The 72,089-nt window shown below is 38.4% G+C and overlaps 3 protein-coding genes and 2 long non-coding RNA genes across 8 annotated transcripts; 1 reads left to right on the plus strand and 4 right to left on the minus strand.

Moving 5' to 3' along the window:
- The first annotated feature begins 5,693 nt into the window (after positions 1 to 5,693).
- LOC104098361 (serine/threonine-protein phosphatase 7) lies at positions 5,694 to 12,354 on the plus strand. Its single transcript, XM_009605078.4, has 5 exons — positions 5,694 to 6,418; positions 7,196 to 7,690; positions 10,341 to 10,487; positions 11,767 to 11,874; positions 12,020 to 12,354. Exons 1-5 carry the CDS (start codon positions 5,870 to 5,872, stop codon positions 12,092 to 12,094), a joined length of 1,374 nt encoding a protein of 457 aa, XP_009603373.1. The 5' UTR covers positions 5,694 to 5,869; the 3' UTR covers positions 12,095 to 12,354.
- A 1,075-nt stretch (positions 12,355 to 13,429) lies between these two features.
- On the minus strand, positions 13,430 to 25,313 carry LOC104098359 (protein transport protein SEC24 A-like). 4 transcript variants are annotated; one of them, XM_070195326.1, is made up of 14 exons: positions 25,072 to 25,313; positions 23,026 to 24,142; positions 22,783 to 22,921; positions 21,817 to 22,007; positions 21,290 to 21,397; positions 20,997 to 21,200; positions 20,622 to 20,853; positions 19,378 to 19,527; positions 19,100 to 19,256; positions 18,718 to 18,845; positions 18,296 to 18,618; positions 18,028 to 18,216; positions 15,094 to 15,330; positions 13,430 to 14,099 (listed from the first exon to the last, which is right to left on the minus strand). In XM_070195326.1, exons 2-13 carry the CDS (start codon positions 24,121 to 24,123, stop codon positions 15,100 to 15,102), a joined length of 3,150 nt encoding a protein of 1,049 aa, XP_070051427.1. In that variant the 5' UTR covers positions 24,124 to 24,142; positions 25,072 to 25,313; the 3' UTR covers positions 13,430 to 14,099; positions 15,094 to 15,099. The 4 variants fall into 4 exon arrangements, with proteins under 4 accessions (XP_070051427.1, XP_070051426.1, XP_070051425.1 ...); XM_070195325.1 differs by having other exon boundaries at positions 13,430 to 14,102; XM_070195324.1 differs by having other exon boundaries at positions 13,430 to 14,225.
- A 20,241-nt stretch (positions 25,314 to 45,554) lies between these two features.
- On the minus strand, positions 45,555 to 46,159 carry LOC138891410 (uncharacterized). The gene is made up of 3 exons (XR_011413456.1): positions 46,041 to 46,159; positions 45,784 to 45,836; positions 45,555 to 45,700 (listed from the first exon to the last, which is right to left on the minus strand). It is a non-coding gene; the product is annotated as an uncharacterized lncRNA (long non-coding RNA).
- Positions 46,160 to 47,726: 1,567 nt separating this feature from the next.
- LOC104098362 (uncharacterized) lies at positions 47,727 to 48,568 on the minus strand. The gene is made up of 3 exons (XR_011413457.1): positions 48,438 to 48,568; positions 47,897 to 47,976; positions 47,727 to 47,815 (listed from the first exon to the last, which is right to left on the minus strand). It is a non-coding gene; the product is annotated as an uncharacterized lncRNA (long non-coding RNA).
- Positions 48,569 to 65,322: 16,754 nt separating this feature from the next.
- LOC138904806 (uncharacterized) lies at positions 65,323 to 65,769 on the minus strand. Its single transcript, XM_070193309.1, has one exon. It carries the CDS (start codon positions 65,767 to 65,769, stop codon positions 65,323 to 65,325), a length of 447 nt encoding a protein of 148 aa, XP_070049410.1.
- Positions 65,770 to 72,089: the final 6,320 nt, after the last annotated feature.

Genomic DNA, 72,089 nt, shown 5'->3' on the forward strand with positions numbered 1-72,089 from the left:
TAGCCCAATAGTTACAATATTGACCAATTTACCAAATAAATTAATTGACCACACATGGAAATCAACCAAACAGTTCTAAAGCAACACCTTATAGAGACAGGGTTATATGACATCTAGCAGGATTCATAAACAAATTGGCATTTTAGAAGCAAGAGTGACATTATTGATTAAACAAAGAACATGGAACTAGGAGAGTCAATAGACTCAATTTGCAACATGGTAAATGCAACATAGGTTAAATCATTAAGCAGGTGACAACATGCTAAGGATAGTCATAACACTAGGAGAGTTAAGGAGACATACCACTTTGGATTAATAGGGTAAACATATTAAACACATATGAGGTGAACATGCTAGGCTTTCTAGAATGAATTCAGAATAGATCATTAGCCATAAAAAGATTTTAAAAAAAACTTAGGGGTCTAAGTCATAAGGGGTCAGACAGGGTCATAGTTAGGACATGACAATTATACATGACAAACAGGCAAGCAAGCAATCGATGAGAAGCCTAATCATGCTGAGTATAACATAAAGATCTCAAAGTTCAAAGGTATAATGGCAGGAAGACATTATCTTAAGGTTAAATAGAATGGGCAAACTCAGAACTTAAGCCAGTCAACTATGATAATGGAATCTAAATGTATTAGGATTAAACTAGAAGCATAAACAATACCAAAGAATGCAGGATTAACCAAATTCCAAAGATAAAGCAACGGGTTTAGTTAAAGCATTGCGACAACAGATATGGTTCATGTAAGCAGGTAAGAACAAAGTGCATATGAAGGAATTATTAGTAGAAATTCATTAAGGTAAATTCTGGGTAGGAGATGATTCCCTAGGAATTTCAGTGCAAAAATCCAGAACAAGGCATGAGAAAAACTCACAATAAACAGCAGAACAACAAAGTAAACTTAAAGGTACACAGTCATTCAAGCTGAACATGTTGGAGTTTTAAAAATCTAGGCAGGTTGTGACACTCAAAGACTCAAAATTGCAGAATAGCTACAAAGCAGGTAAAATTTTCAATGATAAAAACATAATATTGGAGTCATAATGGTTCAAACAACATGGGTATGCAAAGCACTGAAAACAAGCAAAGAGGATAGAATTTAAAAGGGCGAGACACTTACCAGTATGCAAATTCAACAAACAAATAGAAGAGAAAACTAAGTGTCACCAATAGCTTGAATATCATCAGCAAAGAGAACAACCAAAAGACCCAAATCTTAGTGCGTCAGAGTTCACATGAGCCTCAAATGAGCCCCGAGCAGTGCTCACACTAGGGAGGTCGATAGAGAGGATTCCGGTGGCCTTGGCTTTCAGCTGGCCAAGAGCCAAGAATGCAGAAAGTATAGAAGAATCAGAGTTGAGAGAACAATAGTGGTAACAATAGTTAAGTAATGAATCGTTGAGACCTCAAAAGGGAGCGGGGAAGGGGGGAGGGGGGTATATAGTAGCAAAATTTAAATACATAAACAAGGAAAAATAATTAATTAAATATAAAAAGGGAAAGAATAACATGCGAAATCAATTCACAATCAATTTAGGAGAATTCAGGAGAACCCTAGTTCAAGACGAAGAACAAAAAATAGTAAAAGACCTCACTGAATTGGACCCATATGGCCTGGTAGTGAGTATATTAGGTCAGAAGCCTGAAGATAGTACAGAATCGGAGTTGAACGAACACTCAATGACTCAGCTTCCATAAATAATCGAGTGCCAAATACTGTAACATTGAGGAAATGGTAAGAACCATCGTGTGAGCAAAAAAGAAAAGGAGATATGGAAGATTTTCCATGTGATATTGGATTACGACTCGGGTTTGAATAAAGGCGGCTAGGGTTTCTCAGAGAAAGGGGAGAGAATGAGAGGATTTATGGGTGCTTGTCTTAGAAGAATGGGTGTTAGGGTTTGGGTGAATGTAATTAAAAATAGGGGAATGGTTGTGGGTCGTTGATCATTTGAGATCAACGGGGAGGATTAGAGGAGAAGCAGGGCGGGTCAAATGAACGGGTCGCATCCGAGTTGGGTTAATAGGGTCGTTTGGTTTGGCTAGCTTAGGGTGTGGGGCGGTGGATTGGTTCCGAAATTTGGCATGTTTTGGGCCAGATTTTAAATAAAAGAAATTAGGGAAAAATAATTTAATAAAATAGATAAATAAATATAAAAAATACTATTTATAAAACTTAATATTTTAAAATAATAGTTTAAGATTATAAAAATATAAAAAATTATTTTGACCCTGAATAAAAATGACAAATGCATTTAATTGTAAAGTATATGCTATTATTGCAAAAAAAGTGCGTAAATAGTTCAAAAATACAGATGTAATTATGTAAAATGAATTAAAATGTTATAAAGCATATATGTAGGTGTAAACAATAAATTTTGATGATTAATTCATCACAAAATAATTTGAAGGAGTAATTAATAAATATTTGAATAATTTAAATGCAAGAAAAATTAATTTTAAAGCCTTAAAAATTATGAAAAATTATAGAAAGTACTTATATGACTCTTGTAAATTGGTGATATTGCAGAAATGATATTTTGAAAGTATAAAGGATATTTATAAAAATATGAGGGCAAAATTGGGTATTAATAATGATTTGTGGAGAAGGAATGGGTGCATAGTAGTGTCTAAGTATTGATGTTGCTCACAACCACAAGAGGATACTTTTCAACATTTATTTTTAACAAGTTCTACTATAGATAGGGTATGAAAAACTTTTCTTCAAGCATCAGGCATTGTAGTGAATTTAGTGTAGGTGCATCAGGCAGTAAGAACATGGTGGAATGCACAATGTTGTCCCAAACTTAAGCCCTTTTTTTAGGCAGCTCCAACAGTGATCACATGGGAACTTTGGAAGAGGAGAAATACTATGAAGAATGAGGGTGCAATATCTTGTAATAGGATGATTCATGAAGTGAACAAGACTCTCCACTACCTAGCAAAGGTAAGGTATCCTTGGATGTCAAACATTCCTCTACTATGGCCAGAAATGATCAGGCTTTTTGAAGTGTATAAGCCTTGTGTTGTGACTAAAAGAATAGCATGGCAATTACCTTATTATGGATGGTTCAAATACAATACAGATGGTGCCTCTAGAGGCAACCCTAGACCTAGTTCCTATGGATTATGTGTGAGAGATTGTGGTAGTGATTTAATGTTTGCTAAGGTAGTGGAGATAGGAGAGGCAACAAACATTGTGGCGGAAGCAAAAGCTATAGTTGAAGGGTTGGTTTATTGTGTAGAAAATCAACTTCATCCTCTTATCCTTGAGACTGATTCTTTGGTGATGAAGAAGATCATTGAGAGTGAATGGGAGTCTACTTGGTGCATAGGGGTTGAGGTGAAGAAGATCAAGGAGATAAAGAGCAACTTCAATGTGATCTTTCAACATGTGCTAAGGGAGGGCAATGTTGTGGCAAATGTTTTAGCTAACCTTGATTTTTCTTTTGCAGGTACAATCACTTTTCACTCATTTAATGACCTACATTCAGTAGAAAAAATACTGATAAACATGGATAAAGCATAAATACCCAACCTTAGGGTTAGGGTTGCTAAGAAAAAAACTCCACACTGCTGCAAAACTCTTTAAATTTACTACCTATTTTTGCTACTGCCTTTTTTTCTCATATATGTATAGTGTGTAACTACTGTCCAGTAGTATTAGCATGGCAACATGCTCAGTCTGGAGGTAGGAACACACTGTATGGAAACTATAGGGCAAACATGCAATGCATGTTCTCAACTACAAGCGTACAAGGTGATATGGTGTTAGCTATTAGGGTTTGGTCCTATTTCTGATTCTTATATGGCTATAGTATTGCATGTTGGATTCTTATTGATACACACTTTGTGTATAAAAACATGCTACTGATGAGTAAACTGAATAGCCCTACTGAATTAGCTGAGATACAAGGGCATCTGCTGCCTAACACTTCCTTACTATCTAGTTGTATAGTGCTTGCTCATTTTCCAGTGGTATTAGTATGGTTTCATGCTCATTCTGAAGATGAGAAGGCATTATATGACTCACAGTTACTAGACAGGCAACTATTGATCTACAAAATTAAAGGTATATATGTGGATTTCTATTCCATTGGCTTCATATCTACCTATATTGTTGGCTGTTGTGCACGTACATGGAGTTCAAGTTTGCAGTACAAGCTGTATCAACAATTGCTTTTAGCAGTTCTGGATGGCTACTATACAGTGGTGTGATGTTGTGGAGTCCTTATTTGCCTTGTTCATGGGAGTCTTATCCTGTGAAATGCATAACCTAGTGCCGGATGAGAGCTTTGGAGGTGCTACTATGTGGTTATTGCTCTTGGCCTTTGGACTCACTTGCACTGCTTGCTTATGGAAGCTTACATCCTATCTTCACGTAATAACTAACTTGTTAATTTTGCTTGTATTAGTTACTACTCTAGCTAGTGCTAGTTTGTATTTTTTAGAGTCATTTGGACACCTTAAGACTTGGACCCATATTTTGGGATTTTATATATATATATATATATATATATATATATATATATATGCACCCAACCTAGTAGTATATTTGCTTTAAAAATATTTATAAAAAAAATTGGGTTATTACAATAACTTTTTATATTTAGAAATTATTTAATTCTAAACTTTTAATTATATTCACATAAACCTTAAATTAATTTTTTCTTAAATAACGTGCCCAATTAAATATCACAATATAAAATAAAAATTAACGGAGAGAGTAACCCATACTTAAGATAATCCTGGTGCAAACTAGAGATGCTTATCGGGCAGATCAGGCGGATATTTATTTACGCTTAACAGTTCAGTTTCGGTTATCGGTTTATAAATATAGTAATTCGCTAGCCAACCGATAAGACATCAGAATGATTAGTATAAGATTAGCAATTATCAGGGGTTTACCGGCTGAATCAAATAGACAATAAAAAGAAGTAAAGAACTAGAGATAAGGAAAAATTTAAGTCCAAATTTATTTATATAATATTTCCTCCAATCAGTTTGATCTAATGCCAACTAGTATATTCATGATATGCCAAATATTATGTAACTGTATGTTATTGATAACAATAGGAAGAAAATGTTAATGATCACACATGCTCCCACTTGGGAGTCTATCAGATTTCAATCTTGATAAAAATTACTCTAAGTTCTCAATTATATCTATAAAAAAAAGATTCATAGCAGATCCTAAATAAAAAGGAAGTAGTTGTGAAATATTTATAATTTGTTAATTAAAGAAAGAAAGAATGAAGAAAAAGAAATAGCAAAAGTCAGGAGTGATAGGTAGAAGCGAGAAGAAAATGATGATGGGTTATGAAGAGGTAGAAAGAGGTAAAAATGTAAATATAAAATTTTTTAACGGATTAACGGTTTATCCGATTAAGAAATTGAATAATCTGTCTCAAATGTCAAGCTGTTAATTATAAAATTTTAATCAATTTATCAATATTATCCTGATAATCCAATACAAATAAGTCAATAAGCCAATTTAGGGTTCGATTTTGAGCTACTTGCAAACTATAGGAAGTCTAACCCCACTATTATTAAAAAATAAAAGAAATTTACTTAATTAGCCACCCGTCCAAAAAATGTTTACGGAGTAAACAATTTCAAGAGTTGCATCGCAAACCAGGCGAACTGAGCTGTCAATGACGCAGCACCAACACATTAATTAATTAGTATATTATTTAGTACAAAATTTGGGCTTCTCTCGTTTCCCCATGAACATACCCTGTCAACAAAACTACTTCGCACAGTTCCTTTTCTATTCTTGTCTCACTTCTTCTATGAACTGAAAAGCTAAACAAACGTAATTAAAACGAAAAGAGAAAATTAGAAAAATATCCAGTTGAAATGCTCGAGCCAGAACCACCGGCCCCTGCCGTCGGTCTACCATCAGAAACGCCGCCGCCGCCGTCATCCGACGAGGACTTTTTCTCGTCAGCATCGGCGGCTTCAACGTCCTCCACGTCATCGCCTTTAACTCCAATTCCTTCACCACAGCCTCATCCGCAGATCCCCATTTCATGGCCCCAAGACGGGACACTAACCCTAGCCTGGGTTACAAACCTAATGCTCGCATTCGATTGGGGATCTAAGAATCTTCCTCCGGCTGAGCTCCCCTCGGTGTTACCAGTAGAAGCTTTTGATCGGCTCGTACTGACGGCGTCAAAAATGCTGCATAAAGAACCCAATTGTGTACGTATCGATAGCGGGTCGGGTTTGGGTCCGGATTCGAGGGTTGTGGTGGTAGGCGATGTGCATGGTCAGTTGCATGACGTCATGTTCTTGTTAAAAGATGCGGGCTTTCCGTCAGATGATCGGTTCTTTGTGTTTAATGGGGATTATGTTGATAGAGGAGCTTGGGGTCTTGAGACCTTCCTTCTCTTGCTCGCTTGGAAGGTAAAAAAAGATTTTTTTTAAACAAAGGTTTTAGCTGATTGTTGTAGAATTATTAGTCTTTTGATTGAGTTAGCTGTAACTTACACAGTTATTTCTAATCAGAATATTATTAAGGTAATGTAGTTTGAAATTCAGTTGTGGTAGATATTAGTAATCCGCATTAATTCTGCTGCTACCATACCCACGAAAAGTTATATTATTAGACTTATTACGTAGCTGCGAGTTGTGTTTCGGTGATAAGATAGAAATCTGTGTGTTCGTTTATGGAAATTATATCAGCAAAAGTGATAGTTGATCATGATTATCAATGTATGGGTCACTTTGCATGGAGAGTTAGATTCTTGTAGAACTTGTGGAGCTTCTGTTTAGAGAGAGATATTTTCTCACTTTGTCTATTTAACATTTCGGAGGGTGCACAACAACAAAATGCTGAAGCAAAATGAGATGGTGATCGGTAAACTTTTAAGTACCAGGATTCATATCAATTCATGGTAAAATGTAGAATAGGGATATTCAGTTTTGTGTTAGGTTTTATTACCCTTTGTCTTCCTAAAGTGCTGTCTCAAAATGATTTTTCCTTGGTTATATTGCTTCAGTCTTGTGCCTTGTTTTGCTGGGAGATAGTGATATGCGTCAAGCGGCTGTGAGCTTAAGCACCTTACTCTTGATATTTTGATGTGTTGTGTCTTTGAACTCAACTGGTCCACGTATATGAATTTCTATCAGATATCAGACAAATGCAACAGTGGATATTTAATGGAACTGTATGTTTTTCAGGTTTTTATGCCCAGTAGGGTGTTTCTCCTTCGCGGAAATCACGAGTCAAAATATTGTACCTCTGTGTATGGTTTTGAAAAGGAAGTTTTAGCCAAGTATGCGGACAGAGGGAAACATGTCTATAGGAAGTGTTTAGGATGCTTCGAAGGACTTCCTCTTGCTTCCATTATTGGTGACAATGTCTATACTGCACATGGAGGTATTTTCCGCAGCATTCCTGTCACTCCAGCTAAAAGAGCTAAAGGGAAGAAGAATCGCAAAATAGTTTCGAATCCTGAAATAAGTGCTTTATCTCTTGGTTCTTTGGAGGAGTTATTAAAAGCCAGGAGATCTGTCCTTGATCCTCCTTGGGAAGGTGCAAATTTGATACCTGGTGATGTCCTGTGGTCAGACCCATCAATGAAGCCTGGACTTTCCCCGAATAAAGACAGAGGAATTGGTCTCTTATGGGGTCCAGATTGTACGGAAGAATTTTTGAAGACGTTGAACTTAAAGGTATACTGCCTAATTCTATTTCTTTGTATATGCTCCTTTCTTGTTGTTATTGACACCGCCCTGCCGCTAAGTTAATTTCAGTCTTATCAAAGGCGCGCTTAAGCTCTGAAACGAGGCTCAAAACAAGTTGAGCGCTTCGCCTCACTTAGCGGGCGCTTCAGTGTTGGCATATAGGCTCTAAGATATACTTTTTCTTGCCAATAAGCGTAATCCTGAAGAGGCAACACTAACAAATTTATATCTCACTTTATCGTAATTTTTCTTCAATTTCTTTGTCCACATATTTTGTATTCGCGCTTACAGATATTAGTCTTAGACTACACATACATTTTTATAGTTTTTCTCCGTTTGCGCTTTTCTTCATTAAAGCTCAAGCTTTATTTGCGCTTAAAGCCCCAATAGACCTTAGAGCTTTTTTGCGCTTTTCACCTTTGATAACACTGGTTAATTTTAAGTTGTCTTTTACCAAATCTTATAGTACATTCTTATCATTCATTTCTGAATGAACATATACAATATAATATGTCTTGTTCGACGGTTTTACGGTTGAATGATGTGATTGAACGTACTATTCGTCAGAATATAATCATTGAGTGTGTAGTTCTTGGATTAGATTTCAATAGCTTCTGTTTTAACTTATGTTTAGTTGAGGTGTAAGAAGAGGGTTACGACTTACCAGGACTGGAGTAAATGTCGAGGAATAAAGGTTATTTCTCTCATATAAAAGGGAAGTAAAAGAAGAGGTGGAGTAAAATTGGAAGGTTTAGGTACCCCTACATGGTAGCTTTTTTAGTTGTTACCCTTCCATGATAGCTTATTAATCCTTCCGAAACTAAATGGAAAGGAGGAAGTATACCACTTTTGTTCACTTCTTACCTTTCCAACCTTATCAGACAACTGGGTGCAAATTAATTAATATCTCACCTAAGTAATGAAACCAGCGATTTTCTCTTCCTGTACTCTCCGCTCAATTTTCTGGAATCAAACATGGTGTTAACCTTTGTGCTAATTCCTGCAGTTTTTGATTCATCCATCCATGACAGTACATCAGGAAAGGATTCACAAACTGCAGTTGCTTTATAATTATTTTTTTTACTCCCCAAATTTTCACTGGGACATATTTTTACATTGATGTGTTTTATCTTAGTCTTAACAATTCAAATATACTTTTTTTGTAACATATTAAGCCACTTAATATTTGAATCCATCCGTTTTCTTCTCATATGACTGACCCTTCAAATGGTGGGTCCTTGCCTGATGTGTATACTCAAGGAGTTCTGTGCTCATTTCATTGCCATTTCAACCTGTATGATGAACATAGAAAATCTACTCTCAGGCAAGAGAATTGATCCGATGTACTTTCAAATGGAAATTAATTAATTATCTGAATATTTTGAGTCCACGAGAAGGATTAGCATAACCAATCAAAGCAACTCTAAGAGGTCGTCATGAAATAAGATTTCTTGCACGTGTTCTATCCTTCCTGTGCAGGGTAAAGTTCTTTCCTTTAGTTAGTTCTGAACTTTGGTTACTAATAATAGGACAAGGTCGTACTTTTTCATATAATATAGTGTGCTCTCCTAGGTTGTGGCCTGTAGGGCTCTCATCTCACCCTTACTTTCGTCTTGCGGTATCATTGACTTGTTTTTCAATCAAACTGATTTCATAACCATAGAGAAAGACTCCTTTGGGTTTGGGATCAGTCTGCAATCCTGGATGTAGTAGTCAATTATGTGGACATACAAAGAATTGATGCACCTCTTTTGAATGTTAATCAGAAAAGTCTTTTCATCTTCGTCCACGTGAAGGGGGTTGGGTGTAGCATGTTTTCCTTGAGGAGAGCACTGCTCTCTATCTAGCTGCAATGCTATAGTGTTAACCAATTACAAGCGCATAAGTTTAAGACATAGCTATACTGAGAATCTAAGAAAAGCATGCAATTTCCCGTACTCATTCAAGTAAGAAAATGATCTGGTTGTTGTTTCTTAAAAACTAGTACATAAAGATAGTTGTGCACATTAATACCTGAAGTTCTTTCCTCTTTCCAACATAGCCAATCCAATGTAGCTGGACACCAGATATTTCCTAGAGATACATACTGAACAACCTCTGGAGATGAATTTACTTGTATATGGAACGGCAAAACCAACTCAGATTTAGCTTTATCGTGCTGCAACATCGCTTAATAAGGATGAGATAACACTCTGTTGGACATTGTAGCTGTAATAAGTCGCTAGTGTTGATTTTTCCTGGAATTTTGCTTTGAAAGAAATAATATTTTCTTCCATAAATGTAGTCCCATCATTTAATTGAAAAAAGAAAAATAAAAAAGCTAAAAATGGTATGAATCTCAATCGTAAGTATTTATAAATAAAAATTGCAAGTATCTATCAACAAAGCATCTAACCACCTAAATACTGACGAAAAAGTGAAGAAGCACAAAGGATTTAAACATATTTTTGGGAGAAATAGGCATCTTGAGTAATAATTCCGATGTTCAGAATTATTCCATCTATCCTTTATATTTTCCAATTACGTTGTTCACGTAGCTTTAGGTTCTTGTATTTTATGTGAGCTCAACACCTCCCTTTGTAACTTTTAACAATGCGGAACTTGCTAACATTTTGGTCTTTAATTGTTGCTGCCTCAGTTGATTATAAGGTCACATGAAGGTCCAGATGCAAGGGAAAAGCGACCTGGACTTGGAGGAATGGATGTAGGGTACACTATAGATCATGTTGTCCCATCCGGGAAACTGATTACAGTATTTAGTGCCCCAGACTATCCACAGTTTCAGGTAATCTTCAATTTTATCATTCACTATTTTTTAATCAGAAAATTCACCTTACATGGTCACCTTTTGTCCATAGTCAGAGTTTGTATTTTGTGTTATACACGAGTATGTTGTCATCTTCCCTCTATGAAAACCTCTGTCGTGTTTACTTTCAGCCATCTTGTAGAAGGGTAGTGCCGTTCCACTATGTTATTGTTGATAGAATATGTAAATGCTTGTAAGCTTTGTTAATCTTGAATTACTTTTCGTGAAAATATGTGCCTGAGCATACTGATGGCATATTAGGAACATTTATCTTCTATTGCCATGTGCTTTCGATGATTGCATCAGTCAGATGTAGAAATGGGTAATAATGAGTTGCAAGGTGTCTCTGTACTTTGGCAACCAATATTTACCAAACATGCATAAAAAACTTCATTCTTCAGAAGTCATACCTTTCATATGCATCCTTTTGGCTAGAAAATTTATGGACTGGTCAGCGAATGATTTCCAATTGAAAGTCGGACAATTAATGCAGAGAAGGATACTCCTTGACTATGATTTTGTAAGTTTCTTAAAAGTGTTCTAGTCTAAATTTTCAGGTGGTGAAGTTCTGGTGATGCTTTTTATAGCAAAAAGACCTGAAGTATCTGAAGTATGGCTTGCATTAACCGAAAAAGATATCTAAGAAAGCTGTAAGGAAGCTTGTAAAAAAAGCTTAAAGTGAAATGAACATAATTCGATTTATTATGATGATTGGACGGTATCCATTTTTACAAAAAGTGTTCTACATGCAAGGCTAGCTGTTATATGCCTAGACCGCTTTTCTAATGTATCCTAATTTAATGCAAAAATCTTGGCATGATCTAGTTAATGCCAGACTGGCCTACTTTTTGTTCGTCTGCACCAGTTGCATGTTGAAGAGTAATTTGTGGGCTTGATTAGTCATCTTATAAACTGAATTTCCGATGACATAACCGGCTGTGTCTCTGTACTTGGCCCATTTTTTGGTGGAGGCCCAATTATATTTCATGCTTTCAGTCTGGTAAAGGGAAAAGCCCCACATTGCTTGCCCAGGTCCCTGCCCAAGTTTTGGTGTTAACACAACCAATTGTCACTTTTAGGAGTATTAAGAAATGTGCAACAATTTTTGCAAGTTGCCTAAGGTTCTATGAAAATAGACTAAATTTAGGCGTTCAGCATGCAAAAAGTTTAAAATATATCTGATGCCATTTTCATACCTGGAAGCTGCAGTACAAATGGAGAAACTTATCTCTCTTTCTGTTTGTGCTCTTTACTGCAGGCAACAGAGGATAGATACCAAAATAAAGGAGCATACATTATTTTGGAACCTCCTAATTTTGACGTCCCTGTTTTCCGTAGTTTTGAAGCAGTTACTCCAAGACCAAAGGTATAGAACAATTTGAAGCATTATCTTCTGTTGAACTGGATTCATGGGGTGTCCTTCGCTAATAAAGAGTAAATTTTCTTTAAAGTTACTTGCATGTTCCTGGCTGTTGAATTTAGTAATAACATTAAGTAAATTATTGTGACAGGTAAATCCGTACTATGATTTTGAAGATGTCATTGATTCTGATGAAGAACTAGACTTAGCATCTATGGCTACATAAAGTGGTTCCCATGATCAGTGCGGCGTTTGCAAATCTTACATATTTGTACAATATTTGTACATGTTTCTATATTGTTTTTGAGGTGACATGAGTAAAATTACTGCTAAAGTATTTATTCCTCCAAGCTTCCTTGCCCGATAGAGAAATATGTATCATGGTTTTTTACTCGGAGCATTACTGGTACGACTCTTTTTGTATCAACATTTATATTGGTTGCTTCTGGTATAACTAATGTCTTTCGTGCTGCTTGTTTGTGCAAACCATGGAGGACTTTACGTTCATGTTGTATGCTCTTGAGCAGGTTTGTCTTTCAGTGGAATGTCCACTTGATTTCTCCAACCTTCTTCAGAACTTGAAGATTTCTCATTTGGATAATATTCCAAAGTTCTGGTCTTAGGGAGAGTTGTTATATGTTTTTTCAGATTGGTCCATATTAATTAAGCTAACATGTTTGTCAATGGGAGATGGGACTAGTATTATAAGGTTCACTTTGTTATGTTTTAAGAGTTGCGGGGTTTTTTAGTAGTAGTGTTCAATGAGCATGAAGCCTCTTTATCTTCAAGTTGTTCTCTCTAGGTATCTAACTACCTCAAAGGAAACAAAGACTGGAAAACAGAAAAATTAGAAGAAGAGTCGGAATAATCTTATTATATATACAACCCACATTGCAATATGTTGGTTTTTTTTATTACGTTTCTTGTTGGATCAACTCTTTGGTGGATACTTGTTAAAAACACAAGAATACCTGAACAATTGCATGGCCTTTGTCCTAGGATGTTCTATGGCAGGTAATTAAGATAAAAAGCTGCGTGTTCTTTTTCTTTGTTTTGATAAAAGCTTTTATTTTCTAGAAACATATTATTATGTTGTACTTCATGATACTTTAACCGACACTTGAAAATTGAAAAGCTACCGCCTATCTCCAAAAGCTTCGCTTCATTGTCATGTTCGTCTTCTCCTTCATTATTGCTCTTCCAGATCCAGCTCCAGTGGCTGTGGTTGCAGAATTGCAGCTAGTGGTTGGAGTATTTTTCAATTGGAGTTGAAGGCGGAAAATGGATCGGAAAAGGAAAAAAGACTTCTTTTACATTTGTCACGGCAACACGCGTGAAAATCACTTCATTTTCAAAGAAACTATAACAAAGGTGTTACATAGGCACATTTAGTTGAGTACTAGCAGTAGTTATAATCTCACGCATAATAAAATTCTCTTTCTGGTTTGCCAAAGATAAAAACCAAAAACCGAATAAGCAAACTGAGAAATCCGAACCAAACAGAATTTACTTTGGTTCAGATTGTATATCTACAGCACCAAGAATCCAAAAACCAATAAAATAAAACAAGTAATCAGATGAAACCCTTCTTATTGAATATTGATACAGATGTATCCCAAGGTGAAAAACGTAGGAAAAAAGAGATAATAACCATCTGCATTACATTTCAGCTCAACAAAAAATTCATCATGGGCAGCAAAAACTGGATTATTGCATAGAAATGCAATGTACAAGATCTCCACAAAAAGTCCGAATAAATCCCACTGAAAAGGCACACCCTATCCCCACAACAAGATCCAAAAAATAATTTAATTAACTGCAATATTATTATATTTAATCTCATCTCACTCTAACCAGACCAACATGTGAAAGTAAATACTAGTTAATTAGCATTCCTTTCATGTTGTTCACCCCAACCAAATGAGACAGCGCTAGCACACAAGGACGAGCACAATCTTAATATCCCTCCCTCATCTTAATGCACAACTGGTCCAGCTGTATGAAATGATTCCCACATGAGAGGAGAGAAAATATTAGTTCTTCGACTAATGTTACACGGTAAGATTGCGTAAGCGCAGCAATCAATCGTGTCAATTAACACTAACAGCAGATTTCTTCCATGGAAGCTTTTGCTCATTGGATGAACCATCCATAGTTGGGGCTGACAACAAGACCAACTTCTTCTGGAATCCGCACTCGGTAGACCATAAAAGCTTGAAGAGTTGGGAATCCTGCTAAAATAGGAAGTGTGCAATCAGCAAGCAACCTTAAAACTCGTCATTTTAGGTTCAGAGTGGAGAAATCCATAGGGGCAGTCTCTTCACCAGGAAGCCTCAAGTTATTCTGCTTTCAATTCCCTTCAGAATTCAGATATGCAATTACAAAGATTCACCCTCCACTCTTGTTATGAAACAATTTCCATAACACAAGGAACGACAAAGGGACCAGAAAAGAAAAAGCTTAGAAACCACCAAAAAGATGAAGTCAATGGATTAACATGCACGACAAAAATATAAATATGAAGAGATAATAGGAACATTTAAAATAAAAAATAAAAACAAAAATGACAGTAATGGTTCCTGATTTAAGAAATCGAGTAACATCATAACCATGCATGACATAGAAAAAGGAGACTAGGAGGTTTTCTTTTTCTTTTGATCATTAATGGATACTCCCAAGAGATTAGTCAGAACTGATAATATATGCCTGCATGTGCCATAAACATTTGTTTCACTAAGAAAATTACCTTCACTTAGTTGGGAGCCACTCACATTCAACACTTGATCCATTTAAAATCGAAAAATGAAAATAAAAAATGAAGCAGCTCCTTTAAAACTGTCCTTGGCAAATGACAATATTGTTCACAATCAGGAAACTAGTACCAAAACCATTCAAATCCTGAATTGAGCCCATGAAATATAAAGGAAAACAAAAAATTTAAAACATAGACCAAGTATTACTGAAATCATGTTACTAGCTTATGATTAGTGACACAACTTTCTTTTAGATACTTGAAATTATCACTCGCAGAGTTCACACACGAATGCTCTGGCAAATTTTCATCCCCTTATTGACCTCTCTGTCTACCACTCCCTCAAGGGAGAGACAGGATGGCGTTTATAAATAGATTGGCTAATTTATGTTCACACAAAACCGACATTCACCCATCGTTAAACCATTCCATGAATGAAAAAAGACCAGCAAATCCTTGTCATTAGTCATTACCTTAAATTATGCATGCTGGACTTGCCGGTGTAATTGCAGAATCCAATCCTGATAACCATTAGAGCCACCAACTGGGTCCTCAATTAGATGTGCAAGCAAAAAGAAGCCTTCTCTAGGCTGTTCACCTTGCCTCACAAGATGGCATAGTTGATAATATGATCTGTCGCTCTCCCTTTGCTTTTTAAGCAAGCCCATCAGTTTTCTTGACATTTCATTATCTAGCTCTTGAAGTGAAACCTGGTTCTCAATAGAATAGAAGAAACTACATTAGAGACTGCAAAACAAGCAGAAAGTTTGCGGGAGTTGAATTCAAATATCAATGCAGTGAAGGCCATAGGGTTTATTTGGTACGACAATGACATGAGAGCTTAAACAGAGATGTGAGGATTCGTGTAGCCGACCCTAACTTGTTTGGGACTGGGGTGTAGTTGTTGTAGTGAAGGCCATAGGGTTGAATCAGCAAAGAGACCAGCTGAGTCAAAACATTGTTCCTCTATTCCAAATTAAATGCCCCAAGCTCTGTCTTAACTCAGGTTGTGCCAAGGTGTGTCCTCTCTCCAAACAGGTGAAGTCACTCCCTGCACTATCAAATACCTCTTTTTTTGGGGGGTGGGGTGGGGGTGGGGTGGGATGGGGGATAAGCAAGAAATGGAACCACCCTTATTATCAAAAGAGTAATGGTAGACCGAAGACCAGATCTTTCTTTGTTTTTTTGATAACAGAGAAATCCCAAAGGGCTAGTGGTGCACAGTTCAAATTCCTCAATAACTCAACCTTATCTCCAACTTTTTCACAACTTTTATTAAGAATAACACTTCAACTCATGACTTAATATTTGTGCGAAAAGAAAATGGGCACTTAGATTCGGAAGAAGGGAGGACCATGCACCCTTTTTTAAGGTTTTCATAAGCAAAGAATGCCCTATAAGTAAACTCATTATAAATTCCCAGTGAACATCATATCACCTGTAAACAAACTTATTCTAAAATGAAGATGTAATTACTCGAACAAAGATTTAAGACCTATCTCCATCAAGGGATCTCTTTCAAAGATCCAGGAAAAAGCTGCTTCTTGACTCACTAAATTTAAATTTGCAAGGCAACAAAAGAGCAGTAGTTATCTCTTCATAAATGCCAAAATCATTATGTGGGTCTAAATTTCTTATCTTCCACGTGCTTCTTTAAGTGACATACTACACTGTCAATAAAGTGTAGATGCTAAAGAACCATAAATTGGGTGCACTTGCTATTTTTTGGACAATATATCGTCATTGACTTGGCTCTCCATTCCAACTACTTGGATCTCAGCATTTCAGGGAAGTGACAGATCTGAGCACTTAAGATATTGAAGGAGTATGTGCCTTCACCAGAGAATATGATGTTATGAATGAAGCTCCTCCTCCATTGCAAACCTAGCCACATGCTAACTAGTGCTGCTGACCTACTGTATGCTCAGAAAAGCAAATATACGGGAAGTTTCTACACCTTCCGGGAAAGGAACTCATATGGGAGGTTTGAACCTTTGGGCCTTCATTATACACTTGCACAAAGGGAAAGAAATCCTGTTCTGAGACTAACCACAAACCAGGACGTGCAGACCAACTAAAGTACTTCTGAAGTACAACTCATCCATATCTACTATCTAGGAACAAAAATAAAAGAGAAATCCCAAAATATGTCAAAAGACTGTCTTAAGCATGAACAATTCTGATAATCTAGTAGACAAGGCACACAATATTAACCCCGAGTTGCAAAGTCCCCTCCAGTACTCTGCTCAATTGGTCATAGGAGTGAATAAAGTTAAGATGATAACATCTAGAGCTGAACACACCAACACACCACTAGATGATCCAAGGAAAAGCAAATATATAGTGGTCTAAACCAGAAACAATCGCGTTTTAGCAATTCTGTTTACATGCAGGCTAAAAGGAGAGCAAGAATTAGGCAAATGTTATGGATTCCACAGTTTTGGATGACGCGGTAATAAGGAAAATGTCAATAAATCAGTGAGAGTAACAACAGGGGTAGAGCTACAATAAAGAAGACAAAATTCAGAAGAAGGCAGGAGTAGAATAGGAGAAAAATGACAAAGTATAAGCAAAAAGGAATGGAGACACTCATCTATAACCTAGTGGGGACCAATAAAGGATTGTGTGATCTTTCTACATAAGGGGGGAGGGCTCCAGCAGTAGCTTCCAGCACTTACCTAAAGGTCAGTGTTGATTAAAGGAACTAACCCTAAATACAAATGCCAGAGGGATGATGCTACAGAAATTAGTTGCATAGAGTAAACAGAAGACTATAAACAATAAAGAAACAAATAACTTATGATCCATGTAAAATTAAAAAAAGAGGCTTGTTCAATTAAAAAAGATGGTATAGGTGAAGTTGAATGGAGATTTTATATCCTTTTAATCAGCAACATCTATACATGGTGACACTTTCGACATGTGCACCATGGAACCACTTTTTTTTGATAACCGTGGTGTCCGGGCCAGCTTGCGCGCACCTCGACTAATTCCACGAGATACCTGCCACCTCCCACCAGCAACAGGTACCAGGTAACTCTATCCACCAAGGCTTGGATAGATGGGAAGAAATCACCTAGTATTTGTCTCCGCTGGGATTTGAACCTGAGACCTCATGGTTCTCACCCACTTCATTGACCACTAGGCCACACCCTTGGGTGCTGCACCATGGAACCACTTTGAAAAATAAAATGAGAACATTGCTTTTGGCTTCCTACATCCTATTATCCATTGTCAAAAGTCTACTCAGATTTTACCAGTTAAACCAAACCAAAATAAGTACCGAAGTAGTTGGTAGTAAAAGTGCACATTCAAGTTTCATATGGCCCACTTTTTGGTCCACTCAGCACCAAATGGAGCCTATTTAATATGGTTGTGCTGAAGATGTGGTGGTCTAAAAAGCTTACCTTAGAGTAGTCAGCAGCAAAGTGTTCTCCGAGCAAGTGCTTGATCATATCAGGAGAAAGCATTCTACCAAACCAGATGATAAACCGGAAACCATCATCGTAGAGATAGAGACCCTGGGGATCTAAGCTCTCTTTTGTAAGTGGAATCCCTTTCAAGATGTCTTTAGACTCCTCAGGTGAAGATGGTTTCTAGAAATAGAAAATTATTAGGTTTTAGAACCTTTAAAGCATAATGAGCAACAATGTGGAAGGGTTGTCAGATGCATACTCTTAGAAGATATTCATCTATACGGATCAACTTAGGATACAGAAGCTTCAACAATTTTTTAACGGGCAAAGCCATCATGGTATATCCAGCAGCACATCGTTCATCAAGCTGAGCATCAGCATATCCACCATGGAGGGCTGTTGATTTGCATAAAGCTAATCCATATAATGGCAAGTACTTCAAAGATTCTGGATATATCATCTTTCCAGCCACACGGTGCTGCACAGCATGGAGATTTCGATATTCTCTAAGAGCTTTCCCAATCCTGAGTTGAACAGAATTTCGAGCCTCTTCCAATTTAGAGGTCAGAGTTTTCTCAATTGCTGAAAGATAAGAACTTGAGCGTGAGAGACCTAAAAATACTAAAGGCGAAGGTATCAAAGTCAAAGGACCAAGTACAGGAAAAGTATTGCAAAATTTACCAAGCCTGGTAAAAAGAGAAATGATGGCACCAGTATCAGCCAGGCGATACATTTCTCCTAAATCTGAAACGACAGGTGCTGCTGCTGTGTGTACCCTAATGCGCCTTTCTCCAGAAGATGATGTGTATCTTTTAATTGTTAAGAAAGTGTTCCAGGAAACCAAGTCAAGTAGAATTCCTCATTCGTCACGGGAAAATTCCCTCATTACCTAAAAGATATATAAAAGGTAGGAAACTAATGCTTCTCTAAAATATTAAGGGGGGAGTTTTGATCCTAGAATAGACGTCGCCTTAGCCTTCTTTTTAAAGACTGGTGCAGGAGTACTCAAGAAAAATACATGAAGTGAATCGAGACCAAAACAGCATTTCATGCTAAAGGATACAGTAAAGCAATTTGGAAAAATACTGTCTGGGAAGTGAGTAGTGTTTCTTCAAGGGATAACTGCATTGCATATGCTTTATCACAGTCGACAGCAGGAAGTGCTATTAGATCAGTGGATCTCAGCATGAAGTTCCCATGATAAGTTGTAAAACGGACACCTGAAAGCACCATAAAAAAACACCTTAATGACCATTACCAACATACACTCCACAAGCTCGCCCTTTATTTCACGTGGAAGAGGAATCCAGCTTCTAGGTTAGAGTAGTATAGCAAGATTACCTTTTCCACATCTTATACGCATGACAGACTCCCAAGCAGTCTCCCTTGTAAGATCTCGGGTTAACTCGTGATGAAATCTATCTTTGTGAACGGAAGCTTGAAAACTTGGATAGTAGTATACCTGACCACCTGTATACTTCGCAAGCGTCCCTACAACATGATTAAAGAAAATTATACACCAATATTTCATGAGGCCTACGTACCAAGACATTACCAACTGTGGTAACCAAAATAACGAACTCCCTTTGTGTGTAGCTTATAATAAAAAAAATTGAACAACCTTGACTATAGCGACACGGAGGATACAGAAGGTTTCACGATTCTGGTTTTGCTTATACTTCTAGTGAACTTCAAACTGAAAGAACATCAAAGTTCCTCGCAGTAGTCACTAAGTCGGCCTTCCCTGATTGCCTTATGCTCAAGGCCCCTTTATGGAAACAAGATTACGTTTGATAAAGTAAAAGAGCTCATAAGGATCCAGTGTTAGAATTTTGGGCATACAGAAAAAGAAAATGCTGGCGTAAACCTAAGTATTCATCAATGGACAACTTCAGGGGGGGGTTGGGGGGTGGGGGGGAGTATTTGTGAGTTGGTGTTGCAAGTGAAAGGAATCAGAAAGGACACTAATCATCTGTCGTTGCTCGCAGTTTGACTACACAATTGGGGACCCAAAGCTTTATAATAAATCAAAACACGAGCTACGTATTATAAAGGATCAACAGTAGGGAGATAGATAGCCTGGAACATCACCACTATCTCACTTTTGGTGCTTATGGAATTAAAGGAAGAAAGAGTGCTTCAATGATGTAAAAGGCATCAAAAGATGCTTCATATTTCACTTCTTAATTTGTTGTAAAGAGAGAATACCGTGTTCTTTTTTTTTTTTTTTTTTTTTTTGAGAAGGTAACATTTGTTGTATATATATTAACTGCACCAAAGGTAGTGCAATCATCCATAGTTACAAAAGGTGGAACAAAAGTGTATTAAGCCTTAAACTACTATTGACAAAAGGTGGAACCAAATCCGTGTTCTATTGACAATTGGCAACTTGATTAGATGCCAGTAGACAACTTCGCTTGAGACAAACAAACAATCTGTACTAACTTTTGACAGCGACTTGGTGCTAGTAATGAAAATTTTGACTCATCAAAAGGAAAAGTTAAAAATGAAACAGTATTTCAGCTTAAAATGAAACACAGTTTAATTTGTAGAGCAGATGTCCTCTATTGTGAAAGTTCAATTACCTAATGTAGCTATGTCAGTATATTTGTCACTGAAAGCATATATATTGACTGCTATCTGATACTTGGTGAAATCAGCAGCCATCTGTTTATAGAAAGGATCTTCAGGTACTCTCAATGTATGCTCTTTATCAGTTCCATAAACACGAATATCATCTCCTCGCAGTCTTAAGCGGCCAACACCAAGTGATGGAAGACTGCTTTGAAAGATCAGCAATTTACCGCCAAGTTGGCTCTGGAAGCAGAGAGACGATATTAGTTAGTGTGAATCAACAGAAGGAAAAAAGGAGATTTTACATAATGGAAAGGAAAAACTTCTGTGATACCAAGAACTTGAAAGTCATAAAATCATGTGAACAGCATAGAAAGTTCGCGCACCATAACCATGAAGGCTGCTTTAAGAGCTGGACCAAAAGCTGACTCCACATTTACATTATCCTGAAACATTGAAGGAAGGCTGTCTAGAAATGCATCTACCACAGTTCTTGATTCTGACAAGTTGACAAGGAGATCATCTGGCAATGGCACAAATACATCTTCGAGATCTGACATGACCATCATTTGAGGTTGAGTGAAGGACGACTGGTCCAAGATGAAAAGAATCTAGTTATTTAACAGTAAATGGATATTGATATTATGTGATAAGATTAATTATTACTCAGCTGACTTGCCTTCATGTTGTAAAAGTGTACTGTACTGTCATAAGTTATAAACCCGATCTGTGTTCTGGGATATCCAGGCAAGCTGTCCAAACAGTTCTTGATTGTTTGTGCTAAAACCTGTCATAGATGTATAAACCAATTATAAAGGGCCTACCAGATATACTTGCAATTTAACAGATTATTCTACAAAAAATTGCTCCAGTAGGCAACACAAATAGAAGTCTAACAAGGCAGGCAAGTGATTCTAAAAGGAATATCGAATTAACACCAAATGAACGGAGACCCTCATGCTCATATATATACACATTCAGGCTTATCTATGCGACTGCTTTCCCAAAAGCATTCTAACATAAGGTGGTAACAGCAAGAGTTGCATCAACAAACCACATGATAATGGACAAATACAGAATCATCTCCTAGTTAGGCAACTTGTATGTATACTGGCCATAATTGAACAAATTTTGAAATGCTTTGTCCTATGCTGCAGTTAGATTCAGACTGGAAAGCTCAATAACTAAAAGAACAGAAGTTCTTACCTCAAGCATTCCACTTCTCACAGCAGTCACAGATACATCGATGAGAAAAAAGTACAGGGGTGGCATCGGAGGCCTGACCATGTACTCAGCCGGAGCAATAAAGTCCACGCTACCTTTGGTAAGTTCGGGCCTTTGATCCAAATCGACTCTTCTGCCACTGGCATCCAAATGGGCGAAATATTCACCAGGAACTAGACATAAAGAGGATAAATGAGCCCATGCACTTCAAAAGAGGACACAACATTCTACATCCTCAATATGCAATGGTAGCAATGAGAATCCGCAAGATTATTTAAGAATGACAAAAAGCAGAAAAACATAGCTGGGAGGCCCTGAGGCCCCTAACATTGGATGCTAACTTGTGCATATACGGCAATGAAAACAATACCATATTAGGCACATTAAAACCAGGATAGCTCTTCAGCAGTCACAACAAAAGAGGGCATGGAGGAGTATCAAAATTCTCTTAGCAGCAATTTGAATGAAAGGTGAGTGACGAGTAGAAGATAGACTGATAAAGATGCAATGAGCAGAAAGAAAGGTCTACATAGAAGTTTTTATTCATTAGTAAGATAGTACAGTTTAGGTTTAAAGTAAAGTGGGGTCAATTTATTAAAGCATTTCTCATTAATCATCTAACCTTCTACCAATTAGTTAATCAAGGTTAAGGTTGTTTATAAGATCGGGACGCATGTGCTCTTGTAAGTTGTAAGTACGTTACTTGTTAGGAAGCAATTACAATAGGAAGCAATGACAGCTTCGTGAACATTAACCCACCTCCCTCCCATCCTACCCACATATTAGGAAGTAACAAAACTTCTAATCAGAAATGCAACAGAATATTCAAGGAGGAATTCAACTATTCCAGCTACATATTACTGAAACTTTTAAGTACACTAAAATCAAAAAGGAGAGCTCCGACAATAAACTGGTTAAAAACTCAAGAAATGAAGCAACATTACTTACCTTCATTAAGCAAAGCACATATGTTACATCTCCACTTTCTTCCACTGTCAGTAAAAGTCACATAAGGATTTACATAAGTGCGACACCTTCTACAGCGGATGATACCAGTTGGGGCAAAATTAACTACAGGAACTTCCTCCTGCATGACGTATATTTTGCACGTAGAGCAAGTGAGATTCATATGAAGCCCTAAAAACTGTAACAACCAAGAATATAAAAGACTACTATGTTATAAATACAAACCCCATCAGGCGCCTCGGCGAGAGGACAAACAACTGCTCCAAGAGATAAGTGCCACCTTGAAGCCAAAGACTGAGAATTCGGAATGCCACTAGTTGTCAGCCTCAAAAATCTAGAACTACAGTTCATGGGATACATATCAGACAAAACGTTCTGCTCAGGGTCATCTTCAATTGGTCTCGGTAAAACTTTAGAATCAAGGCCGGAATCAAATGATCCTGGAACAGACCCAATAGAAAAGGAACTGAAGTCTTCCACCAAACCCTGCATAGCTGACATAGGAGGCGTAGATCCTGGATGTTGAGATGTTAGAGGTGGTGGTGCTGCATACCCTCCTTGTTGAGCAAGATATGGGGTAGAAGCTGCTGGCACTGGTGGGACATAGCCGCCTGGCTGAGAAGGATATGATACTGATTGTCTAGGTGGAGCCTGTGTAAACCCTGAAGGCTGCTGACTTATATACCCAGGAAAAGAAGATTGAAAGCCAGGTCTAGCAGCAGGATAAACTGAACTAGCTGGAGGAGAAGACGGCTGCATGGTTGCTCTGGCAGCAGAAAACTGGGATGGTATGGATGCCTGATGAACATTTGGTCTAGGCTGCAGTGTACTTGCACCTAGAGGGGGAGATCCCATCGGAACTGGAGGAGGTTGGATTTGTGGATGATGGGCAATAGGAGGTATTGAGAAAGGACCAGAAACAGGTCTAACTGGGGGTGCTAAAACAGGCTGCCCCGGCACTGAAGTGCGTGGAGGTGGTACCTGAGCTGTAGAAGGGAACTGCGGTGCTGGGAAACGCTGGAAAGGGCCAGTGCCTGTCGGCGCATATGGAGGTGCTGATGTTGGAGGTGGCCTCCCTGCATCATTAGGCATACCGGGCGGCATCGGTCTAAAAGTAGAGGTCCCTGGTCCAACCATGGGGCCAGATGAAGGCGGAGATGACATAGCTGGAGAAGAAGTAGGGGGAGCAGGCCGAAAAGCAGAAGCATCAGATCCAACTACTGGAACAGATGATTGAAAAGGATTTGCACTCTGCGGAACACCAAAAGGTCTAGTAGCAGGCCTTGAGGGAAAGGTTGGTCGATTGGGATATTCGGGGCCCATGGTCACAAAGGACCGCTTCCTGATGTTTTACAACCAAAACAAACAAAAAGGCATGTCATTATTATATTAGCAGAAAAAAGGCAATGCAAGACTTATACATCAGCCGAAAATAGTAGGAAAGCAAAATATTTGCAGAGTTAAAGTACAATGCAAGAATGCAAAAGGGGAAAAAAGGCAAAAAAGAAAGATAAGGACAAAGGAGAAGAAAAACAGCTCTGTCTAAGTAGATATACTTAACCGGAAGCTTTTATCATTTTGTCAATGAGCAGCCCAACGAGTTTGACAGCAGATAAGGAATAGTTTGGAGAAAGAAGGACGGGGCAAAGGGAAATATCAGTTGCATTTCCTTTAGTTGCCTACTGCGCAGAGAATCTGTTTCTAGTAGCTAAATTCTTTTTTGTTTTTCTTTTCTATAAGAAGTCTCTAGTAGCTAAATCTCGTGGAGGAACACTTAATGTAAGCCAAATTAGAACAGGTTTTGCAGGTTTTGCCTCTATCCTGATATCTTCCTTTAACCCCAGCATTAATACTGTGCCAGTAATCTACATTCCACCATAATAGATGACAAAACAGTTAAATAAGAACAGTAACTGTAAACAATAGTTTATTAGTTAAACATTCTTTCTTTATCAAAAACAATAATACAATCTAGAGCAACATTCAACTCTGAGGCTGATGCTCATATCCTTTATTCGAATCAGCGTAACATTAACACCATTAATTCTAACAAGTAGCAAAAATCCATACGTAATTTAACTCAACACATAAATAAAACTATATCACTCAACAATAGAATTTAGCATCTGATCTCAGAAGATCAAAATTCAAGCAAAATCAAATTCCTTGATTCAAAAAAGGCCCAGTATTTGTAACGAAACAACAGTTCCTAATCGCACAATCAATGAGAAATCGGAATAGAAGTCATCGATTTGAATTAAGATAAATGACCTGATGATAGATCTCGCCGGTGACTCCGACGGAATAAAAGTGGAATTGGAGTAGAGAGAATCGGCGATCAGCGGCAAGCGAGGTCGAAGCAGTGGAATGTTTTAATAAAGCATGTTTTTTTTTTATTTCTCCTTTTATTTGAAGAACTGACAAGATCCAATTCCAAAGAGAAATACAAAACCCAGAAATTTTACTAGCAAATTGGCAAGGGTAAATATAATAGGATTAAATTTATCTTCTTCTTTTTTTTTTTAACAGTAGGATTAGTTTCCTTTTTGTTTTTGGATACAATAGGATTAAATCATTAGAGAAAAAGTTTCACTTTTGCCCCAAGGGATTGCATTCTTCTTTTACAGCCTCCTTCCCAGTTTAGCCCAAATTGCATTTTGGCCCCGCTCTAAATTTTTCCACAGCTGATATGATATTTTTTTTCTTTATCAAAATATAATTAACAATATCAGCTGATGTTCAGTGTGTTCTAATCTTTAGTGATTTTTAATCCCGAAAACAAATCCAAATAGTGACTAAAAAGAAATCAACAAAATACTTTGCCCACTTTTTTTCTTCTCCATTTCCCCCCCTTTTGGCTATTGAGTTGAGTAAAACTCCATTACCGTTGCATTTTTTGTAACTTAAAATTTTTATTTCTTTATTTTATATATATATATATATACTGGATATTATAGCATATTTGATATGTAATAATATGATTTATTATTAGTATCAATAAGACTGAATAATTCATGTGATTTTTTGATGAAATAGTTGCAAAACATACTCGTCAAAATCAACAAAAATGATATAATTAAACAAACATGATGAAGTTATTAAAATGTCATTTTATAAAAAATTCTAGACTACTACAAAAGTAAAAGGCAACTTTGATGAACTAATCGAAGGTTATGATTAATACTCGTTAAAAAAGGTTTTAAATCATATAATAAATTTTAGTATATATCTATTATTTGAGTTATTCGTAATTTTTTCTTTAATTTGTCTTGCAATTGGAATGACAGGTTGCTAGTTACGAGTAGCAAGTCTAACAAATATAATATGCAAGTTATCTTAAAAAATTCTTGATTCGAGGGTCGATCGGAAACAGCCTCTTTACCTTCACAAGGTAGGGTAAAATCTGTGTATATACTATTCTCTCCGAACTCTACTTATTGAACCGTCTCCGAACTCTACTTATTGAACCGCACTGGATATGTTGTTGTTGTTGTTAAGTTATCTTCAAAAGAAGTTATATCCTTCCGATATTCCTTTCCGAATGATAGAGCTTAATTAATAGGATCGAATTATCTAAAGTTTAAGGAGGATTATTTTCAATATATGAAAAAACAAAACATAAAAGAGATTTGGAGTTTAAAAGCAAATATCTTCCAACCCGATAAGCATGATGCATGAGCTATAGGTGTCATTGGTCTCACATCTATTTGTAAGTCGTATGCTTCGATTACGTGGCATATAAAGCCTTGATGCATTAGAGCAAACTAGGGGTGGCCAAAAGGGCGGGCCCGAACGGATATGGGCGGATAAAAAATGAATAATATAAAAACGGATAAATTATCTGACCTTACCCATATTTAATATGGATAGAAAATGGGTTAACCGACGAATAATATGGATATCCATATTATTCATGGCTTCTTGAATATGATCACTTTAGGAAGAATTCTAGTCTCCCAAATTTGAAAAATCTCTAATTTGAGTCTTTACAAATATAGAAGATATACTCATTAGTTATCCTTAAAAAATTCGTTATCCAATCTATTTTTAACAACTGTCTTTTTTATTCATTATGCTGCCGCTAGAGTAAATCATCCGATGAATTATTAAGTTTAGTTTGATATAACGTCTTGTGCTTTAATTTACTTCTTTCGAACGAGCGTATATTCTCTCAAGAAGTAAGGTAAATTATCATTGACTATAACTAATTAATCAAGGTTGTCTCTGTATACGGTCAAAATCGAGTTTTGCACTTTATATGATTAATCGAGATTGGAACATGGTGGTCCAAGGTTCATCATTGTAATATCGAGCCATGGTGCGAAGAATATATTGTCGAGCTCGAGACCCAGAGACTGATCAAGATCGAGATCGGCCAAGATCAAGATCGAGCCAAGAAACAAAAAAGCCGTTACAGCTGCAATTACGGAGAGAATCTCGGCGGAAATCACGGCACGTATCAAGAAGAGGCCGATTAATTAGCCTATAATGAGAGTCCTTAGTGTATTTAGAATTGTATCAACAGTAGGACTCCCCTACTATATAAAGGGGGTCTGATCATTTGTAAATGGGGTCTCAAGCAGTAAAAAGCAATATATTACTCTTTTCTCTAGGTTCTCAATGCTCTGTTAATCTGCTCATATTTCCTTTGTTATTTCATTTGGTTCGAGCCGCAGCACGTGATCCACATGATTGTTGGAGGGGTCGATATTCCTCAGGGGCCCGTATTCAAACGCAACAAGGTGTCGATCATGAGGTAAAAGCGGACTCGAGACTACGTACCGGAGGGGACCTTATCTTTCAATGACGAGGATGCAGAGGGGATCTTACAACCCCACAACGACGCACTGGTAATATCTATACTTATGAATAAAGGTCAAGTTAAACGTGTTTTGATTGATCCAGGTAGCTCGGCCAACATTATTCGATTGAGGGTCATAGAACAGCTCGGCCTACAAGATCAAATCGTGTCCGCAGCCCGAGTACTTAAGGCTTCAACATGGCAAGCGAAATCACCAAAGGTGAAATTACTTTGCCAATGAACGTGGCCGGGACCATCCAAGAAACAAAGTTCCATGTGATCGATAGTGACATGAAGTATAACTCTCTGCTCGGAAGGCCTTCGATCCATAACATGAGGGCAGTACCCTCGACCCTTCACCAAGTTCTGAAGTTCCCGACGTCGGAGGGAGTCAAAACAGTGTACGGGGAGCAACCCTCCGCCAAGGAAATATTTTCAGTCGATGAAGTGATATTAGTATCGGCACTCTCATCAACGAAGGGATCAAAGGGAAAACAAGAGGCCAAATAGCAACCACAGATATCGGCCTCGACCCAATTGCAGGAGCAAGGGATCGATGAAGATGACGACTATTGGATCCCTCGATCCTTTATAGTTCCCGATGACTCCGACGCCACCAAGTCGACGGTCGAAGAGCTGGAACAAATCACACTGGCCAAGCATCAACCCGAACGAAAGGTATACCTGGGCACGGGGCTAACCCCCGAGCTCAGGAAAAAACTTATTCATTTCCTTAAAGCTAACATGGATTGCTTTTCCTGGTTCTGTCTCGATATGACAGGGATTCTACCAGAAATTACCACTCACAAACTAAGCCTGGACCCTAAATTTCGCCCGATAAAGCAAAAAAGAAGGCCCAGTCCGAGGTCAAACATGCCTTCATCAAGGACGAAGTAACCAAACTTCTCAAAATAGGATCTATTCGGGAAGTCACGAATGGTTAGCAAACATAGTAGTAGTCCCTAAGAAGGGAAACAAACTTAGAATGTGTATAGATTATAAAGACCTGAATAAAGCATGCCCCAAGGATTCTTTTCCTTTGCCAAATATCGATCGTATGATCGATGCCACGACCGGCCACGAGACTCTCAGTTTTCTCGATGCCTACTCCGGGTACAACCAGATACAAATGAACCCGGAGGATCAAGAAAAGACCTCGTTTATCACTAAGTACGGTACCTATTGTTATAATGTAATGTCATTCGGTCTAAAAAATATTGGTGCAACTTATCAACGCCTAGTAAACCAAATGTTCGAAGAACAAATAGGAAAATCAATGGAAGTTTATATTGATGACATGTCAATTAAGTCCCTGCGAGCAGAGGACAATTTAAAGCATTTGCAGAAAACTTTCGATATATTAAGGAAGTACAATATGAAGCTCAACCACGAAAAGTGTGCATTCAGAGTTGGCTCGGGCAAGTTTCTTGGTTTCATGGTATCCAAATGGGGAATCGAGATCAATCCCGATAAAATCAAAGCTATCGATGATATCACGATAGTGGATAATATAAAGGTCGTGTAAAGGCTGACGGGGCGGATAGCCGCCCTAGGATGATTCATTTCGATATCCTCAGATAGGAGCCACCGATTCTTCTCGATGCTTAAGCAGAAGAGCAATTTTGCATGGACTCCGGAATGCCAGCAGGCCTTAGAGGAACTAAAGCGGTATTTATCGAGCATGTCGCTTAACCCACCACCAATGCAAACCCCTCAATAACACCACCATCACTTGACCTAATATCCGCAAACCACCACTTATCACACTTCTCAAAACGCACCACAACCTACCCCCGATCCCCCTTTAACCGCAATCAATGATTGCCCATATACCCAAGTTCCAGGAACTTATTAAGGCAACCTAATATACGTGGAAACCTTACCCCATACCCCGCAACAAACCCTATACATACCTAAGCCGACCGAGAAGGATTTACTCATTTGAAACATGGCAGAAGAACTCAAGAAACTGACAGGGAGAGTCCAGGGTGTTGAAGGGGGAAGGGTGTTGAAGGTTTAAACTATGAATATTTATGTATCCAGCCAGATGTAGAACTGCTGGAAGGTTACAAACCTCCCAAGTTTGAGTTGTTTGATCGTAGTGGTGATCCAAAGGTGCATTTGAGAACCTACTACGACAAGCTTGTAGGAGTGGGTAAGAACGAGCAAATCCGCATGAAACTATTCATGAGAAGTCTTACAGGAGACGCCTTATCTTGGTATATCAGTTAAAATCCGATGAAGTGGGCGAATTGGATGAGCATGGCATCAGATTTCATGGACAGATTCAGGTTCAATACAAAGAATGCGCCAGATATTTTCTATATTCAAAACCTCAAGAAGAAGCTAGAAACCTTGCGCGAGTATCCTACTCATTGGAGATCAGAGGACCGAGAAAATGGGGTGCGACAATCATCTATTGGTATTTTTCCCTTCCATAATCTCCATAAAAAGAATGAAATTTTAAAAGGTAGACCTTTAGTCTACATCTTCTTGTATTCCAGATTTGTAGGTGCCCTATGTCTCAGTATTTTCCATGCATTGCTAACTGAAAATTTACCTGAAGAAGTAAGCATCCATCTTGGAGTATCCCAGAAATCATCATTGTTGTCAAAATGTACCTTATGTCTAATATGCTCAGCAATATCAGCTGGAAAAGATTTCTCCAGTTGTTGTTCATTCCAGTCATCTTCATCTATCAAATCAGCTACTTCTTGAAGTTCTTCATTGATTGGAAAATCTGGAGGTATAGCATGATACAATGCTCCTATCCAGTCCAGTTTTCATGCCATACATTAGTAGATCCCCTATTCATTTCCCATAGAATCTCATGTTCCACTTCTTCTCTTGCCTATAGCATCTTCCTCCATATATGTGATCATTCTCTGAATTGAACCACTGTAGGCAGCTCATTCTTGTAGTATTTGTTCCACATAAAGTTAGACCATAGAGATTTTAATATCCTAAACTTTCACCACAACTTAGCAAACAAGGCTTTAGAGACATCAAACAGAGATCTAAACCCTACTCCACCTTCCACTTTAGGTAGACATAGGTTTTGCCATTTAGTCCAATGCCTACTTTTTCCTTCTTCCTTGTTACTCCAGAAAAATCTAGCAAATGTCTTGTGTAGATGTTCAAGGATGTTGTCAGGTGGATTCACCTTCTTTATAAGATCATTGTAGTAGCCTTTTATCCTCCTCGTATAAAATACTAGGCAACCAAGGTAAGTGAATGGAAATTCACCCTTTGAGAATCCAGTGATTTCCCCCACAAAATTGAACAAAGCTCCAGCAACATTAGAGTGCATATAGAATGAACTCTTTGCCTTGTTAATTATATGGCCAGATGTGTGCTCATACTTGGACAAACCTTAACAATCTTCTTTAAAGAATATGGATTAGCAGATGCAAAGATTATAGTATCATCATCATAGGCTAAGTGATTCAATGGATTAGTCCACTTAGGCATGCCAAATCCCTTAAACTTCTTATCTTCAAATAGTTTATTCAAAGATCTAGACAGCACCTCAGCTGATAGAATGAACAATGCTTGTGACAAAGGATCTCCTTGCTTAACTCCTCTAGTTGAGTGAGAGAAACCTGAAGCTTGGCCATTAATGAACACTGAATACCAGTTATTAGCAATGAGATTCCAGACCATGTTGACGAAGCTCTCAGCAAACCTCATTCTTCTCAACACATACATCAAATACTTCCAAGACACTATGTCATAGGCCTTTGCCATATCAAGCTTGATCACCAGATTGGCAGGCTTACTTCTCAATCTTATATCACTGACTATCTCCTGTGTTAGCAAAATGTTCTCAAAGATACTTCTCCCTTTGACAAAACCTGATTGATTGGAAGTTATCAATGATGGCGGTATCTTCTCTAACCTATCATGCACCACCCTAGAGAACACCTTGTTTACAAAATTACTCAAACTTATTGGTCTTAAATCAGAGAATGTCTGGACCATTGGTTTTTTATGCAGAAGTACAAGGTTTGTGTGTGTTATAGGTTTTGGCAAAGAACCTCCTTCATAGAACACCTGAAACATGTTATATATGTCATTACCTACTATGTCCCAGCATTCCTAAAAGAAAATGCCAGAGAAGCCATTAGGCCCACTAGCACTCTCACCACTTAATGCAAACACTGCCCCCTTGACCTCTTCTCTAGTAGGAAATCTACAAAGCTTCAGGTTTTGCTCAGTAGATACCATTGCAGGAACATTGTTGAGAAGTTCAAAGTTTGTAGGATCATATTCTTGTGTGAACTTCTTCTGGAAGAAATCTACTGTAGCCTTAGCCATAAGATCTTGAGACTCAACCCATACCCCATCTCCATTCTGAATTCTCTTTAATTGCAGCTTTTGCCTTTTACCATTGATATGGTTGTGGAAAAATCTAGTATCTGTTACCTTCTGCAAACCATTCCATGTCTGCTTTTTGCTTCCAATATTGTTCTTCAATACTCAGATACTTCTTAAGCTCAGCTTGAGCTTTTTGAAGTACTATTCTATTCTCAATAGTTTGTTCCTCCTCAAACAACATTTCCTTCACTCTCACTATATCTTCCCTAATAGCCAATTATTGGAAGATATCCCCATTGCCTACCTTAATCCATTGAGATAGTGCAATCTTCACTCTTTTCAATTTCTGCTTGAACATAAGGAAAGGATTACCAACAAAATCAGCTACCTAATTCTGCCTTACAACCTCCTAAATGTTTCATGTTTGGTCCAGAAGTTGAGGAACTTGAATGGCTTCACAAACTATGTTGCTTCCTCTCCACAACTCAATAATAATGGAGCATGATCAGAGCCAGTCCTCACAAGATGCTCAACCTCCATGGTAGAAAACAGATTCTGAAAAGGCAAGTTTACAAAGATCCTGTGTAGCCTCTTGAATATGTATTCAGCATTTGGTCTACCATTCCATCAAGTAAAAAGACTTCCTTTGTATCCAAGATCAAACAATCCACTAAAGTTAACACAAAATGCAAAGTCCTCATACTCAGGTGGATATACAGGCAAACCACCTACCTTCTCATCTTCATTAAGTACAACATTAAAATCACCACCAACTAGCCAAGGAAGTTCCATATCTCTAGCTAAGTAGTACAAGTTGTCCCACAATTCCAGTCTTTCAAATGCAGAACATTTGGCATACACAAAGGTCATCATAATATGCTTACCAATATTTTGATGATACACCTTGATAGTCATCTATTGCTCAGTATCCATTAACAGTTCCTATTACACCATAATATCAAAGAACAACCATATTTTACCATTGATGTTTAAGATTGCAGCTTCCATTCCTAGCCTTCTCCTGTACCTCTGAATGTGTCTAGAGTTTTGAAAAGGTTCCATTAGTGCTACAATAAAATAACCATTTTCCCTTTGCATGTTGATCACCCTTGGAAAGGCCTACTGAGTATTAACAAACCTTATATTCCACATTAGTGTCTTGATCATCATTTGGTCATTGAGGCTGCCCTCTTGGGAAAAATTCTTGTAGGTTGCAGATGTTCTTTATTTTGTGCTTGCTTCTTCCCCTTTTTCCCACTATTTGCAGAAGTTCTAGGTGACAAATCACCTTCCCTAGCCACAACTTTAAAATTTCCAGCAGTAAACTCATCATCAGCCTCATCTTCAAATTGTTGTTGCTCTACTAGTGCATTGTGAATATCCATAGGTAGACCATTGTGTGTAATAATATCATGTAACACCTTATTGGGAGATTTCAATGGAACATTGATCTGAATTTGCATAGGGAGTCCAGTACCTGAAGCACATGCCATTGGTACTAACTCAATTGCATCTGAGCTCCTATGGATAATAGCTTGCTCAACTTGCTCTTGCACCGTGCTTATATATACTTCAAGGCCTCTGAATTCTGCACTTGATCAGCCAGTGACTCCTGTATTACTCTAAATTGAAGCTTATACACCGAACCCAGACTAGGTTTTACTGTAGCAACCTGCCCAGAAATTACTGTTCCATTAATTTCAGAAGTCTTGCCAGTAGCTGTTTGTTGGTTTGTCTTTACTGTATTCTTTAAGACCTCCACATCAACATTCTCAACCTATTCATTCCCCAAAATCTCCACCTGATCACCTCTAGAATTGTCACAAAACTGGACAGTTCCTCTAGGGTTTACTGTTCCATTGAAGTTCTTCTTCCCAGATGACTCCACAACTAATCCACCAGTGATTCTAGATTGTTCTAGTGTTCCTTTAGGACCTCTAATTGGTTGTTCAAGCTGCCGCACATTAACTGCTTCTATACTCTCAACCCTAGTTTTTTGCAAACTAGGGTTTACTGTAGCCCCGGTGTTAACTTTGTCTGCTTGTTCCTCCTGTGTGTTGCCCTTATGATCCTCGATTGCTGGACTATTGTTTGCCTCAGAATTATCTTTTATATCTTGTACTTTAGCACTCTATAGTGATCTATCATCTCTAGTTGCTCCAGTTGACTTAGGTGATTCTACAAAAGTCTGTGAAGGCACCTCCTGACATGAATGATTTAGAGTAACATTAAGCACCTCCTTAGGAGTACCAAACCTTCTTTGTGCCCAGTCAACAGTTCTCTCCATTATAGTTGCATCATCAATCCCAGTACCACTAGAATTAGGGCTCCTTGCACCTATAGGATTTTTCTTTCCATGTTCCTTGCTTTTCTCCACCCTACTCCTTGTATTACTAGGATTAGTAATTCTTTCCTTAGCTGCTACTGTAATACCAGCATCCTTAGGATTGGAGCTGGGATTTTCAATATTCCTCAACTGCTCCTTCTCTTGAACCTTCTTTGCTTTAATGCTATGTTGCTTCTTTTGCTGAGCTTTGACATTACCCTCTCATTTGCCACCAGTAATCATCAACGTTGATTGCTCAATTTCTTCAACTTCTAGAGCATCAAATTTGTTCTTAGGTTCTACTACATCTTCAATGATCTTTCCTTTCAATTTACCATCTTCATTCTCCTTCACAGAATTAATTATGTGACTACTCTTATCTCTTTGATATTTATTCTTTCTCCTTTGCATCTACTCTTGCCTTGGCAGATTAGAGATAGGTTTTCCCAACACCTTCCCAATGGTTAACACCTTTGTAGTGTTAGTTGCAGTACCTACCAATTCTTTTCCTTTATTACCATTATCACCTCCTTCATCAATTTTTTTGTGTAATTCTTGATGAGTTATCCAACAATCAAGCTCATTGTGTCCTTTCTTCTTGCAAGGCTTACAATATTTAGGCATGTAGTCATATTTAATCTTGATCTATTTAAACTCCCCAGACCCAGACTCATTCCTCCTCTGCTATTTTAATTCGTTGAGGAAACTTAGCTAATAAATTAACCTCAACCTTCACCTTAGTATAGTTAGGTCTAGTACCATTCTGAGTTGCAAGATTAACATGTAAAGGATTACCAATTGCACTTGCCAATGAAAAAATACATTCCTTACCAAAAAGAATTGGGTGGCAACTCGGGAAAACTGATCCAAGCTATTGCAATTGGAGTTTCTTCCTTAGGCTTCCACCATGGATTCCATTTCGTGCACCTCATCTGCCACATCTCTTCTTGAGCTTTCAAGTAGAAGGCAAGCTTAGATAGAAAATGAACATAGTCCTCCATTAGTGATAACCTTATCAACACATGATTATCCTCTATTAAGCCTATAGAACATGCTCCTTTAAGCTCATATTGAATAGGAATAACCTTGCATAATTTATTAATCAGGCTTTCCATATGAGAATTTCTCAAGAACTACTAATTGTAAACCTTGTTGAACGATTGATTTTTTCACTTCTTGCTTCTTCCAATTGATAACATGCTCACCATGAAGAAACTCGACTGGTTTGAGAGGTAGATTGGCTAAGATTTGCATGAGAGCATTTAATGCTTTTAGTTGAAGTAATTGCGCATAGTTCTGTAATGGATTAGGGTTTGTAATGGATTGGGGGCTGTAGGAAGTGTTTGACGACTGACCAACCTCAGGAGGAGGCTGACCAATGGCCGGAGTAGCCATTAAAGTCCTCGAGAAAGCTTCGTGCGCAGTCGTCGCAAATCGCCTATCGCCAGAGCTCTTTTCTCACGCGTTGGGTTTTTTACTTATTAGTTGTAACATTAGAGAGTTAATTTAGTTTATAGCTATTGGGTCAAATACTAAGCTAATGGAAAGAGATTATTATAATGTATTATAAAATAATATATTAAATAAGTGACTAGTTGTCCAATTACATATTACCAAATTTAAAATTGTCAGTAAGTGACTTTGGTTAATATTTACAAAGAGGAAAAATGATCCAGGCCCTTCATTTATTAATTGGTCACATGAGATGACCAAGGTATATAAATTACAAAGAAAAGATTTTACACACAAAAGTCTTGAACATTCTCGGCGCATCACATGTAAGTGAACAACTAAAGGTAATCATTTAACCTTGATGATAGGTTGATGTAATGACCCGACAGGTCATTTTGAGCTTTAGCGTTCCATTCATTGGTTTGAGGCTTTGAGTAGCTTCATAATATGTATTATGACTTGCGTGTATGGTTGGTTTCAGTTTTTGAGTGATTCGAGATTGATTTGGAAGAATGATTCTCGTTTTAGAAGCTTTAAGTTGGAAGAGTTTACCAAGGTTTGACTTTTAGGTAAACGGACTCGAAATTGGATTTTGATTATTCTGATATGTTAGTATGATAATTTTGGACTTGTACGTATGTTCGAATTTGATTTCGGAGGTTCAAAGAAGAATTCGACAATATTTGTCGAAAGTTGGTAATTTGAAGAACTTAAGAGTTCATAAGTTTGACCAAGAGTTGACTTTGATGTTATTGGATGGTGTTACGAGACTTTGGATAGGTCTATATAATTGAATTGAACTTGTGTACAAAGTTTGAAAGTAATATGAAGTGTTTAAGTGTGATCCGGACACTCTTTTGCCTTAGAATTTAGTTTATAGCCTCGATTCTTTGTTGTGATGTTCCATAGGTAGTTTGATGCTTTGGATAAGTTTGTATGATATATTTGTACTTGTTGGTATGATTGCATGGGGTCCTGAGGGTCTCGGGTGTATTTTAAAATATTGGTTGAGAAACTAGTTAAGTTAAGGATTTGAAGTTTGACGATGTTTAATATCGAATTAAAATGACCTATTTTCGGTATTTTGAGTGCGCGAGCAGGTTCGTATCATATTTGATGATTAAAATGTATATATGATTTGTGTCCGAGAGGTTTCAAATGAGTATTGGGTGCTAAAATAAAGATTTTCTTATTGCTGTTTTTTTTTCTTGTGTAAATAATTACGAAAATGTCATTGAAATTTTTAGATTTCTTTTAAAACTTCAAACATCATATCTCCCTCATTTTAAGGCCAAATTGGATAATTCAAGAGGCTATCTTGGGTGTAATCTCGCATGGATAATGTTGGGCTTATCAAACGTAAGTTTTAAGATCAACTAGGACCTGAATCGAGCTAGGACAACTGCTACATTTTTCTTCTTATTTCGAAATTTAGTTACTTTTTCTCACAAGGTTTTGGAGCTCGGTTTTGAGCGATTTTGGAAGGGATTTTCAACTACAAATATTGGGTAAGTGATTATAATCAATTTTTAACTATATTTCATGAATATACCTTAGATTTTAACATCCAATTTGTTTGACCAAAAATATAGATCTTGGTTCAACCCAATTAGATTTAAATAAAGACGAGTTAATCTTAGTTAAAAAATAATATCCTAAAGATAAAGCTATCGATATCGTGACAAATAACTAGTATATTTATCCGGATGGCAATGAATAGAAGCAATAATAACAGTATTCAATGATCCAAAAAGGTAAAATATGGCATTAAATAATAATAAATAGCAATAAATGATATTTAAGTAAATAAAACGTGTGAGTCACCCGAAAATGGATGAGATCAGTGGATATTATTTCTGACAATGATGAATGATTGATAAACCCTTGAACACTTAGGTTATTCTTGGATCCGGTGGAAAATGCTAGACAAGAATCTTAGTAAAAAGGTTGTTTTTGTATACTTGCAATACGACCAGATTCTCTCTATAAAGTCAATGTATTTTTTACAAATGAATATCTCATGTCCCCTATCATTGTGTCTCTTTCTATTTATAGGGAACATGTTCCTAGAAACCCTAATAGTACATGTGTAGAGAATATCTACTAGAATATTCTCTTTTATGTCTTATCTTAGAACTAGCCATTATAACTCTGTCTAAGATGCTCGACCCCGACCTTGAACTACAGTGACTTCATGACCTTGATATTTGCTGACTCTTCGACCGCACCCTTCATCACTTTGAGGCTACTTCGCCCCGAGGCCAATTTTTGTGGGGACCTTACTAATAGCACGTGGTGGTCGATGAAGGCTATAATGGTCCTGAAGTGACTTGCTTAAATCAAAAATATATTTTGGCCCATACAGTTAGTCCCTCTGCTTATCGAGGTCATCGTCGCGGACGAGGTCGATGAGTGGATAGTGTCGTTTGTGGTTGAGTTTTACCGAGCTGGCTATACAGGTCGTGGTCGTGACAATCAGGCAACATGGATTTCTAAGGGTCGCACATTTTGAATTCTTTGAATTTTCCCGGGAAGTCCGTTGGAACCATCTGGTCCAAGAGAATGAGTGACGTCATGACATCATGCGTTATGATGATGCCGTTTCCCGATAAATTGCATCGATTCACGTGTGACCCTTGATTGGTTCTGCCATTTCGATCTCCGTGCTAATCATGGCATGTCATTTCTATTCCGGTGCCCCCAAGTCTTATAAATAGGGGTGGTTTGCTGATTTTGAAATTTTTTCAACTCTTTCTTCATAAGCATAACTTCTTCTTGTTCTTGTTCTTGTTCTTCTTCTTCTTCTTCTAATCAGTGGGTACGATATTGAGTATCGACCCCGAACCGCCATCAAGTCTCAAATCTTGGCAGACTTCGTGGCTGACTTTATGCCGGCCCCCGTACCCGAGGTTGAAAAAGAACTACTGATAAAATTGAGTACATCTTCGGGAGTCTGGACCCTCTTTACGGACAGTGCTTCAAACACGAAGGGGTCCGGACTAGGCATCGTACTAAAATCACCCATAGGTAATGTAGTAAGACAGTCTATCAGAACTACAAAATTGACTAACAATAAGGCCGAGTATGAGGCCATGACTGCAGGTCTCGAACTAGCTAAAAGCTTGGGAGCAGAGGTCATAGAGGCTAAGTGTGATTCCCTCCTCGTGGTAAACCAAGTTAACGGGGACTTTTGAAGTCCGAGAAGACCGAATGCAAAGATACTTGGATAAACTACAGGTGAATCTACATCGATTTAAGGAATGAACCTTGCAACATGTACCTTAAGAACAGAACAGCGAGGCCGACGCTCTTGCAAACTTAGGTTTGTCGGTCGAGGACGATGAACTCAACTCGGGGACTGTCGTACAACTCATGAGATCGGTAATCGAAGAAGGTCACGCCGAGATAAACTCCACGAGTTTAACCTGGGATTGGAGAAACAAGTACATAGAGTACTTAAAAAATAGGAAGCTTCCATCGGATCCAAAGGAGTCGAGAACTCTACGCACAAAGGCAGCACGATTCACTTTGTCCGAAGACGGAACGCTGTTTAGAAGGACGTTCGATGGACCGTTGGCAATATATTTGGGACCGGGAGATACCAACTACATCCTACGAGAAGTTCACGAGGGCACTTGTGGAAATCATTCTGGTGCCGAATCGCTGGTCTACAAAGTAATCAGAGCAGGGTACTATTGAACTGATATGGGGAAGGATGCAAGGGAGTTCGTTCGAAAATGCGACAAATGCCAAAGGCATGCGCCCATGATTCATCAACCCGGGGAACTACTCCACTCGGTCCTCTCCCCATGGCCCTTCATGAAATGGGTAATGGACATCGTTGGCCCTCTCCCGTCGGCCCCAGGTAAAGTTTAGTTTATTTTGTTTATGACTGATTATTTCTCTAAATGGGTTGAAGCACATGCTTTTGAGAAAGTCAGAGAAAAAGAAGTCATAGACTTCATTTGAAACCACATCATATGTCGATTCGGGATGCCCACCGAGATTGTATGTGATAATGGAAAATAATTCATCGGCAGCAAAGTAACTAAATTTCTCGAGGATCACAAGATCAGAAGGATCCTATCAACACCTTATCATCCCAGTAGGAACGGACAAGCCGAATCGACTAACAAAACCATCATCCAAAATCTTAAGAAGAGATTGACTGACGCCAAAGGAAAATGGAGAGAAATACTACCCGAGGTTCTATGGGCATACCGCACAACATCGAAATCCAGTACCGGAGCAACACCGTTCTCATTAGTTTATGGCACCGAAACTTTGATCCCGGTCGAGGTCGGAGAACCTAGCATCAGGTTTCGATATGCAACAAATGAGTCAAATAACGAGGTCATGCATACAAGCCTAGAATTGTTGGACGAAAGACGCGAAGCCGCTCTCGTCCAATCGGCCTCCCAAAAACAGCGAATCGAAAGATACTACAATCGAAGAGCCAATCTTCGACATTTTAACATCGGGGACTTGGTGCTAAGAAAAGTCACCCTCAACAACCGAAATCCGAATGAAGGAAAACTGGGTCCGAACTGGGAAAGACCGTATCGGGTTCTTGAAATCATCGGAAAAGTATCCTACAAGCTCGGCACGATAAATGGCGAACAACTGCTGAGCAATTGGAACATATCGCACCTAAAATGATACTACTGCTAAGGTACGACCCTTTCCGTTTTCATTTATATTTTAAACTAACCCCTGCAAGTGTTCGACCAGAAACAGTAAGGAATTCTTTGACACGAAGCCTTTAGGTCTGAAAGCACGCGTTGCACTCCTTTTCCCTTAGACCGGTTTTTTCCCAAATGGGTTTTACGGCGAGGTTTTTAATGAGGCAACCATTAATCGTGCTAACTTAGAACAATTTAACAATATCCGAGGTTTCTTTACAATCAACCTCGAACACTGGGGGGTCATTGCCCTCGAATGTTAACTTTGATATGAGGAAGTTACTTCATGGCAGCAGGGTTGCGATAGGAAAAATTAGTAAGGGCCAAACGGTCAAACGAACTGTGCCCGTATAGTTTGCTCGAGCCCTGGCACAAAACATGTACGCATGTATAATCATTTATAAAGAGAAGTATTTTTCTTTACAATTCCATACTCTCGACCTATTATGTAAATATGCTTAAGGGCCGACTATAACCAGAGTTCGGATAATTACCCCCACGCTCGGGGATTGCCGTCCGAAAAATAAACGAGATCGAATTATTAAAACTCTAAGATCATAAAACCTTTCAGGCAACCCTCGATTTTTATAAGCCACAGCCAATCCACTCGGGGACTAACTCTTCGGGCAAGCTCGAAGTAAAACGGAAAAATAAGCCCAAGGGGAAAATCCCGAACTAAAGAGGCTACGGCCGAATTAACATGGATCAGAGACGTCCGAATTCCGTACCAAAATAGGACTTCGAATTCTTTCATAAACCGGTTAAAAAAGGCTGCCCCCGACAAAATCATAAAAGGCTTCGATAATATCAAGCCTCGAAAACTCTAATAAGTACAAAATTGTTTGAACTCTTGAACGATTCCTTATTTCGAGCCAAGGCATTACGAGTTTTTTGCAAATACAAATGATAAAACAAAATTTCAAGCCGAAAATGGGAGAAAGCCATAAACAACCTTTCTTACAAAAGCCTAAGGGCTAAATTACTTCGAGTTCGAGCAAGCACTTACTCGATCGAAAAACCTAAGGGTTGTACTAGTTCGGTTCTAATCAAATTGCCTAAACCTCGGACACAAATTTATGCTAAGGCATTTTCGACCTTCATAAAATACAGAAAAGCAAAGGAAAAACACAAGAATCAAAAAAGCAAGAAAAGCCTTATATATATATATATATTCAAAAGTTTTTTTTACAAAAGGTCAAATTGGCCCCTGAAAAGATACAAAAGAAAAATAAGAAACCTAATATCCTAAGTGGCTTGGTCTTCATCGGAGGCTGCATCCTCGGGATTTTCTCCGTCCTCAGATTCGCCCGAGCTCTCGGAGTCTTTCTCGGGGAAGGCTAGCCTTCGGGCTCTGGTTTCCTCCGCCTTGGCATTTTCAATTTCGGCCGCAACATCGAAGCCCTGAGCACTGACCTCCTCGAGAGCTTCCCTTCGAGCCTGCCATTTAGCATGTTCGACCATGCTCTTGGCCTTGACCTGGTTGACCTCAACATCAATCCTGAACTGGGCCACTTTAGCGTCAGCTCTTTTATTGGCCTCGACCACCTCGGATCTAGCCAATTCGAGTTCATCGGCCAAGCTTGCCTTATTAGAAGTGGCCAAATCCAATCGATACTAAAGCTCCTTAATCTTCTCGATCTACACCGAGGCATTTTCTTCTGCAGACCAAAGCTGGGTCTCAACCAACTCCAATTGCGCTTGGATGACCTCCTTTTTCGAAGCAAGGACGTCTATATTTTCTTTGAATTTTTATGCCTCGACCAATAGCTCATCTACCTGCGAATTGAGCCGTTCAATCTATTCGAGCCTCTGTCAAACCTAAAGAATTTGATCGTTAGTGGTTATCTCCAATTAATCTTCACTAGCGTGAAGAATTCGTACTTGCTCAGCTATTTCCTCGTGCTCATCTCGAGTCGTTGCCAAATCTGTCCGAAGCTTCTCACTAAGAAGTTTGTAGGAGTCACTTTTCTCAATGAGGTTCCGAACTTCGGCCCCATGCTCCTCCCGAATTCGGAGAAAAGCCTCGTGATGCAACACCGAAGTCTACAAACATGGAAAAAGATGTTAGAATTATCTATAACTCTAAGTGTAAAAGAAACGGCAGAGATACCATCGAAATTACCCGATTCAGAGCATGTTGAGACTCGTTGAAAAGGTAAGCGGGTCCTACCGCATTCATCACGGTTTGATCCTCTTCGGTTACCAAGGACCGAATATAACTAGCAATCCCCACAGGGGGAGAGAAAATTCGGGGATCCTCCGGGATGGAGAGCATTATTTTCCGCTTGCGATCGGGATTAACACTCGGGGCCGGAAATCAATCCACCAGTTTTGGAACCGATGTAGACCCGGTAGAGCCCGACCATGATGATTTTTTCGACACCGGTAATCCGCCGAACCCAATAATCTCCTCTGAGGCAACTGACTCGAGCCCATCCAGAAAACCGTGAATGTTAGTCGACTCCTGAATACCCTCGTAAGATCGACATTCCAACATGTTGGCCTCACGAATCATAGCATCCAAAATCTGAGGGGATCCGCTAATGTCAATTACCCCGAGCTTGTCCCTCGAGATATCTTCTACTGCCCGAGAGATCTTGCCCTTGGTCTCCCCTTCAACCATCTCAGCTCGAGATGAGATAATCTCGACGTTTCCTTGTTTAGGAATTATGGCTAGGTTTCCCTTATCAACATCTGCCGATTCGGAGGATTGTTGTATCACAACATTAGCCCGTACACAGGCTAATTCCTCTTCTCCTTCCTCGGGCTCATCCCTTAATCGGTGGATCGAATCCGGAGGCATGATAACGGAGCCCCCTTGGGCTTGCGAGATTTCTTCGCCGGTTTTTTCTTTTCCAAGACCGGGGAACTCGGTGCATCTTTTCTCTTCTTCTCTTTAACCTGCTTCGGGGCAGGGACCTCTTCATCCCCAGATAGGGCCTCATGGCAACCTTCCTAAGTCCTACAAAAGGAAGGGGGGGGGAGGGGGGAGGGTAAGCAAGCGAAGAAGAACATTTAATAGTTCCACCCAAACACGCTTGGAGTACGGTCTCTGCAGCACCAAACCTTCAACCCATTGTTTAAGACCCGGAATCGGTTCCGGCATCCGAGCCACGGCTGTAGCAAGAAAGAAAAAGTGGATCAAAAAAATGAAAGGCAGTCACAAATTAAAGCGCTCGAAAGGAAATAAGTACTGACGGTTCATATTTCATTTCTCAGGAAAAGGCATATCATCGGCGGGGATCAGGTTCTAGGTTTTAACTCGAACAAATCGGCCCATCCAGCCCCGATCATGAGTCTCGTCTATACTCGAGAACTGCGCTTTGGTGGCTTGGCGAGCAAGCTTGATTAACCCTCCTCGATAGAGTCGGGGACTATAAAGGCGCATAAGGTGATCGAGGTTAAAAGTCACCCCTCGATTTTACTTGAGAAGAATCGAAGAAGAATCACTATTCTCCAAAAAGAAGGATGGATTTGGCCAAGGGTCACGTCGTATCTCTTGCAAAAGGCGACGATGATAGGGTCTAATGAACCCAACGTGAAAGGATAAGTATAAACACTTAAGAACCCTTCCACGTGGGTAGTAATTGATTCTTCAGCCGATGGGACTACCACGTGCTTGTCGCCCCAGTTGCATTCCTATTTTACTTTATCGAGAATTTTCTCGGTGATTGAACACTGGTACCTCGAGATCGGCTCATATCGGCCCGGTACCGAAGAAGATTTTTCAACCTTAAAATCGATGACAGTTGAGCACCCTACCGGAATGAATTCCTCAGGGCAAGGCTCCGCCGCATCCTCGCCGCTGGCGGGTCGTGATGAAGAAGCGGCCTCTTTTTGCGGTACCGTTTTTGAGGTTTTCGCCATTGATAAACAAATGGAACGAGAATTAGGGTTGTATGCGATGTAAAATATATGAAGCAAAGGGATTTTTTGAAGAAGATGCAAGAGTAGAGAAAAAGCTTTTGAGTAAAATGTTTGGATGAGGATGAAAGTGTGAATATTTATAGCCTGGTGATGACGATTCAGAATCGGTAGTGGCCGACCAACGACTGACAGGCATTTAATGCCTTGGTAACTGGACCGACATGACGTTTGTTACATACGTCATAATCGGGTTCGTCGCTGACATCATCATCCACCAAGTCGGAGTCCGAAAATTCATATCGTTTCTCATCATCTTCTTTCCGAGAAACGAGGGGACTATCTGTATACGGTCAAAATCGAGTTTTACCCTTCGTATGATTAATCGAGATTGGAACATGTTGGTCCAAGGTTCATCACTGTAATATCGAGCCATGGTGCGAAGAATATGTTGTCGAGCTCGAGACCCAGAGATCGATCAAGATCGAGGTCGGCCAAGATCGAGTTCGAAGACCCAGAGACCGATCAAGATCGAGATCGGCCAGGATCGCCATTAATTCTCTTTTTCTATTCTGTTTGGAACCATATTTTGTTGTGTTTACACTTAATGTGGAAAGAAAAGATTATGAGCAGTGGGATAATTAACCAATATACGTAGTCCTTGCTTGTGTACAAGTCAAAATAGTTTGAGTAGGAACTTTTCGTTTTTAGCTTTTTCTGTAAATACTGTAAAACTTGAGTACTTTTCTACTACAAACTTAAATCATTCTAATGAAATGTTGAATTATATGCCTTATCTAATCGTGTATGATCTATTCTATCCCCTTATTTTCTCTTTTTACTATTTCTTTCTGCAGAACACTTTGTAGTGAAATCAAGACAAAAACCACATGTAGTAACTGATCCAGAGAGTAGGAGCAACTGCAGCCAATGCATAATTCCATAGCATGATCACTGAGCATTCACTTTCTCCAACTTCAAACAGCTGTGTAATTGTACCTGTCCATCGATCAACCAGTTAAAATTAGAAAAAGAATTGCATTAAAAGCAATTAATCTAACATATACATTTAATTGCCTCGTATTTGTTGAAGTGTGCCACCATCTAATCTAATAGCTTAATATTTTAGATAAGATATGTACACACTTCAACATGGTATGTATCAATGTGTGACGGTCGCACACGATTCAACAATATTCTCCAAAAACATAAAATAAAAATAAAAAAAAAGGATGGAAAAGAAATTGGCGTAGAAGAGGTAAAAGAAACCTATGGTCATTGCGGAAGGAAGTGCATATTGCAATAGAAGAACAAAATGGTAGTACAAGGGATCTGATCCCACCAATCCAAAATGGCTTGCAACTTTGACAACAATAATGCTACATAATGGCAAGGCCACATACCTCATTACCTGAACTCCTATTACAACCTACATTCCTACTGCTGATTTTTTAAGACCTGCCATTGAAATTAATACAATAATATAAAAAATCCAAAAAAAAAAAGAACAAAATTCATTACATCTATTTTAAGGATATTACCTCTAAGAAGATTTGCTCCAACTATTAATGTCATGGCTGGTATTGTAGCCTCTCTGCAGCGTCGCAACATGGTGTGTTTTGAGTCAACGGCGTAATGGCCAGTATAATAGAAACATGGGTGAATTCAAGATTTAGAATCAATTAGTTAGTGTCATCTTATTATACGTATATTTTAGATAAAATCCACCTCTCACTGTGAAACAGTGACGACTAAGTTTAATTAGTAAGTTTATTTGATTGAATATGTATCTTCATACCCTAACAGAGATGCAGAGCTTTGAATCACGTGAAGTGGAGCTTCATTTCCAATCATCAGCTTTCTTAACAATGAAACTACACCAATCAAGATTCCAACAATCTGCAATATTAATGTTAAATTGTTAATTAATAGTGTCAGTTTAAAGAATTAATTATATAGCTATTGAGAATTGTTGGGCTAAAACGAACCCAAAAATACTCTTAACATAGTGTGATATTGTCCGCTTTGGGCCAAGCCCGTATGATTTTCCCTAAAAGGCTTCAAACCAATTTCTTATAAGTAACTTATTTTTCTTTTCTACGTTCCATGGGACTTTGTTCACGCACCCTCACCACGAATCATCAAGTCCGTTAGGACAAAAAAATTTAGAAATAAAGTAATTAACGTGATCATACATACCGTTGCGATAGTTGAAGGTGCAAATAGCATTCTCAAATTGATCCTTTCAGCCCAGATATTGATATGCTGTTTCATTTTGCTAACAAAAGGTTCCTATTGAACATTCAAAACAGTGTTTGGTAAATATAAACAAGAAAAAGGCTAAGGCGGAGAAAGTGAAATTAGGACATGATCTTCTGAAGATTATTAACTAAAATGAAAAGAATTACAAAAGGAAAGAGGAAAAGAGAAACCTTCTCTCTATCTTCAAACACAATGAGAGGCAGTGCCAGTTGAGCTTCGTAGTCCTGATCAGATTTTATGTTGTCCTTTGAAGGGAAAAATTCTATACAGCTTTCAGAAAAAATGTTTGTGGTACTATGTTTGATTCCACGTGGTTGAAGGATGTTGTAGATATAAGTCCATAAATATAAATAGACTGTCCCAATCTTCATTATTGACAATCCAGCCAATAAATAAATAAATAAGTGACTAATTAAGTTTACTGTTCCTTTAATTCGCGATTATTTGGGAAAATGAAATGAGAAAGAATGAAACTGGAGAAGAATTAATTAGTTGTAATAATGGGAAATGGACATACGGCCATGGAGAGTGATGCATAGGCTTCTCCATTAGTGGAGCATATGGAAGAATCTCCAAAGGGACTATTCTTCTCCTCACATACTGCAGGAATTATCAAAGACGGATTTAATTAGTACGAGTTCAATGAGTTCAACTGAATAAGATCACGCTTATTCTAAATCCACTGACTTTGAATTTTGGATTAACGGTCATTCATTATGACTGTTCCTGAAACTGAGGGTCTATCGGAAACAAGCTCTCTACCTTGATCACAAGGTAGGAGTAAGGTCTGCATGCACATTATGTACCCTCCCCAACTCCACTAATTTTAGGATTATACTCCCGAACTCCACTTATAGGATTATACTGAGTTTGTTGTTGTTGTTGGCCATTAATTATGACCTGCTGATATTAGAGTTTAAGCTGTTGGTAATGACTAATTAGGTCAAGTAAAGCTACTACGTATTACCTGCAGCACAGCAAGCAATGACGAGGCCATGGTGATGTTGAGGACAGTGGCGGACCCACGTGGTGACTAGCGGGTTCAACTGAACCCGTTTTACCAAAAAATAATATTGTATATATATGTATAAATTAGGATTAAAGCTGTGTAAATTTTGTATAAATATTTTATTTGAACCCATTTGACAACTATTATTTTACGACTAAAGTTATGTACTTCTAAGATTGAACTCGCTTGCACAAAATTCTGTGTCCGCCACTGGTTGAGGAGTTTTTGTGATTTTTACAAGTATCCAACCCAGTAGTGAACCGATAGTAAATGTGACAAGAATGTTTACAGGCATGAACCATCTACACATAAAGTTGCCATACAGCAAATTGAAAATGCGATGATTTACAAAATTGCAGGAATTAAAAAGATTAATCACTTACAATGTGATTATGTTGCCCGCTGTTATCGTTTCAGCTAAGCTGCTTGCCACCGTCGCCGGTGTAAAAACATAAAACACAAGCTGGTCCAATCAAAGTTTAAACAACACTTGTGAGTTGTGAACTTTCAATATATTCAATATATAGTAGTAGAGTTGTATTACTATTTTTGTCTTTTCTTTATAAAAAATTTAAGTATTGTTGATGGAAGTCATTTTCATTGTTGAAAGAGAATGTTTTATGTGAGAAAATCATATTTTGGTGCTTGATTATTAAAAAATATTATCAAAAGAAGGAAGATGACTTTCATTAGTTATCCACGGAAGTTAGTTTCCTTATCGTATTTTAACCTTTAAACTTCTTATTACTCGATAGTAGTTAGACATTATTATTAATCATCAAAAAACTTTACGATTGCTAATATTATTATCGATATTTTTCCATTATAATACTTACGAAAAATATTTTCTACTCGCCGGTCAAATACCAAAAGATATTTACTTGAAAAATGACTTCCCTTAGATGGAAAAAGGAAGGTTTACACTGTTCAAATGGTGCCTTGCACAAGATCCAAGGAGATTAACACGTTCCAGTGCAAGGAATAAGCCAACTACAGTTATGACCAGCGTTTTTAGAACAGGCATTAGTGCCACGACGAACAACTCGAGGAATCCCTGTTAGAACTAAAAGTGTCAAATTATCGAGAATAAAAACTAGATGCGGAAGCATACCTGAATCCATGAGCGCCACAGAGAATACTGGATCTTTCAATTTACGGTTTTCCAAACCAAGACATAAGTCGTTCTACTCTTTCCAGCGATGAGATGTTAGAAAGAAAACCATATGTCTGATTTGAGGACCATAACCCATTTAATAGGTGCACAAGTTTATGTATTTCTAATTTAGCTCATTATTAAATTAGAAATAACATTTGGGTATCTACACAGAAGACCCATACTTTATAAGGTATCCTTTTGTTCCTTTTAACTTTAAACCTTAGTAGATCACTTTAATTTAGGCCAACCTTATAGTGATAGTAACCAACACACAATTATTCTTAATACAATATATGTGCAAGTCCATAAATTCTAACAATCTCCCACTTGGACTAACACACACACACACACACTCTCTCTCTCTCTCTCTCTCTCACACACACACACACACACATACCTGTGTAATTGTATATCAGCTTATGAGCTCGAAATATTTGCTATCACACAATCTGAAATACCTCAAAACAATCTCGTCCATTAATCATGCCAATATTGGACCAAGGCGGCTTTTGTTACATTTATCGCATCTAAACCATCCTTGATCACGAATACTAACATAACCAAATGACATAGATCAAGCATGGATGTGTAGCATGAAAATTACATGCAATGTGATCTAAACATGCCTATTTCCAACTGGTCCAACTGAAAAACAAGTCAGAGTGAAATATAAATTTGATACTTTATTTCTGCAGAAATAACATCAAATATCCTTAAACTGAAATCATTACCTTAAACTGAAACCAAATTGTGTCTATAAAGAACATTTAAGAGGTTACAAACTCCCACTGAAACTGAATTTTCTTAAATGACATGACACTCATATGAGCAATATGCTCATGAAAACCTTGGGTGGTAGTCCCTTAGTAAGTGGGTCCACAACTATGGAGTTTGTACCAATATGCTATATAGATGTCTAGCCACTCTCAACTCTTTCTTTAACAACCAGGAACTTTATGTCAATGTACTTTGACTTTTACTGAACTCATGTTGTTATTGGAATATAAGACTGCTAACTTATTGTCACAAAATAACTCAAGTGTACTTTCAACTTTATCTAGTAGCAAAATTTTGCAGTCTCATTACATAATCAGATGCTACATATTATGTTATAAATTAACTGCCATGGTGAAAAGAGCTATGAGTATTCGTTTAACACTCTTATTTACATAGCTCATCAACCAAGTATGTCATATTATATCAGCATCTAGTGAAGTCGATATTCGAATACCTGATTATCTTTAACTTTTTCGACTTTCTTTATGTGAGCATAAAATATTTGTTCTCTGTAATTATCTTTTGAACCTTTAAACTACTTTCAAAAGATAAGTTTATAAATTATTTAAACATCTGCTCGACATCCCTAAATTAAATGAGATATGCATACGCATACAAAGTTGATCATACATCAGACAATAAAAAATATACTTAAACATCAGACAATAAAAAATATACTTACTCCCACTAAACTTGTGGTATACAAAATAATTAACAAGATATATCTCGAAACCAAATGAGACACTTTCTTAAGTCCATAGATGATTTTCTTTATTGAAATCTATTCTTGAGGTTGTAGAGTTTGTTCTTGTAACGACCCGCCCGGTCGTTTTGAGAGTTAGAGCCCCGAACCCCTATTAACAGCTTTTTTCATATTTATTTCTATTATTGTGACTTGCCGGGATGATTGGTTTTGAGTTTAGGAATGTTTTGGGACATTTAGCCCTAAATGAGAGCTTAAGTCTTAGAATTTGGACCGTAGTCGAAACTGTATGAAGACGAATCTGAAAGAGAATTTCGTCGACTCTGTTAGCTCCATTGAGTGATTTTGAGCTTAGGAGCGCGTCTGCAATGTGTTTTGGAGGTTTATAGTAGATTTAGGCTTGAATTGGCCAAAGTTAGATTTTTCGGCGATTTCGGCCGATAGTGAAAATTTTTATATCGAGCTCGGAATCGATTTTCGAAAGTGGCTGTAGGTTCGTAGTGTCATTTTTGACATGTGTATAAAATTTGAGGTAATTCCGACTAGATTTGACATGGTTCAGCGTCGTTTGTAGAATTTGAAAAATTCTAAGTTCTTAGGCTTGAATCAGTGCTTAATTCATGATTTTTGTTATTGTTCGATGTGGTTTGAAGGCTCGACTAAGTTCGTATGGTATTATAAGATTGCTTGGTAGGTTTGGTTGAGGTCCCGGGGACCTCGGGTGTGTTTCGGATGCTTAACAGAATGAAATTGGACTTAGGAAAATCTGGTATTTTTGCTGGTTCTGCTGTAATCGCACCTGCGCAAGTCTGCCCGCAGGTGCGAGCAAATTGGCGCAGAAGCGGAAAAATGGAGGAGTTCCAGGGGTCGCAGGTGCGAGGTGTTTTTTGCATCTGCGATGCCCGCAGATGCGTTAGGGGTCTTCGCAGGTGCGCAAGGTCCGCAGAAACGGAAGGGAATTCCGCAGGCGCGCACGCGCAGATGCGGCCCTTTCATCGCAGGTGCGAAGGCAGATGGGGCAAGTGAATTGCACAGATGCGCATAATTTCTGCACAAGCGCACCCGCAGGTGCGAGCCCAGGCTCCGCAGGTGCGAAAATACCTGGGCAGTGGTTAAAACCGAAGGGCTTCGCAATTTTTGTCATTTTTGGACTTTGCAACTCGGTTTAGAGCGAATTTTGAGAGCATTTTCAAGATATTTCTTGAGGTAAGTCCCTTGTGCTTATTTGTGATCAATAATCTTGCCTTCCCATATATTTTTTCACCTAGTTAGTGTGTATTTAAGGTAGAAATTGGGAATTGGAGGCTAGGGATTTGGAAGTTTGATTGGTGGATTTGGAGGATCATTTGGTGTCGGATTTAAATAATTTTGATATGGTTAGACTCGTGAGTGAACGGGCTTTTGTATTTTATGACTTTTACCCAATTCCGAGATGTGGGTCCCACAAGCAAATTTTAAGTTAATTTCGGAATTTTCGTTAAAATATTGATTTCGTTAATTAGATGAGTCTATTATTATTGTAATTATGATATGTAATTGCTTTTGGCTAGATTTGGGTCATTTAGAGCCGGATATTCGTGGAAAGGGCATTCTTACAGATTGATTGAGCTTGACTCGAGGTAAGTGGCTTGCCTAGCTTTGTGTGGGGGAAATTCCCTTAAGATTAGGAACTGTTGTGTTGTATGAGCGCCGTGTACGTGAGGTGACGAGTACGTACACAAGCTAGTTGTGGTAAAACCCGATTTTCTTACCGAGCAGCAACATATTTTCCTGTTATTTTGAGTTATACCATTTAGTTGAGTAATAATCTATTTTTATTCTTAATTGAGTTATTCCAATATGTGTAGCTATCATGTTTAGTCTAATACAACATGTCTACGTGTCTTAATTGTTTATGTGAAATATGTGCAGCATGCTTAGTGATTTTCCTGCTTCTTCCCTGGCTGGTACTTAGTCTAAATTATAAGAATTTCGTGATATAGTTGTATTTCTATCATTCGCGCTGCATATTTACTTTGGGACTACGGAACGGTATTCTGGGAGATCCCCATGTACTGCATATTTGCTTTGGGACTACAGAACGGTATTCCGGGAGATCCCCCTATACTGCATATTTACTTTGGGACTACAAAACGGTATTTCGGGAGATCCCCCTGTACTGCATATTTACTTTGGGACTACAGAACGGTATTTCGGGAGATCCCCCTGTACTGCATATTTACTTTGGGACTATGGAACGGTATTCCGGGAGATCCCCCTATCTTGAATATTTACTTTGGGACTACGGAATGGTATTCTGGGAGATCCCCCTGCTCATTTACGTTTGGGACTACGAGACGGTATCTCGATTCTCGGGAGATCCCCTATTGTGTTTCTGTGTACTGAGCTGTTACCTTCTATGATTTCATTATTGTTAAATTTTAACCTTTATTTTATTGCGGTATTACACTCTATATTGTTTTATTATTTATTTACCAGTAGGGCCCTGACCCGACCTCGTCACTATTCGACTGAGGTTAGGCTTGACACTTACTAGGTACCGATTGTGGTGTACTCATACTACTCTCTGCACATATTTTTCGTGTGCAGATCCAGGTGCACCTTATCAGCCGCACTATCAATGAGCAGGGATAGTTTTGAAGACTTCAAGGTATATCTGCCACGTCCGCAGACCTCAGAGTCCCCTTCTACGCTTTCCCATGTCCATTATCTTTTGTATTTTTCTTTGTTAGACTCTGATGTATAGAGACACTAGATCTTTCCTTTTGTAGTTTGTGATTCACGATATTCCGGGTTTTAGGATTTGTTGTGTATTTTTGAATAATTGGTAAAATTTTATTTTTATTTCAATATTCCGCAAAATGTTAGGCTTACCTAGTTGTAGAGACTAAGTGTCGTCACGACGTCACACAGAGGGGGAAATTGAGTCGTGACAAGTTGGTATCAGAGCTCTAGGTTTGTAGGTGTCGTGAGTCACAAACCGGTTTATTAAAGTCTCGCGGATCAGTACGGAGATGTCTGTACTTATCTTTGGGAGGCTATGGAACTGTTAGAAAAATTTCACTACTTTGATTCCTTGTCGTGCGAAAATTATTGACTTCAAAGATTCTAAATTTCTGTATTTTATTCTCTCACAGATGATGAGGACACGTACAAGCGGATCTGATTAACAGGCACCCGCGTCCCTGCTAGAGCCGCGAGAGGCTGGGGCCGGGGTAGAGGCCGAGGATGTCCACGTGGTGCAGCCAGAGCACCCGCACGAGCTGCTACAGAGGAGCCCCCAGTAGCTCAAGCTGGAGGGCAGACACCTGAGATACCTGTTGCTGCACCAGCTCTCCAGGAGACTCTAGCCCAGTTTCTGAGCATGTTTAGCACCTTAGCTCAGGCTGGATTGATTCCACTTGCTCCTGCCACATCTCAGGCCGGGGGAGGAGCACAGACTCCCATCGCCGGTACTCCAGAGTAGCGGGTTCAGGTCAACCAGGTTCCATAGATTGTACCAATGCAGCCGGTAGCTCCAGCTCAGCCCGAGGTTAGGGCAGTATCTTCTGAGGCAGAGCAGCTCAGACTTGAGAGGTACAAAAAGTACCACCCACCTACTTTCAGCAGATTGGCTACAGATAATGCTCAGGGTTTTCTGGAGGAGTGTCATCGTATTCTCCGTACTATGGGCGTAGCGGAGACGAGCGGGGTTTCTTTTACCATATTCCAGCTTAGAGGAGCAGCCTATCAGTGGTGGCGTGCTTATGAGTTGAGTAGTCCGGCTGAGGCAGCTTCACTTACATGGACTCAGTTCTCGGATATGTTTTTGAGAGAGTATGTCCCTCAGAGCCTCAGGGACTCATGGCGCGCGGAGTTTGAGTAGCTGCGCCAGGGTGCTATGATTGTGTCAGAGTATGTAGTTCGCTTCAGTGATTTGGCCCGATATGCACCGGCCTTAGTTGCCATAGTTCGAGAGAGAGTTCGATGGTTTATTGAGGGTCTCCATCCTAGCATCCGGAGTAGTATGGCCAGGGAATTGGAGATGGGTATTTCTTATCTATAGGTTGTGGGTATTGCCAGGAGATTCGAGGGCATGTTTGCCCGGGATAGAGAGGAGAGGGAGGCCAAGAGGTCTCGAGAGGCTGGTTATTATTCTGGAGCTCGTGCCCCAGCAGCTCGCCATGGTAGGGGTTATGTGAGTCGCTCCGTTCATTCAGCTCTTCCAGCCTCCAATAGTGTTCCGGCTCCTTCTAGACCCCGGGAGCCTTATTATGCACCGCCAGTATCTAGTATGCCTCCTGTACGGGGTGTTCCTAGCGGCCAGTCCAGCAGACCTGGCCCGAGCCAGTCACAGCAGCCACGCCCTCCTAGAGCTTGTTTTGATTGTGGCGACACTCGCCACATGGTTAGGGATTGCCCCAGGATTAGGAGGGGTGCACCTCCACAGACTTTTCAGCCACAGCGTGCTCCACCGGGTCCTCAAGCTATGATTACAGCACCATCTGCCACCCCACCTGCACAACCAGCTCGAGATGGAGGCCGGGGAGGTAGAGGTCGCCCTAGAGAGGGAGGCCAGGCCAGATATTATGCACTTCTTGCTCATACAGAGGCAGTTTCTTCTGATTCTGTCATTACAGGTATTGTTCCGGTCTGTCATAGAGATGTGTCAGTATTATTTGACCCAGGCTCTACATATTCTTATGTGTCCTCTTATTTTGCTCCGTATTTGGGCGTATCTCGAGATTCTTTGAGTTTCCCTATTTATGTATCTACTCCTGTGGGAGATTCTCTTGTTGTGGACCACGTGTATCAGTCATGTTTGATTGCTCTTAGTGGTTTTGAGACCAGAGCCGATTTATTATTGCTCAGCATGGTGGACTTTGATATTATTTTGGGCATGGATTGGTTGTCACCCTATTATGCTATTCTTGATTGTCACACTAAAACTGTGACGCTGGCTATGCCAGGTTTACCGCGATTAGAGTGTAGAGGTACCTTAGAGTATACTCCCAGCAGAGTTATTTCTTTTCTTAAAGCTCAACGAATGGTTGAGAAGGGGTGTGACGCATATCTAGCTTATGTGAGAGATGTCAGTATTGATACCCCTATAGTTGAGTCAGTTCCAGTAGTGAGAGACTTCTTAGATGTGTTTCCAGCTAATCTTCTGGGCATGCCGCCCGATAAAGATATTGATTTTGGCATTGATTTGTTGTCGGGCACTCAGCCCATCTCTATTCCTCCATATCATATGGCTCCTCCTGAATTGAAGGAGTTGAAAGAGCAGTTACAAGAATTGCTTGATAAAGGCTTCATTCGGCCCAGTGTGTCAACTTGGGGTGCTCCTGTATTATTTGTGAAGAAGAAGGATGGTTCTATGCGGATGTGTATTGATTATCGCCAGTTGAACAAAGTCACAGTGAAGAACAGGTACCCATTGCCTCGTATTGATGACTTATTTGATCAGTTACAGGGTGCCAGAGTGTTTTCCAAGATTGACTTGCGTTCAGGTTATTATCAGTTGAAGATTCGGGAGCCAGATATCCCAAAGACTGCTTTCAAGACTAGATATATTCTTGTATTGCCCTATCTTAACTCATTCTTCATTGTGTTTATTGATGACATTCTGATATACTCTCGGAGTCGGGAGGATCATGAACAGCACCTGAGGACTGCACTTCAAACCTTGAGAGAAAAGAAGTTATATGTAAAATTTTCAAAGTGTGAGTTTTGGCTAGACTCAATGGCATTCTTGGGTCATATAGTATCGAGTGAGGGGATCCAGGTGGATTCAAAGAAGATTGAAGCAGTGCATAGTTGGCCCAGACCGTCCTCAGCTATAGAGATCCGAAGTTTTCTTGGTTTGGCGGGGTATTACCGTCACTTTGTAGAGGGATTCTCATCTTTTGCAGCACCTATGACCAGGCTGACCCAGAAGGGTGCTCCATTCAGGTGGACAGAGGAATATGAGGAGAGCTTTCAGAAGCTCAAGATAGCTTTGACTACAACCCAGTATTGGTATTACCTACAGGTTCGGGGTCTTATACTGTATATTATGATGCATCGCGTATTGGTCTCGGCGCGGTGTTGATGCAGGACGGTAGGGTGATTGCCTACGCGTCCAGACAGCTGAAGGTTCACGAAAAGAACTATCCTGTCCACGACCTTTAGTTAGCAACTATTGTTCATGCCTTGAAGATATGGCAATATTATTTGTACGGTGTTCCTTGTGAGATTTACACTGATCATCGGAGTTTACAGCATCTATTTAAGCAAAAAGATCTTAACTTACGTCAGCGGAGGTGGTTGGAGCTACTTAAGGATTATGATATCACTATTTTGTACCACCCTGGGAATACCAATGTGGTGGCTGATGCTTTGAGTTGCCGGGCAGAGGGTTTGCGGAGTTTAGCATATCTACCAGCAACAGAGAGGCCATTGGCATTGGATGTTCAGGCCTTAGCCAGCCAGTTTGTGAGATTGGATATTTCTGAGCCGAATCGAGTATTGGCTTGTGTGGTCTCTCGGTCTTCTCTTTGTGATCGTATCAGGGAGCGTCAGTATGATGACCCCTATCTGCCTGTCCTTAAGGACATGGTCCAGCACGGTGATGCTAAGGAGGTTACTATTGGAAATGATGGTGCATTGAGGATGCAGGGCATGCTATGTGTGCCCAATGTAGATGGTTTGCGTGAGTTGATTCTTCAGGAGGCTCACAGTTCGCGGTACTTTATTTATCTGGGTGTCGCAAAAATGTATCAGGACTTGAAACAACATTACTGGTAGAGGAGAATGGAGAAGAACATAGTAGAGTATGTGGCTCGATGTCTGAATTGCCAGTAGGTAAAATATGAGCATCAACGACCAGGTGGATTGCTTCAGAAGTTAGAGATTCCGGAGTGGAAATGGGAGCGGGTCACTATGGATTTCGTTGTTAGACTCCCACGGACTCAACGGAGGTTTGATGTAGTTTGGGTGATTGTGGATAGGTTGACCAAGTCGGCTCATTTCATTCCTATGATGACTACCTATTCTTCCGAGCAGCTAGCTCGAATCTACATCCGTGACATCTTCAGGCTTCATGGCGTATCGGTATCTATTATCTCTGATCGGGGTACGTAGTTTACATCACGGTTCTGGAGAGTTATACAACATGAGTTGGGTACTAGGGTTGAGTTGAGCACAACATTTCACCCTCAGACGGACGGGCAGTCCGAGCACACTATTCAGATAGTAGAGGATATGCTTCGTGCATGTGTGATAGATTTTGGGAGTGCTTGGGACCAGTTCTTGCCACTTGCAGAGTTTGCTTACAATAATAGTTATCAGTCCAGCATTCAGATGGCACCGTATGAGGCTCTGTACGGTAGGCGGTGTCGGTCCCTAGTAGGTTGGTTCGAACCCGGTGAGGCCAGATTATTGGGTACAGACTTAGTTCAGGATGCCTTGGAAAAAGTGAAGGTGATTCAGGATAGACTTCGCACAGCCCAATCTAGACAGAAGAGTTATGCGGACCGAAAGGTTCGCGATGTAGCATTCATGGTTGGAGAGCGAGTCTTGCTCCGGGTTTCGCCTATGAAGGGCATTATGAGGTTTGGAAAGAAGGGTAAGCTGAGCCCAAGGTTCATTGGTCCATTTGAGGTATTGCGTCGAGTTGGGGAGGTTGCTTATGAGCTTGCCTTGCCTCCCAGTCTAGCAGGAGTTTATCCGGTATTCCATGTTTCTATGCTCCAAAAGTATCATGACGATCCGTCCCATGTGTTGGATTTCAGCTCAGTTCAATTGAACAGGGATCTATCCTATGTTGAGGAGCTAGTGGCTATTTTAGACAGGCAGGTCAGAAGGCTAAGATCAAAGAACATTGCTTCCGTGAAGGTTCATTGGAGGGGACAGCCGGTCGAGGAGGCGACTTGGGAAACCGAGCAGGATATGCGCAACCGTTATCCTCATCTTTTCACCACTTCAGGTATGTCTTTATGCTCGTTCGAGGACGAACGATTATTTTAAGAGGGGGAGGATGTAACGACCCGTCTGGTCGTTTTGAGAGTTAGAGCCCCGAACCCCTATTAACTGCTTTTCCCATATCTATTTCTACTATTGTAACTTGCTGGGATTATTGGTTTTGAGTTTTGGAGTGTTTTGGGACACTTAGTCCCTAAATGAGAGCTTAAATCTTAAAATTTGGACCGTAGTCGGAACTGTGTGAAGACGGATCCGGAATGGAATTCCATCAACTCCGTTAGCTCCGTTGAGTGATTTTGAGCTTAGGAGCGCGCCCGAAATGTGTTTTGGAGGTCTGTAGTAGATTTAGGCTTGAATTGGCGAAAGTTAGATTTTTCGGCGATTTCGGCCGATAGTGAAAATTTTGATATCGAGCTCAGAATGGATTTCCGAAAGTGGCTGCAGGTTCGTAGTGTCATTTCTGAACTGTGTGTAAAATTTGAGGTAATTCAGACTATATTTGACGTGGTTCGACGTCGTTTGTAGAATTTGAAAAATTCTAAGTTCTTACGCTTGAATCCGTGCTTAATTCATGATTTTTGGTATTGTTCGATGTGGTTTGAAGGCTCGACTAAGTTTGTATGGTGTTATAGGATTGGTTGGTAGGTTTGGTTGAGGTTCCGGGGACCTCGGGTGTGTTTCGGATGCTTAATGGAATGAAATTGGACTTAGGAAAATCTGGTATTTTTGCTGGTTCTGCTATAATCGCACCTACGCAAGTCTACCCGCAGGTGCGAGCAAATTAGCGCAGAAGCGGGAAAATGGAAGAATGCCAGGGGTCGCAGGTGCGAGGTGTTTTCCGCATCTGCGATGCCCGCAGATGCGCTAGGGGTCTTCGCAGGTGCGCAAGGTCCGCAGAAGCGGAAGGGAATTCCGCAGGCGCGCACGCGCAGATGCAACCCTTTCATCGCAGGTGCAAAGGCAGAGGGGGCAAGTGAATTGTGCAGATGCGCACAATTTCCACACAAGCGCACCGCAGGTGCGAGCCCAGGCTCCGCAGGTGCGGAAATACCTGGGCAGTGGTTAAAACCGAAGGGCTCCGCGATTTTTGTCATTTTTGGACTTTGCAACTCTGTTTAGGGCGATGTTTGAGAGCATTTTCGAGAGATTTCTTGAGGTAAGTCCCTTGTGCTTATTTTTGATCAATAATCTTGCTTCCCCATGTATTTTTCCACCTAGTTAGTGTGTATTTAAGGTGAAAATTGGGAATTGGAGGCTAGGGATTTAGAAGTTTGATTGGTGGATTTGGAGGACCATTTGGTGTCGGATTTTAGTAATTTTGATATGGTTAGACTCATGAGTGAACGAGCTTTTGTATTTTATGACTTTTACCCAATTCCAAGACGTGGACCCCACAGGCGAATTTTGAGTTAATTTCGGAATTTTCATTAAAATATTAATTTCGTTAATTAGATGAGTCTATTATTATTGTAATTATGATATGTAATTGCTTTTGATTAGATTTGGGCCATTCAGAGTCGGATATTCATGGAAAGGGCATTCTTACGGATTGATTGAGGTAGGTGGCTTGCCTAACTTTGTGTGGGGAAAATTTCCTTAAGATTTGGAACTATTGTGTTTTGTGAGCGCCGTGTACGTGAGATGACGAGTACGTACACAAGCTAGTTGTGGTAAAACCCGATTTTCTTACCGAGCAGCAACATATTTTCCTGTTATTTTGAGTTATACCATTTAGTTGAGTAATAATCTATTTTTATTCTTAATTGAGTTATTCCAATATGTGTAGCTATCATATTTAGTCTAATACAACATGTCTACGTGTCTTAATTGTTTATGTGAAATATGTGCAGCATGCTTAGTGATTTTCCTGCTTCTTCCCTGGCTGGTACTTAGTCTAAATTATAAGAATTTCGTGATATAGTTGTATTTCTATCATTCGCGCTGCATATTTACTTTGGGACTACGGAACGGTATTCTGGGAGATCCACATGTACTGCATATTTACTTTGGGACTACGGAACGATATTCTGGGAGATCCCCCTGTACTGCATATTTATTTTGGGACTACGAAACGGTATTCCAGGAGATCTCCCTGTACTGCATATTTACTTTGGGACTACGGAACGGTATTACGGGAGATCCCCCATCTTGCATATTTACTTTGGAACTACGGAAGGGTATTCCGGGATATCCCTATGTACTGCATATTTATTTTGGGACTACGGAACGGTATTCTGGGAGATCCCCTGTCTTGCATATTTACTTTGGGACTACGGAACGGTATTCTGGGAGATCCCCCTGCTCATTTACGTTTGGGACTATGAGACGGTATCTCGGGAGATCCCCTGTTGTGTTTCTGTGTACTGAGCTGTTACCTTCTATGATTTCATTGTTGCTAAATTTCAACCTTTATTTTATTGCGGTATTATACTATATATTATTTTATTATATATTTACCAGTAGGGCCCTGACCCGACCTCATCACTACTCGACCGAGGTTAGGCTTGGCACTTATTGGGTACCGATTATGGTGTACTCATACTACTCTCTGCACATGTTTTTCGTGTGCAGATCCAGGTGCACCTTATCAGCCGCACTATCAGTGAGCCGGGACAGTTTTGGAGACTTCAAGGTATATCTGCCGCATCCGCAGACCTCTGAGTCCCCTTATACTCTTTCCCATGTCCATTATCTTTTGTATTTTTTCTTGTTAGACTCTGATATATAGAGACACTAGATATTTCTTTCTGTATTTTGTGATTTACGATGTTCCGGGCTTTGAGATTTGTTGTGTATTTTTGAATAATTGGTTAAATTTATATTTTTATTTCAATATTCCGCAAAATTTTAGGCTTACCTAGTTGTAGAGACTATGTACCGTGATGACGTCACACGGAGGGGGACATTGGGTTTTGATAGTTCTTTAGGAACTACTTCTTGAAGGACGGGTTGAATAATATTGTCTTTGATCCGAATTTGCTTCATGAATAATGTCAGGTATAGAAACCTGTTCCTGAGCATTGACAATAGCAATTAGAGGAATATAATTATGTTCCTTTTCAAAGACAAAGTCCTTTACTCTTTCTCTCCCCCCGCAAACTCAAAGAATCTCATATTGTTGGAAAACTTAGCCTTAGCAGTCGGATAAAAATTCTGAAAAATTAAAGGCATAGAAAATATTATTGGACAGAAGTCTCTTAATTCTCCTTTAGAGATATGACCTAATCTCTCGTGCCATAAAGAAGTTGACTACTTGATGGTTAATTCACCTTTATTACGAGTTTTATTAATATGCAAGGTTCATCGAACGAAGCAATCATATCAAGTAAGTATAGATTTTTGTAACCTAATAAAGAACTTGGACCAACCAATTTTGAATTACGAAAGAGACTATTTTTTTTATTTTCAAATAAATAAAAATAACCAAACTTGTCTAATACAGAAACATAAATCAAATCCCATAAAAAACGGTGCAACATGAGTCTCATTCAAATTCAAATAAAACTGGTTCTTAATAATAATCTAAAAGTTCCAATTGCTTCGAATTCCACTGACTTGCCGTGACTATCGTAGATGTATCTTTCACCATCATCAGGCTTTCGATAGTTTAGGCAACCCTGCAGAGACATAGTGATGTGAGTTGTTATTCCGGAATCTATCCACCATCTGTGTCTTGGTACCGAAGTTAAATTAGCCTTAGAACAAACAAAATTAAGAGGTGAACCTTTCTTTGCCCGCCATGCGTGATAGTTGGTACAATTCTTCTTCTTATGACCTGCAGCTTGACAAAAGAAACAACCATATGTAGTTGGTTCCTGATGTTGTTTCTTTTGTGTTGCTGTATCCGCAACTTCCTTATTCTTTCTCTTCTTGTCTTTCCTTTTGTCCTTAGGCACAACAACTAATTAGTGAGAACTTTCTATCTTTTTATGCTTCAGTCTATCCTCTTCCTGAACACAGTGTGGGATGAGCTCATTTAGAGACCAAGTCTCTTTCTGACAATTATAGTTCACCTTAAACTGGCTAAATTGTGGTAGAAGGGATATCAAAACCAAATGCACTAACAAGTCAAGTCCTGAGAGAGGTCCAACTTAAGTTCTTTTAACTTAGAAGCAAGATGAGACATTTGCATGATGTACTCCCTGATGTTACCTTTCCTTTGATACCTTATTGAAATTAGACTTGTCAAGAGTGTACCACTTTCAGCCTTTCCTGTGATGACCCAAAATGTCATCTTTAAATTTAATAATTAATTATATATTCTAAGACCTTGAAAAGTACTATTTATTATTCCTCGACTTGCGTGCGCAATCTGTAAAAGTTTTATAGAAAGTTTTTATGTGAAAAGTAGATTTAAAATGTGGATTAGAGTTTTAAAACTCAATTGAGATGACTTTGGTCAATATTTTGAGCAAACGGACTCGGATCAGTATTTTGAAAATTCCAGTAGGTCTATATCGTGATTTAGGACTTGGGCGTATGCCCGGAATCTAATTCCGAGGTCCCTAGCCCGAGATATGGAATTTTGAAGAAAAATTAAAATGTTTAAGTTCGAATAGTGACCGAATGTCTAATTATGTGAAAACAACCCCGGAATAGAATTTTGATGATTCCAACAGCTCCGTATGGTGATTTTGGACTTAGGAGCGTATTCGAAATTTTATTTGGAAGTCCGTAGTTAAATTAGGCTTGAAATGGCTAAAAACAAGAATTTAAGTTTGGAAGTTTGACCGATGAGTTGACTTTTTGATACCCGAGTCGGGATCCAGTTTCGAAAATTTTCATAGCTCTGTTATATCATTTATGACTTGTGTGTAAAATTTGAGGTCAATCGGAGTTGATTTGATAGGTTCCGACATCGAATGTAGAAGTTGAAAACTCTTAGTTTCATTAAGCTTGAATTGGGGTATGATTCATGATTTTAGCATTGTTTGATATGATTTAGAGGTTTGACTAAGTTCGTATTATGTTTTAGGACTTGTTGGAATATTTGGTTGAGGTCCCGAGGGTCTCGGGTGAGTTTCGGATGGTTAACGGATCAAAAATTGGACTTAAAAGCTGCTGCAGTGTTTCCTCTTCTGTTGGATATTCTGAGTTGATATCGAGCCCAGGTATCGAGCCGAGGGTTGACAAGGCTCAGGCTCGAGCTTGAGATCGAATCCACGATCGAAGGTCCAGCTCAAGGACATGATCGAAGATAAGGCTCGAGGGCTAGGATCGAGACCCATACTCGATGCCCTGATCGAAGGCCCAACCTCGATGCCCTTATCGAAGGCCCATGGTCGATGCCCTGATCAAAGGAACATGCTCGATGCCCTGATCGAAGACCCAGCCTCGATGTCCTGATCGAAGGCAGGCCATGACCGAGGTCCAGGCTCGAGCCTGTGATCGAAGCCGCGATCGAGGCCCAGCTCGAGGACCTGTTCCGAAGGCTGCTGGGCAGTTTTATAAAAAGAGGGCTTTCGTCCCATTTGCCATTTTTGACGAACTTGAGCTTGAGCAGAGGCGACTTTTGGCAGATTTTCAAGGGAAAAATATTGGGGTAAGTGATTCTAACTCGGATTTGGTCTACATATACAAGTATATTATTGTTTTCACCATAAATCGGTGTTTTGAGATTTAAATTTGGGAAATATTTAGAAATCTCATAGAAATGAATTTTTGAGATTTCGGTATCGATTCGGAGTCGGATTTGAGTGAAACTGGTATGGTTGGACTCGTAATTGAATGGGTTGTCGGATTTTATAGTCAGATTCCGAGATGTGGGCCCCGCAAGTGAATTTTTAATTAATTTCGGAATCTTTTCTTAAAAATATAGTATTTTCTTATAGAATTGATTCCTATAATATTTAGTGATTGTATCAAATTATTTTGGCTAGATTCGAGCCAGACAGAGTTGGATAATAGTGAAAAAGGCCTTATTGTGGATTAAATTGGAGCAAGACGAGGTAAGTCTCTTATCTAATCTTGTGAGGGGGAAATTACCCCATAGAGATTAAATTGAATAATTATTGCTAATTGCGGGGGCTACGTACGCACGAGGTGATGAGAGTCCGTGCGTAGCTACTATTAATGCTAAAGTCCGGGTAGTTTAAGACTCAAAACATGAATTACTTGTGTGAATTATATTCTTTATTAATTAAAATAATTGATATATATATATATATATATATTACTTGTGTGAATTATATTCTTTATTAATTAAAATAATTGATATATATATTGTGAATTGTTATGAAAAGTAGAAAAATATGAAATTTTCATATGCTTAATTTTTGTGTAAATCAATTAATTGTTAAAAGAAATTGTTCTCCTCCCAAATTTATCTTATAATAAATATACTCTCCTTCCAGAGGCACATAAGAAAATATCCTCCTTTCTTGTGGAGCGGGCCGAACCCCTCGGCAGGATAGATACATCTATGGATCGCGCCGCACGTCCCTCGGCAGTGTACATGACACTCTGGATCGGACCGTACGTCCTCGGCAGAAATCGTGCGTAATAATAATAATTACACGATACTTTAATAATTTATTTCAGCTTGTGAAACTAATTAATAAATTGAAAAATCCTTAAAATTTAATGAATTATTATTCTCGCTTGTTAAGGAATTAATTGTTACTCATATCATTGAGGTTTAATTGATAAATTGGAAATTATTTGAATTAAAGGAATTTAATTAATATATTGAGAATTGTTACATTTGAAGGAATTTGATTATTTCCGCTGATTAAATAAATTATTGTAAATTCTGTAAATCATGCTGATTTAAATATCCTAATTTTATTTCAGTTATTATTGACCCATAGTGAGTATCAAAGTCGGTCATCTCGTCTCTACCACTTCGAGATTAGGCTTGATACTTACTGGGTACACGTTATTTACGTACTCATACTATACTTGCTGTACTTTTGTGCAGGATCTGAGACAGGTACTAGTGGAGGACCTATCATCACATACCCACGTCATCCCGAGGCATAGTGGTGAGCTGGCTTTCTGAGCCGTTCTGTAGCTACCAGTGTCTCTTCTTATATTTATATTCTGTTTATTTCATCTGAGACAGTATTTGAAGTTTTGTATAATCTACTAGATGCTCATTCACTTGTGACACCAGGTCTTGGCACACACATTGGTAGAGTTTGGGTTTATATTTTCTTGGTTTTAAATTTTATCAATGTATGCTTAATTTATTAGTTGGCTTTTCTAACTGTAGTATTGGGCTCCATCACGACCTACAAGTGAAATTGGGTCGTGACATTTTCACTCTTGACAAATACTTTTTTAATTTCAGCCATAAATTCTTTAGTCTCCTTAACCTTATCGGACATAGTGTCCCTGAATGTTTCTGGAATGGTTTTCTTCATGATCATCATACACATGCGATCTGATCTCTCCCACCTTTCCATCTCCCTCTTTTCATTAGAGGTACTCTTATCTATAAGAGGTGGTGGAGAATCAACTCTTAACGCAAGGTCGAGATCCATGGCTTTGAGAACAATGTTGAGATTCTCTTGCCATGACTTGAAGTTAGTGCCATTCAACATAGGAATTAAATTGATGTTGGCAGTAATATTTGCAGGAGTAATTTTAGCTGAATCAGAGAATAATAAACGACGAAATAAGCTCACATAAAACTTAAAATCAAAATGAAAATAAATTTGAATAAAGATAGACCCCATCTCAAGTTACCGGTCACTCCATTAATATTTCATCTTTGGACAAAATATTAACTTCTAAGTGGTATCTTGGCACAATAACCAAACACTGATGATAAAGAACATGTCGAATATTAAATCTTCCTTTGGACTGATTTATTATTCACACGTAAAATCAAATAACTATCACGCGTTTTTTACCACAAAATGCACATATAATTTTGATAAACATTGAACTTCTTTTGGGTCGATCAATATTTACATAGGTTACACATACATAACTTTTTATATTTAAAGACAAATAAATCTCCACAAGAAAGATCACTTTGGTAACATCAAGCTTCAAAGTTGTTCATCTCAAAATATATATAACTTTTCTGGTACTCAAATTTAAGTCCCCCAAATACATAAATATATATATAAAACAAATTAAGCTATGGTGGGCCTTAAGATGAATTCGTATAGACTGCCGGTAAATATTAATGAAAAACTTACAGAAATGTCCCAAATAAGTTTCAAATTACCAACCTCTAGCCATTAGTCATAAACTTACTAAAACTAGCAAAACACATATAAAAATTGAAAAATCAAATAAATAAGGTTTTTCTCTCAAAGAATCACACGCAAAAATGTCCTTCCATATTTTAAAGCGTGATTAGTAACATTAGATGCAAGACGGAAAGAAAATTTTATGGATAAAATAGCAAATAAGGTGATAAAATACAAAAAGAAAATATACAATATTCCAAAAATCTAAGCAAGGGACCTTTTTCAATGGGTATAGTTGAAATTTATTGAAAATATATAGATAAGTCAATATACATTCGTAATTAAATCGAGTTAAAAAAATCCTTCAGTAACACATGTATCAAACATGTACGCGCATGTATCTCACACACAGATATACATGGATATACATGTGATACACAATTGATACAAATATGATACATATGTGATACACATATTATTTTTTTCATGTTCATTTTTTAGTTTTAATTTTCAATTCAAACCAGCTCAAAACTCCACCAAATCATCCCAAAACTGAGATTCAAGCTCCGTAAGATGTACCCAATCTATCTTTTTTTGTTACAAATAGCTAATTGGCTAATATTAATAATATTTAGCTAATATTAGTAATATTTTATAAATTGGCCAATTTTTATAATGAGCTACTTATAATTGAACATAGCTCGTAGTTTCCCAATATTAATTAATCAAACAAAATACAGAGTTGCTTAAAAGGAAGTCTTTCTAGCAGTGAACTTATGCCGCAAAGGCGGCATCCAAAACTCTAAAATACGCATCTTCACGTAGTAGCCACCAACATATTTCTTTAAAAGTTTCCTCCTTTTTTTAAAAAGTAGTTTCATTAAAAAAAAAAACACTAGTAACCAAATAGCCAAATGCATAAAGGGCAAACCTTCTTTCTCTATAATGCCAAAATCAGTGGTGACACCCAAGAATCCTCAAGCCGTAAATTTACGACTAATCACAATGTAATTTCTTTTGTCAATGCTAAAAAATTAATTTAACCTAAAAATAAATCTAAAAGTTTCTGGCAGCAATATATAACTCAAACCATGATTTTCTTTAAATCTTGCAAGCCGCAAAACTGGTACCAGAAACCAAGGGTTATCCTTTTCTTGAGACTTGAGGGAGGTCAAAACTCCATTTCGTAAACCATATTCACCACAACACTACTGCTGCTTTGCAACGTGATCAATCTTCTTCTTCTTCTTCTTCTTCTTCTTCTTCTTCTTCTTCTTCTTCTTCTTATTATTATTATTATTATTATTATATCTTCGCACATACTTTTATGAACCAAGTGTGCTTATATCTATCATTATTGTAATAGAGCACTTTATCAAAGGCTTGGATATAATCCCAATAGGTAAAATTCATATGAGACTTGTTAAGGCTTATCTGCCTTTCTTTTATTGTAGATATACCTCAATACCATCTTAACAGGATCGAGTGCAGGCGGGCGGTAATCCGCACGGCCATCCCAATCTAGCTAATTCAGTATCCTTAAATTTAAAGACTGGCGGTAATCTGCACGGTCAGTAAGGATATAAGAGTCCAAATATACAAGAATTTTTTATATAGTTTGATGACTGTATGGAAGGTATAACCTTTTACTCAAGCAAGGGGTTTGTCCTAATATAATACATACTCTCATTGAGCCCATGTATCTAGCAGTTCTAACCGTGAAAGAAGATGCCCTTTTCAATTCATTTAACGGGTTAAGGTTCACGACTGGCTAGACGGAGCCACTAAGGCAAAGCCAATAAGAGTAGTGCTATATTAGACTGTACCACCATCTCGAAACCAAATCAAGAAACTATATATAAAATTCTTTTATATTTTGATAGAGGCCAGATCTTTCATGGTTTATATAGGAGAGAAGTTAGATATTCAATATAGATATGAAATCTCTTAGCCGGACATAGTCACGGTCAGAGAGGAGAGACTAGAAGAAATACTATAAGTAAAAATAAATACCTTATAAAGCCGGGATGCAAGGCCTGTATACGAAGAACTTGAGATTTTATTTACTTGATCTTCGATTACAGCGTAGTACTTACAAAAGAAAGAGATTTAAGAGAGAGAGAGTTTTTGGCTTCTCCCTTCTCTCTGAAAGAATGCGTCTATAAATAATAATAAAAAATGAATCTTAAATAGTAAAAGAGGGTCCCACATTCTAGGTCCTTGTACAATATTTTTACTGTACAAAACAGTGTTTCTACTGTTGAAGAACAATGTTTCTACCGTTAAAACAGTCTATCTACTGTTTGAGTGAGGTCCGGCAGCTTCACTGTGTTGTGGGGTCCGGCGTCTTCACTGTGCTGTGGGGGCCGGCAGCTTTACTGTGCTGGTCATTTTTCTAACTCCTTCATTTTGCGGAGGAAATTTTCCGCATCTTGTAAGGCTTCATCAGATAATATCTTTTCTGATTCAATAGGTTGAGAATCTTCTGCGATATCATCATTGCTAGTCTCACTTTGCATTGAAGTGTCTGATTTCTCATATTGGTTGATAATACGAAGCAAATTTCTTTTTACTTCTTTCAAATAGTCATTAATCATTTCTTCTTTATCTCCTTCTTGAAAGGAGATCTTTCTGGCAATGTGCCAAACTGAGCTATCATCAATTCTTTCTTTCTGAGGGTTGCTGGAATATTCTTGGACTTTTATTTTAATGGAATTCAAGAGTTCTTGACCGTATAACGTCTTTGTTTTAGGATCCTTTTTCATCAGTTTATCCCAGAAATTATTATAAAAAGTTATGTATAAACAAGGAATTTGTTCCTCGGTGAATCATACCTCCGGAGTCCATTTGTGAATCCAAGGAATAGAGAATTCTAGAAAGAAATATATCTGGTCAATCTTTTCTAAGTAACAGATATAATCTGTGTGGTATAATTCGTTTAGAACTGGTAAAACTTTTGTCCATTCTTTGTATAACATGAGAAATGGATCAAGTAATATCTTGACTGTCGGACCGTGGTATGACCACCGGTTTAAAACCAATTAGGAATGTGATCTGCAAATATCTTCGCACATACTTTTATGAACCAAGTGTGCTTATGTCTATCATTATTGTAATAGAGCACTTTATCAAAGGCTTGGATATAATCCCAATAGGTAAAATTTATACGGGACTTGTTAAGGCTTATCTGCCTTTCTTTCATTGTAGATATACCCCAATCTTCAATAGATATGATCTGTTTGATAATGATTTTCGAGAAGTTATAAACACTAGAGTCTGTGCTATAACCATAAAAGTGTTGAAATTCTGCACTGCCTGTACTGGTGAGAATAGTCTCATAATAAGAACGGGTCTTGTATGACTCACCCGGATAATATAATCCATTTATCAAATACCTTTGGAATATCTTCCATGGTTTTTCTTTCCTCTGAATATCTGTATTTTCTAAAAGAAATATCACTTCTTTTTTAAGCAATTTCTCATAGGACTTGATATCATCATTGTCCTCTTTTGTAATTGAAGCAAAAGTATCACTTTGCTTTTGAGCAGCCAAGTATGCCTGCAAGTGTGCGTATAACGGACTATCTTCTGGAATATCTTCCAGGTGAACGGATGGTCCTATTGAGGATTCGCTTCTGAGAGATATCTTCTCATTTGTCCAGCTCCTTCTTCCCATTTGTATAACTGGGGAGTTTGATGTGGATCCGTATGACGATCTTGAAGGGGATGTTCTTCCTTGGGAATGTGGGGATGATCTTTCCCTTCCTCTACCTCTACCTCTGCCCCATGGGGGGTCCATCCTGCAAATATTCACGAGATAAGAAGTCTGGCAGAGAGTTATCAATTTTTTGTATTGAATTTCAAAATCAAAGGGGGCTAATTGAGCCTGCCATCTTGCAAATATCAATTTTGAGGCATCATATTTAAAATCGTTGCTAAACATATATTTAAACAGATTGAGCGTCAGTTTTTATCAAAAACTTTTGATTGTATAAATCATCTTAGAATTTTAAAATACATTTAACTATAGTTAACATTTCATGAGCCACAGTAGCGTATTTTCTCTAGGCTTCAGACCATTTTCCAGAGTGAAATCTAATTAAGTATTTACAATTATTATTTGGATTTATTTGTTTCAAAATCCCTCCGTAACCAATATTAGACACATCTGTCTCTACAATCTTTTGCCATGAAGGATTAGCAAGGGTTAAACAAGGTAAAGATTTAATACGTTGCTTAATATTTTTAACTAAAATAGTATGACTATCAGTCCAAGGGTTTTTATGATCCTTTTTTAGCCTATCATATAAGGGAGCTAAATCACGAGATAAATTTTTATGAAAAGGTGATATATAATTTAAACTTCTCAAAAACCTTTGTAACTGAGTTCTATCAGTAATAATATCGAAAAAGTTTGAAGCAAAATCAATAGATCTTTGAATCGGAGTTATTTTTCCTTGACAGATATAATATCCTAAAAATCGAATATTAGTTTGGAATAAACTCATTTTTTGTTTCGAAATAACCAAACTATTTTGTATAACAATCCTTTTAAAAATATCTAGGTGCTTAATATGCATTTCAAATATTTTAGAGAATATCAAAATGTCATCAATATAAACGATGATAAAATCCAGATATGGATTAAATATATCATTCATGATTTTTTGAAATTTTGAAGAGGCATTCTTTAAACCAAAAGGCATAGCATTCCATTCATATTGCCCGAATGGGACATTAAAAGCAGTTCTATAAGTATGCTCCTTAAATATTTGAATTTGCCAATATCCAGATTTTAAATCAAACTTTGAAAATATATTGGCATCATATAATCTTGATAATAAATCCTTTTTATTGGGAATTGGATATATAATCCACTTTAAATATTTATTCAAAGGCTTATAACTAATAACCAGTCTAGGAATACCACGTTCCTTTTCAGCAACATTATTAACATAAAAAGCTGTGCAAGACCAAGGAGATTTTGAGGGTTTTATCAAACCCTTTTGTAACAGATTATCAATCTCTTTTTTGCAGAATTCTACCAATTCAGTGTTCATCTGACAAGGTTGAGATTTAGTAGGAATATCATCCTTAGAGAAATTATCTTCATATGTAAGGGTGACAATATGCTTTTTTCTATTCCAAAAAGCACTAAGATTCTCAGCACAAATATCAATAGCAATATTTTCGGAAATTAATTTAATCTTTTCCTGCACTTTAGTAGAATTTAAAGTATCAAATATATTCATACTAAATAATTCTAATTGTAATAAATCAATATGTCTTTGCTTCATATCAATTAAAGCATTTATATCTCTAGTTACGGGATCTGTAACAAAAGTGTAACTTATCTTTCTATCCTTATAAGTAGTTGTAAAACCTTTTGAGTCTATGCTAGTAAAAGGATAAATGACATTAATAAAAGGTGTTCCAAGTATAATTGGAGGATATAACTGGTTTTTAACCAAGAAAAAGAAGTGAGGAATGCAGACTTTATTCTGATGTACTTTATATCTAAAGCATATCCTGATGCAGATTTTACTATATGAGTAGTTTTTTGAAAATATTTAGTAGGTACTAAACCTTCTTGAATGCAGCTAACATCAGCTCCACTATCAATCATAGCAATATTTGCAATAGAAAACTATTATCTATTAGAATAGTACATTTAATATACCATCTATGAGCAGTAACAATTTGCATCATTCCCCAAAACATATCATGTTGAGAATCAATTTTAATAGGTTTTTCCTCAATATCATTTTCAGAAATACCTTTGTTTTTATCATCAGATTTCTCAGCTGGAGAATTTTCTCAATCTGAGTAATCCTATGGTCATAAATCATTTGATT

This window comes from Nicotiana tomentosiformis, chromosome 2 (genome assembly GCF_000390325.3).
Source record: "Nicotiana tomentosiformis chromosome 2, ASM39032v3, whole genome shotgun sequence".
NCBI lineage: Eukaryota > Viridiplantae > Streptophyta > Magnoliopsida > Solanales > Solanaceae > Nicotiana > Nicotiana tomentosiformis.

Excerpts from the sequence above, each read along its gene's own strand:
- LOC104098361 (XM_009605078.4), top strand. The coding sequence starts at position 5,870 with ATGCTCGAGCCAGAACCACCGGCCCCTGCCGTCGGTCTACCATCAGAA. Across the intron at positions 6,419-7,195 it reads TTCTCTTGCTCGCTTGGAAG|GTTTTTATGCCCAGTAGGGT; the intron begins GTAAAAAAAGAT and ends TATGTTTTTCAG. Across the intron at positions 10,488-11,766 it reads CAGACTATCCACAGTTTCAG|GCAACAGAGGATAGATACCA; the intron begins GTAATCTTCAAT and ends TCTTTACTGCAG.
- LOC104098359 (XM_070195326.1), bottom strand. The coding sequence starts at position 24,123 with ATGGGCCCCGAATATCCCAATCGACCAACCTTTCCCTCAAGGCCTGCT. Across the intron at positions 19,257-19,377 it reads GCGTATAAGATGTGGAAAAG|GTGTCCGTTTTACAACTTAT; the intron begins GTAATCTTGCTA and ends TGGTGCTTTCAG. Across the intron at positions 18,217-18,295 it reads TAGATGAATATCTTCTAAGA|AAACCATCTTCACCTGAGGA; the intron begins GTATGCATCTGA and ends TTCTATTTCTAG.
- LOC138904806 (XM_070193309.1), bottom strand. The coding sequence starts at position 65,769 with ATGGGGTCTATCTTTATTCAAATTTATTTTCATTTTGATTTTAAGTTT.